At 38.7% G+C, this 72,089-nt stretch overlaps 1 protein-coding gene and 1 pseudogene across 1 annotated transcript; both read left to right on the top strand.

The window, feature by feature from the left end:
* The first annotated feature begins 20,786 nt into the window (after nucleotides 1-20,786).
* On the top strand, nucleotides 20,787-30,296 carry LOC109237514 (bifunctional protein FolD 2-like). Its single transcript, XM_019403828.1, has 6 exons — nucleotides 20,787-21,064; nucleotides 24,233-24,549; nucleotides 26,457-26,693; nucleotides 26,763-26,930; nucleotides 27,184-27,428; nucleotides 29,089-30,296. The coding sequence occupies exons 1-5, from the start codon at nucleotides 20,881-20,883 to the stop codon at nucleotides 27,352-27,354; spliced, it is 1,077 nt and encodes a 358-aa protein (XP_019259373.1). The 5' UTR covers nucleotides 20,787-20,880; the 3' UTR covers nucleotides 27,355-27,428; nucleotides 29,089-30,296.
* A 2,084-nt stretch (nucleotides 30,297-32,380) lies between these two features.
* LOC109237509 lies at nucleotides 32,381-34,019 on the top strand (annotated as a pseudogene).
* The last annotated feature ends 38,070 nt before the right edge of the window (nucleotides 34,020-72,089 follow it).

The raw sequence follows: 72,089 nt of genomic DNA, 5'->3' as shown, positions 1-72,089 counted from the left end.
CATTTCAAGCCTAAATGAGCTACGAACTTCCAAAATACATTCCGAACACGCTCCCAACCACGAAATCACCTAACGGAGCTAAAGGGACCATCAGATTTCCATTCCGAGGTCGTCTTCACACTGTTCTGACTACGGACCACTTTCCAACACTTAAGCTCTCATTTAGGGACTAAGTGTCCCAAAACACTCCGAAAACACCACACCGAACGTCCCGGCAAACCAAAATAGCAGAAATGAACTTAGGGGAAGCAGTTAATAGGGGATCGGGGCGTGAGTTCTAAAAACGACCGGTCGGGTCGATACATATTACGACTTCCATTTCATTTCCATTAACAACTTCATTCATATTAACAAAATATTACAAGTTTATGGATTTAATGGAAAACATATTTTTGCCAAATACCAACCTTTCTAGTTCCACTCCCAACATTAAGAACCACCCACAAACTGTCGACGAAGCCTCTAAGTACAACCGAAGAATAATAAGAAAATGTCGGCAACAAGGCTCCGGCTATACCTCAAAACAAGATAAGAAAATGAACAAAAGATACATGACATGACCCCGGGATGAAGTGGGGCTCACCAAGTCTGCTGGTGAGAGAATACTGCTGTCACTGATCGATGCCGCCTGCTGTGGGACTACCTGTATCAATTAAAGATACATCGCCCCCGGCAAAAGGGACATAAGTACCATCGAATAGCACTAGTATGCATAGCTAAAAGTCCTCTTTCAAAATAGAATGTCCATATAAGCAAAGACAACGCATAGAACCAGCAAGTCACAATCAACAATATCCAAATAATCAATTGGAACATAACGATTTTCAAAGTACAAAAATAGTGTGTATACATACATACATACATATATACATATATATATATATATATATATATATATATATATATATATATATATATATGTATATATGTATGTATATGTATATATATATATATATTTGGTTGGGAGATCATTTCTTTTGGTAATTTTAAATAATTTTTATGTTACTTTTTTATAATTTTTTTTACTCTTTTATGTGTTATATTATTACATGTATTGGAATTTTTCTCCAGTGTTTTTTCTATTTTTGTAATAATTTTCATATTTTTTAGTATTTTATTAAGTATTTTTCGTTTTTTAATTAAAATATTTCAATATATATATATATATATATATATATATATATATATATATATTTGGTTAGGAGATCATTAGCACCGATATTCCACCGTCTTTGTTAGCACGGAGTCCGATCACGCCCGATTGGCTATGCCATCTTCCCACGGACAATGTGGTTTGACATGATGATACAAAATAAAGTTGTTACAAGAGTAGTATTACCATGTACGCAACATGGAGTCTGATCTCCACCCGATCAGCTACGCCGCCTTCCCACATATGACGTGTGGGTTGGCTTTTTCCAATTCATAGTTGTTACCAAGTTCATCCCAATTAAAGGGAATAATCAAAATTTCACCAATATTACAATTTCATCCCAAATAAGGGGAAATAATCCCAATCCACCCCTACACCGGCACGTGTAGTTTCAGGTGTGGACCTTGTGACCCACCCTTCCTCGATTTTACTAATGATACTCCCAAAAATATTTTTAATTTAATTTGCACACAAATGTAACATACATACAATTATACTCACTTCAACATCTTTCACGTTGTATAGATCTTTATTAATATTTAAAACCATCCACATTAACAATATTTCCTTGACTCTTTGGGCCTTTCACAAGATTCTTTATTCATGGCACGATGGCCGCATTTCATTTTCCATACTTTCACTTCTTTTAATTTCAATGATCGCCATCAAATACCAACCAGCAACAGAACACACATCAAAGCCATACACCAATTATTCTAAATTTCTCTTTTCCAATCACGACAATGTACAATCTCAACATCGGAGTATGTAAGAGTTCGAATCACATTGGATATATTTATAAGGCAAGGCATTAGTTAAAACAACCACTTATGGGCATTGAGTAAAAGATCCTTTTGGCAAATTCTATTTTAGAAGTCATTTAAAACAGTTGAGTCGAGGCTCATTTCATAATCTGTTTCATATTTTCTCATTTCACTGGCATCACTAGTCACATTTATAACTTAAGTTCTTGGCATGTTGGCCACACTCTATTTGCCCAATTCACTTAATTCATTTTCAAACATCTTTATAGATTATCAACAACAAGACATTCTCAATCAAGACATTAGGCACACATAAGAGCAATTAGGAGTATTAAGCATATCGAGTTTTCCTCATCTCAGAGAGGCATACTAGTTTTCATTTAAAATACGACTCAAGCCATACCCTTTTAATAAGCAAGCCATACTTTAAACATCTATATTTCGATATAAGGCTCATTCAGAATAATCAAGTTTATAAGTTTATAGGGGATAATCCAAAATGTAGAAATTAGGGATTTTAAGCCGATCATACTTAAACTTTACAGAACATCATGGAATTCAATTCTGAGAGAGAAAGTTTAGCCAACATACCATGTTGAGCTTTCCTTAAGTTACTACAGCGCACCAATACCTCTAGCAATAATAATCTTTAGGAAGATAGTGAAAATCGATTAATAATTAGAAAGATTTCCCATGGTGTAACTGTCTTAGGAATTTCATCAAACACCTAACATGTGAAATAGACTACAAGGTTCTAAAATGAAAATTCCTTCTTCCCTCAACCGATTTCAACAAGAAACTACCCAAAATAGTTCATTAATCCCACATACTACCACCTAGTGTCACATGAATGGCCTATTTCTAATCCCACAATATAATTGAACTCTTAACCTCTTTCATGCAAGCTCTAGAAGTAGGACTTACCCAGATGGAAGATAATCTAGTGCTAGCTTCCTTGATTCTTGAAGATTTGAGCAAGATTGGGTGTCTTGAAATGCTAGGTTCCCTCTCCCTCCCCCGCCCCTCTCTCTCTCTCTCTCTCTCTCTCTATATATATATATATATATATATATATATATATTATTTTTCTTTAAAAAAATTAATGATGTCAGGGGCACCTTCACAAGGTAGGGGTAAGGTATCGGTACACATTACCCTTCCCAGATCCCACTTGTGTAATTTCACTGTATTTTTTGTTGTTGTCTAATGTCAGGACCAGCTTACGTGCACCTCAACTAATTATATGATACATATTACCTCCCACAAAAAACTATATTTGTCAAACTGTGTCAAATACTTGGTTCTACAACTAAATTGATGGAAATGTCACCTGTTTTCTTTCTACATTTTATCCATTTTCTTTACGTTTTTACTTTTTTTTTCATGTGCTATTTTTCTTTCTTTTGGCATTTTAACAAACAATCTGTATACGATCGAAATGGGGCTCGTCTACTACATGACAGATCGAGCTCCGAATACGAGGGATTGAAGACCGACCCCGAGTCCCATCGAACCAGAACACGAGGTCAGAATGTTCGTCCTAGAGAACATTGAGTCCATGACCTTGGAATCGACCCCGGACCCCGAACGAGCTCGAGAAAACATTGTTTGTACAACCAACAGGAGACCGAGATAACAGAAGGCCGAAATATCCGTGACCGGCCGGATATTACGGCGGGAATCTCGGCATGTATCAATAAGGAACCGACAAATCAGCAAATCAGGAGATTTTTACCTTTTATAGAATTGTACCTAAAGTAGGACTCCCCTACTATATAAAGGATGTCTGATTACTTGTAAAGATGCATTGTTACGCGCATCCCAAAGCAATATAATATTATTTTCTTTCTGTACGCTACTGTTCTTCTGTATGTGATTCCGTTTGAACTACGTCCAGTTCAAGTGGGCCTTACTTTTCAAGGTTATAACTGTTCATGTCGTACGGTTTGAATTTACTTTATCACTGTTCACTTTAATTATAATTCAATTTATCGCTTTGGGTCAAATTAGTCCATGTATCCTTGAAACCACTTACAAATTCAATTGATATCCGATTTTGAGGGTAAACAGTTTGGCGCCCACCATGGGGCTAGGAATAATAGTGGTTATTTGATACAAATTTTCATAACACACCTTATTTTACACTTGTTCTTTGAAGTGTCTCTGANCGCCCCTCTCTCTCTCTCTCTCTCTCTCTCTATATATATATATATATATATATATATATATATGTTGCTTTTACCTCTCTCTAAAATCATCAGAATATCGCCCCAAATGAAACCCCAAACATTATTATCAAAATGGGGTCGGGTTAAAAGAATAGAAAAATGCACCCTCCGACTCAGATATGCGGTCGCAGAAATGACCGCATAATAGATGTGCCGCTTGCAAAATGGTCGCACAATCGATGCTCAAAACTGGGATATTTCAGGTTGGGTATGTGGCAGTCTACGGTCCGCAGACCTATTCTGCGAACGCGAAATGCACCGCAAACCTGATATGTGGTCGCATAGTGCGTCGCATAATGGTCTTCAACTTAGCTCAACTTCTGCTTCACTTTACGATGGGAGTGTGGTCCGCAATATCAATTCTACTGCTGCAAATCAGATCGCAGAATTGCGTTCTTCTGCCAAAAAGATTCCTCAACACCTTAGTGCATTCTTTCACTACCTCTGAACACTTTAGCCTAACTCAGCACCACAAATCCCTAAGTTATATAGAGAAATTTTCTGGGGCCTTACAAGACACCTACCTCAAGTAAGCCAAATCAATCCTCTAATAAGCCCTTCCCGTGTGAATCAACCTCCGATGGCTAGAATCTTGCCAAAATAACTTAGTATCATCAATAAAAGCCATAAGAAATGATTTCAAATGATAGAGTTAAGATCTTTAACCAAAATCAAATATTCAACACCGGGCCCGCATCCCAGAACTTGACTAGACTTACAAATTCCGAACACCCACTCCGATACGAGTCCAAATATATGTGTTCTATCCAAGTCTGGCCTCAAATCGACCCTCAAATAATCAATTTATGCTTTAGAAAAGTTTTTATTAAAATCTCCAATTTCTTCACTTTAATTCACCAATTAAATGCTAATATCAAGGTTGGAATCATGAACAATAAACAAATCCGAGTCAAAATCACTACCACAATCAAAATCGTGAAATCTCCTCCAAAATCGCCCAAATCCGAGCTCTATAACTCAAAATATGTTAAAATTATTAAAACCCTAAAAAATAGAGTACTTATGGTCTGCCAGGAAAATACTTTGCGATCGCAAAGCACAACTAACACTGCCTAGAAAAAGGCTTGCGTGATCATGAGACACTAGTCACGAGCACGATGCACAACAACCCTAAGTGTACACCAATACGGTCCTCCTACCGCGATCGCGAAGGCTAAGATGCCTGAAGCCCCAACAGGCCTCCTTTCTACGTAAACGCGACACCTTAGCACACGCTCAATTGAGGTAGGTATCTTACCTAAAATTGGTCGAGGCACTAGTTGCCTGAGTTATTTGTGATAGCTACATGTTATGGGTGGTACACATTTGCAGGATTGAGCTCGTGTGCGTGTACCGGAGTATTTATCCATGCTCGGGGTAGTACTTAGGCTATGATATGCGTTGAATTGATTGCTAAGATTTATGCCACGATGTTTCTATCTGTACCCTGATGCGAGTTATTTGAGCCTTGTTTGAGGTTATATAGATGTTAATCTCCTTTTCGAACTTGATAATTGCTACTTTAGTGATGTAATTACCTGATTTGAGCTATGTTAGCACACTTTGCACATGCATACACCTTAGCATATCACTTATAATAGTCCAGGAGTATGAAATCTGATATACATTGATCATATACAAGTATTCTTATATATTTATCTGTGTGACATGGTTTAGTATGGTAGTATGTGACCATGTCGGGCGGATTATGTTATTGAGCATGTGACCAGATCAGGCAAATTACGTTATTTAGCTTGTGACCTCGCTGGGCGGGTTGTGTTACTTAGCTCGTGACCACACCGGGCGAATTATGTTATTGAGCCCGTGACCACACCGGAGGATAGTGATATTGAGCCTGTGACCACACCGGACGGATTGTGATATTGAGCTTGTAACCACACGTGGTGGATTATGATTATTGCACGTGACTACGCCGTGCAGCGAATGATATGGATCCATCCCCCTAGGCTCACCCTCTCATGTTTCCTCTTGATGGTGTACACGCGGATTGAGGAAAACTGATCAGTATTTGGTACTATTATGGAAATTCTTAGGAAAAGCTAGGAGTGTTTGATTTTGGTTATTGCATTTCATCTTTACTTGTAACTTCCTTGATTGCTATCTCCTTTATTTGCATATCTTTTTTTTCTACTGGATTTTTGACTGAGCAGAGTACGTTAAGTAATTATGCACACCAAGGTGGTTCTTTCTGCGATTCATGACTTGATCATATTATTATTTTGTACTTATTGGATTCATGATCTATATAAGTGATTAGCGAGTATTATTTATATTTTTTGCTTCTATTAATTCGGCGAGGTTAGTTATGATACTTGCTGAGTACATGGGATCGATTGTACTCATACTACACTCTGCACTTAATTGTGCAGATCAAGGTGTTGGACCGAGCCGCCAGTAGCAGAGTTTTGCTTGCTGAGTTATCCGAGGGACGAGGTAGAGCTGTATTTCGGCTGCAGTCTTGGTGTCTCTTTTAGTTTTGTGATGTTGTCTTTATTTCAGACAGTATTGTTATTTAGCATTCCAGACTTGTATTGTCGTTTAGAGCTCATGACTTTGTATTTACATGTTCTGGGAGATTTGTTATGTATCGGCACTGTTGTTTATGTTAATTGGCTTTAGACTTGTACTATTTTTGTTAACTTAGCCTTTGTATTTTGTTTTTGTCATGCTTGGCTTTCCTAGCAAGTGAGTTCGGTGCCATCACGGGCGGCTGGTGAATTTGGGGTCGTGACAGATACTTCAGTAACTTTATGTCGGATGCTTCAGTTAACATCAAGCTTTTATTCACGAAAATAATATCCAAAATAGATGAGATCTTTCTCTTCTCTTATTATGATGTGTATAGCCACAGAGAATGCTTCAGTTAACTTCAATTATCTTTAAGTTAGTTTCACTTTACTTTGTGTTTGTAAAACTTCAGTTAATGTTATGTTTAGAAAGCTTCAGTTAACCTTACGTTTTCATTTTCAGTTAAATGGAGAGTTCGAGCTTCAGCGACTTGGTAGATCCTTATCCAAGTTATTTGTCAGACGATGAAGATGAAGAAGAACCGGAGGAAATACAGAGGGAGCAAGACGAGAAGGAATGTACGGTTTTATGTTAAATAGCAAGGTACATTAATTTTGATTTATTATGAAAAATACCTATGCAAGGAACCTTGTCGTACATCTAGTCGGTCTGAAAATGTATTTATTCAAGAGATATTCAAACAAAATGAGACTCATTGTTACGAAAATTTTTGATTGATAAGTCGGTGTTTGTTGATCTATCGAATGATTGAAAAGTATGGGCTTAAACCCACACGTGGAATGTCTATACACGAGATATTAGGCATGTTCTTGATGACTTATGCACATAGAGCTGGAAATCGATTGATACAGGAAATCTTTCAACATTCAGGAGAAATATTTCATAGACACTTTTATAGTATTTTAAAGGCCGTTTGTGATCTTCCAAGAGATATTATTAGACCACATCCAAATTATAATGATGATGTGGGAGCTCACAAGCCATGTATCGGTCGATATCTCTCATTCTTTAGAGTAAGTAATAATTTTACATAATTACTTTTTATTAAACTTATAACTTAATTTTTATCTCTATTACTAACTTAAGTTAAATTTATACTTGTATATGTATATAGGATTGTATTGGAGCACTTGATGGCACACATGTTAAAGCAAGATTACAACAAGGTCAAGATATATAATATATTGGACGTAAAGGTTATCCAACTCAAAATGTTCTTGCTGTCATAGATTTTAATATGTGTTTTACATTTGCATGGGTCGTGTGGGAAGGAGCAGCTCACGATAGTCGTATATTTGGTGAGGCCCTTTGTAGACCAGAATTCAACTTTCCACATCCAAATAAAAATAAATATTATCTAGTTGATGCAGGATATCCGCACATGAAGGGACATATGGCTCCATACAAAGGAGAAATGTGAGATACCACCTAGCACAATTCCGCCGCGTTGCAACAAGACATTTGCGAAAACCAAGAGGACGAATTGAAAAATTTAACTATTTGCATTCTTCTTATCAAAATATTATAAATCGCACATTTGGGATTTGGAAAGCGAGGTAGTCTATTTTACGAGACATGCCTTTCCATCAAATTGACACTCAAAGAGACATCGTACTTGCCACTATGGCCTTTCATAACTATATTAGATAGAAATACAATATGGATGATGCATTCCGAACAGCTGAGAATGAGAGATATGTTCCATTTGTTGATCCTGATATTGGTACATCTTCGAGAGCTAATAACAACATAAATATAAAAAATGTGGAAGAGCAAAGTGATCTCATTTGGATGGGTCTTCGTGATTTGATTGCTAATGAAATTTGTGAAGCTTGATGCTTGTAATTGTATGAATATTGTATTTTAAATATTTGTGAAGTGTTAGCTTTATGTTTTAGCTTTAACTTATGAGATTCTTCAGAACAACATGTTAGAATGCATCATTTTTGTTGTTTCTTTTTCTAATTAATGGAGGATAATGAGCTCGTTTTATTTTTATGGAAGTTTACTTCATTGAAAGTGGTAAAAAATGAGTGTTCAAGAATTATATTTATAAAAATTATCTTAAGTAATCAATTAAATTGAAACAAAATTAAAATATAAATTATTTTTTTCCATTAATTTAGAATTAAATATATTGTAGTAATCAGCTCATTTATAACGTTAACAATTTTAAGGATATTTTTGTCTTTTTAACAGAAAAAGTGCTTACCAGCATTTATTTACCAAATACTTCAACAGCTTTTTTTAAGCTTCACCACTTTTATCCAAACAACTAACTGCTTATTTATAAAACAAGTTCCAGCACTTAAAAATTGATGTGCTTAAAAGCTACATTTTTCCCGCTAATCCAAACGGGCTCCAAGTTTTATTTTTTCCAACTACCAATTAAAACCTTGAAAGTTGGTTAATCGAGTATAACCATATTTAAAAAAAAAATATTTGAGTGAAAGTCCCTTTTGATCTAAGCTTTTTTCTTAGATCTTCTTGGTTATGATGGATAACATCCCTTTTGCTCGTATACCAAAGAATAATTTTTTTCAGTGAAAAAGAGGAATAATTTTATTTATTAATTAGTCTTATTTTTAGTAACATATAGCAAAGGATTTCAATTTGAAAACGAGAAACTATGAACGACTCCATCCGGTCCTAATATTAGTAATTTTGACGAACTCATTTGTCCCAAAACATTTGATACTTTAAGAAAATGAAATTATTTATTAAGTTAATTATTTTCAAATTTAAACTTTTTGTTAGTTAATTGTAACGACCCGACTGGTCGTTTTGCTTATTAGAATCCCGTTTTCTTAAATAAGACTTCTCGTACTTGCTTTCACTGATTTATGAATTGCGGGGATGGTTGGTTCGGGATTTGGAATATTTTGGATTGAAATCGGAACACTTGGTTCCTTAATGTTGGCTTAAAAGGTCAAGTTTGACTTCGGTCAACATATTGAGTAAACAACCTCGGAATCGGGATTTGAAGGTTCCAACAGGTTCGTATGATGATTTCGGACTGGGCCGTATGCTCGGATCGGATTTTGGGTGATTCAGAAGTGTTTTGGCGCCTAATAGTGAAAGTTGGTTCTTGAATGTTTTTAGAAGTTCTTTAAATTTGGTTTGGAGCGGGTTTTGGTGATATCGAGGTCCAAACAGAATTTCGAGACCGGGAATAGTTTCGTAATGTCATTTAAGACTTGCACGCAAAATTTGGTGTCATTACGAGTAGTATAAGTATGTTTCGGCACATTGGAAGTAAATTGAAGAACTTGAAGTTCATCAGTTTGATTGAATTGGTATTAGGGTGTGATTCTTCGTTTAAATGTTGTTTCGGGCGTTCCAAGAGTCCGAGCAAGTCCGTTTTATGATTTCAAACTTGTTTGTATGTTCGGGCGAGGCTCTGGAGGCCCCCAGCGTCAATCGGATGAGGCCTGGACCAAGTTGAAAGTTGGAGCAAGAGCTGAAGCTCCAGCTACTGTCATAACCGCACATGTGGTTGGTCAGCCGCAGGTGCGAGCTCGCATGTGCGGGCCAAGCACCGCAGAAGCGGCCAAGGAAGGGCATCCCAAGCGCCGCAGAAAGGGCTCCCTTTCCGCAAAAGCGGGACCGCAGAAGCGGGAGCCCGCCCGCAAATGCGATGCCAGCCAACCTTGCCCATTTTCGCAGAGGCGGACCCTTGTCCGCAGAAGCGGGGGCGCAGATGCGGCCTAGCGACCGCAGGTGCGAAAAAGTTGGAGGCAATGCACTTCATTTAATACTGGACTTAAGCCATTTTCACTTATTTTCTCTCACTCTTTGGGTGATTATTGGAGCTTTTTGAGAGGGATTTCCACATAGCTTTTGGAGGTAAGTAATTTCTACCTATTGTGAGTTCAATATATAGATTATGGGTATATTAACATGTAAAAATTGGGGGAAATCAAGGGTTTAGGTGAAAACCTAGGGTTTTGACAAAAATGTGATTACCACAAAATTTGTTATGGAATTTAATAGAAATCATATATTTGTGTTCCTAAGGTTATGGCTGACAACGTCCTTTAAAAAATTCCAGAATCCGAGCATATGGGCCCGGGGGTGAATTTTATGATCTTGCAATTTAGGTTGGGTAATCACTTAAATGGTGGAATTATGAACTTTTGAGCATATATTGATTAGTTTATGTAATATTTTACTAGTTTCGAGTCGTTTGGCGTCAAATTTGGATGTTTGAGCGCGTTCTTGAATTGGGAAGTAGGCTTGAGACTAGGTAAGTCTCCTTTCTAACCTTGTAAGAGGGAATTAACCCCATAGGTGAATTAAATAAATGTACGTACCTATCTGTGGGGGCTACATATGTACGTGGTGACGAGAGTCCATACATAGCTACTATTATGTTATTGTCCGGGTAGTTTAGGACCCGTATCATGCTATATTTAAAATAGTTGCGTCCTTACTTGCTATTATAATCACTTAAGTCATGCTGAAAATTGGTAAAATAATTATAGAAAGATATACTCATCTACTTAAGAATTTGTACAAAATACTTAACTGTAAATGGGCAATGTGTGCTTTCTTGAAAATAAACTGTTATTTGTGGATCGGGTCGAGCGCTTCGATAGTAAATAGATGCATCTATGGTTCGCGCCGTTCGACCCTCCGGCAGTGCACATTTTTATATGATATTGGACTGGACCATACGACCTCGACATAATTGTGCATGTTAATTACTTGGAATTCTCTGTGATTTATACTGCTTAAATGCCTTGGAATGTAAATGATTAAATGATATGACTGAAATTTGAAATCTTAATTATGAAAGAAGAACTTATCACTTCCTGTTATTAAACTGTCAGTGTTATTCATGCTACTCATGCTTATCGTAACACTTTAATTATATTATTGTTGGCCCTAGTAAGTGTCAAGTCGACCCCTCGTCACTACTTCTTCGAGGTTAGACCGGATACTTACTGGACATATATTATTTATGTACTCATACTACGCTTTTATACTTAATTGTACAAGATGTGAGGCAGGTGCATCTAGTTACCCACCCGGTGCACATACTTGAGCTTGGATTGAGACTTCACGGTGAGCTGCCCCCCTTTCGAGACATCAGCAGCATGCCGGAGTTTCTCTTTTGTTTATGCCTGTCTATTCTATTTCAGACAGTAGGATAGTCATCTTTTGTATATTCTGCTAGTTGCTCACACACTTGTGACACTAGATCTTGCACATATTAGTAGACTTGATTTTTGGGTTGTATTTCTATGGTTATGGTTTCTTCTAGTTGTTTCCGTTTTGCTTACCTTCAAAATCCATTATTTATCAAATGCTTTGAATTTAAGTAAAATTAGATGTTGGAATTATTTAATAAAATGGGAATTCACTAGTTGATCGGTGTTGGCTTGCCTAAAAGCGGTGTTGGGCGCCATCATGGCCTATAATGGAATTTGGGTCGTGACAATATGGTATCAAAGCACTAGGTTTACGTAGGTCTCACAAGTCATGGACAGACCTAATAGAGTCTTGCGGATCGATACAGAGGCATCTGCACTTATCTTCGAGAGGCTATAGGATGTTAGGAAACTACTCTTTATTCATCTTCTATCGTGCAGTCTGTGGTATACTAAGTTCCTTTCTTCTATTCTCTCATATATGGTGAGGACGCGTACAACTGACGTACCTAACCCAAGAGGAGCTGCTCCCCCCATTGCTAGAGGTAGAGGCAGAGGTCGGGGGAGGGCACCGGCCTGAGGTAGGGGACGAGGACGTCCCAGAGTTGTCCCACTTGAACCACCCGCGGATCTAGTAGAGGATCCTATCATTGAGGAGCAGGGAAAGGTGCCCGTAGCAGAGCCTGCCCCGGCGGATTTCATGACAGCACTGAGCTTTCAGGAGGTCCTGGGCCGTTTGCTGCGGTTCATGGACTCTATGACCCAGGCTGGTTTATTTCCAGCAGACCCATCCACGTCTCAAGCGGGAGGGGGAGCACAGACCCCTACTACCCAGGCTCCTAGGCATGCAGCTGCAATGTATCAGACTTCGGGTACACTACCTGCGGATGGGGTCCATCCAGTTGCAGCAGTGGCACCTGAGCCTAGACCAGCTGCGGACGGCGATCCGTAGAAGTTAATGGACAAATGGACTAGGCTACTCCCTCCTATCTTCGGAGGTGAGCGTTATGAGGATGCCCAGAATTTCATTGATAGGTGTAGGGACAGACTGCACAACATGAGGATATTGGAGTCTCATGGGCTTGACTTCACTACTTTCAAGCTGGAGGTCAGGGCCCGTAGATGGTGGCAGCCTTATATTCTTGGCAGACCAGCGGGTTCCCCTCCCATGTCTTGGGGCCAGTTCACATAGCGTTTCCTAGATAGGTATATTCCACCCTCCGAGAGGGAAGAGCTGCGGTATCAGTTTAGCAGCTTGAGCAGGGTCAGATGTCAGCAACCGACTATGAGGCTAGGTTTTCTAAGTTGTCTCGCCATGCACATATGATACTTCCTACGAACGCATAGAGAGTCCGGAGGTTTGTTGCGGGGATGCACTGCGGTATTAGGGCCAATATGGCTCAAGAGATTGAGATGGGGACTTCTTATCAGCTGGTAGTGGAGATTGTTCGGAGGATTGAGGGCTACCATTAGAGGGGTAGAGAGCAGATGCAGCAGGACAAGAGGGCCCATTTCTCTGGAGAGTTTAAAGGTGCCCCGACTAGGGGCAAAGGTCAGTTTGGGAGGGGTCAGCCTAGCAGGTTCACATGTTCAGCACCACTACCTCCTCGAGGTACTCCAGCGCACCCCTATTTCAGCGTCATACCAGAGAGCTCTTACCACCCACCAGCCATCTAGGGTTCTTCCAGTGGGTACTCAGGTCACCAGGGTTCTTCCAGCTCCTATTTTAGTGCCATGCCGGAGAGTTCATACCGCCCACCAGCTATTCAGGCTTCTTCCAGTGGGTCTACAGGCCATCAAGGTCAGACATCAGGGCAGTAGGTCACCGCACCGAGGGGCTATTTTGCGTGCGGAGATCTCGGTCACATGAGGAGATATTGCCCCAGGCTTCGGGGCAAGGCAGTGCAGTAGGTTCAGCAGCCCATGATTGCAGCGCAGGTTGTTCGACCGCCAAGAGGCGGAGGGCAGACTAGTAGGGGCCGTCTTAGAAGTGGAGGCCAGGAAGGGGGAGGTCAGCCAGCTACTGTTCAGTCAGGCGGAGGCCAGCCAGCCAACGCTCCAGGCAGATTCTATGATTTTTCGGCCAGACCAGATGCATTGGCCTCAGATGTCGTGATCACATGTATTATTTTCGTCTGCAGTAGGGATGCTTCAGTACTATTTGATCCAGGGTCTACCTATTCATATGTGTCATCTCTGTTTGCTCATTTCCTGGATATTCCTCGTGAGTCTTTGGGTACTCATGTTTATGCGTCCACTCATGTGGGCGATTCTGTGATTGTGGATCGGATCTATCGGTCTTGTGTGGTCACCTTCTATGGTTACGAGACTAGAACGAACCTGTTGTTACTTGATATGACCGATTTTGAGATCATCCTGGGCATGGACTGGTTATCCCCATATCACGCCATCCTTGATTGCCATGCCAAGACTGTTACTTTAGCGATGCTAGAGTTGCCGAGGTTGGAGTGGAAGGGTTCTTCTGTAAGTACATCTAGTCGGGTCACTTCTTTTCTGAAGGCTCGACATATGGTCGAGAAGGATTGTTTGGCTTATCTAGCTTATGTTCGGGACAGCACTGCCGAGTCTCTGACGATTGATTCAGTGTGGTCTGGGAATTCACCGATGTGTTTCCTTCTGACCTTCCAGGCATGCCACCGGATCGTGATATTGATTTCTGTATTTATTTGCTCCTGGTATGCAGCCTATATCAATCCAACCGTACCGTATGGCTCCGAAAGAGTTGAAGGAGAAGCTTGAGGAGTTGTTAGCAAAGGGGTTTGTGAGATCGAGTGTATCTCTTTGGGGTGTGCCAGTGTTATTTGTGAAGAAGTATGATGGGACTATGTTGATGTGCATTGATTACCGTCAGTTGAACAAAGTCACCATCAAGAAAAAGTACCCGCTGTCGTGTATCGATGATTTGTTTGACCAGTTGCAAGGTGTTAGGGTGTTTTCTAAGATCGACTTGAGATCGGGGTACCATCAGTTGAAGATTTGGGACTCAGATATTCCGAAGACTGTTTTCCGTACTAGATATGTCCATTACGACTTCCTAGTGATGTCCTTCATCTTGACTAATGCCCTAGCGGCGTTTATGGATTTGATGAACCAGGTGTTCAGGACTTATATTAATTCCTTTGTTATCATCTTCATTGATGATAGCTTGATTTATTCACGTATCCTGGGGAGCATGAGCAGCATCTGTGGCATTCTTGGGACATATTGTGTCAGGAGAGGGTATTAAGGTGGATCCCAAGAAGGTTGAGGTGGTTCAGAGTTGGCCACATCCCACTTTGGTGACTGAGATCAGAAGTTTCTTGGGGTTAGCATGATATTATCGCTGGTTCATGCATGGCTTTTCATCCATTGCAGCACCTTGGACCAGATTGACTTAGAATGGTGCTCCATTCCATTGGTTTGATGATTCTGAGGCGAGCTTTTAGAAGCTCAAGACAACTTTGACTACAACACCGATTTTAGTGTTGCCGCCGGTTTGGGGATGTATAAGTGTATTGCGACGCTTCACGCGTTGGCTTGGGTTGTGTATTGATGCTGGAAGGATGAGTTATTGTATATGATTCACGTCAATTAAAGATTCATGAGAAGAATTACCCCGGGCACGACTTAGAGTTAGCCGCGATTGTTCATGCTCTTAAGATCTGGAGGCATTACCTTTATGGGGTGTCATGTGAGGTTTACACTGATCATTGGAGCTTGCAGCATTTGTTCAAGCAAATAGATCTCAATTTGAGGCAGCGTATATGGCTTGAGTTACTGAAGGATTATGACATCACCATTCTTTATCATCCGGGCAAGGCAAATGTGGTCGCGGATGCCTTAAGCAGGAAGGTAGAGAGTACGGGTAGCTTGGCATTCATCTCGGCAGAGGAGAGGCCACTAGCTTTGGACATTCAGCCCTTAGCTAACAGACTTGTGAGGTTGGATATTTCAGATCCTAGCCGAGTTCTTGCATGTGTTGTTGCCCAATCTTCATTATTGAGGCAGATCAAGGCTCGGTAGTTTGATGATCCACATTTGGCAGTTCTCAGAGAGACGGTACTACAAGGTGGTGCGAAGAAGGTTTCTATTTGCGAGGATGGTGTTCTGCGACCCCAGGGTCGCCTATGTGTTCCTAATGTTGATGGCTTAAGGGAGAGGATTCTAGAGAAGGCACACAGTTCTCAGTATTCTATTCATCCAGGTGCTACGAAGATGTATCGTGACCTGAGGCAGCATTAGTGGTGGCGGAGGATGAAGAAAGACATAGTAGAGTATGTAGCTAGGTGCTTGAATTGCCAGCAGGTTAAGTATGAGCACCAAAGATCGGGGGGCCTACTTCAGCAGATGACTATACCCGAGTGGAAATGGGAGCGCATCACTATGGACTTTGTAGTTGGATTGATGCGGACTTTGCGGAAGTTTGATGCAGCTTGGGTCATTGTCGATAGGTTGATCAAGTCGGTACACTTCATTCCGGTTGCGACTACCTATACTTTAGAGAAGTTGACCCAGATTTATATTCAGGAGATAGTTCGGTTTCACGGTGTGCCTGTTTCCATCATATCAGATAAAGGCCCTCACTTCACTTCCTATTTCTGGAGAGCCGTACAGAGTGAGTTGGGGACCCACGTAGAGCTCAGCGCAACATTTCATCCACAGACAGAAGGGCAGTTGGAGCGGACAGTTCAGATCCTGGAGGACATGCTCAGAGCATGTGTGATTGACTTTGGAGGGCAGTGGGATCAGTTCTTGCCCTTGGCCGAGTTTGCTAATAACAATAACTATCAGTCCAGCATCGAGATGGCTCCATTTTAGGATTTATACGGACGGTGATGTCGTTCTCCCATTGGGTGGTTTGAGCCTGGCGAGGCTAGGTTATATGGTACTAATCTAGTGAAGGATACCTTGGAAAAGGTAAAATTGATTCAGGAGCGACTCCACACAGCACAGTCTAGGCAGAAAAGTTACGCAGATCAGAAGGTGCGTGATGTATCATTTATGGTAGGCGAGAAGGTTCTCTTGAAAGTCTCGCCGATGAAAGGGATTGTGAGATTCGGAAAGAAGGGAAAGTTGAGACCAAGATTTATAGGCCCATTTGAGGTGTTGAGGCGAGTTGAGGAGGTTGTTTATGAGCTTGCTTTACTTCCCAGCCTATCAGGGGTTCATCCGATTTTTCACGTGTCTATGCTTCGGAGGTACCACGGCGACTTGTCACATGTGTTATACTTCAACACTATTCAACTAGATGAGAGCTTGGGTTATGAGGAGGAGCCAATTGCTATTGTTGATAGACATGATCGCCAGTTGAGATCCAAGAGGATTTTCGCGCTAAAATTTCAGTGGAGGGGCCAAACAGTCGAGGAGGCGACCTGGAAATCCGAGGAGGACATACGGAGCAGATATCTGCACTTATTCAGCACTTCAGGTATGAATCTAAACCCGTTCGAGGACGAACGTTTTTTTAAGAGGTGGAGAATGTAACGACCCGACTGGTCATTTTGCTTTCTAGAATCCCCCCTAAAATAAGACTTCCCGTACTTGCTTTTACTGATTTATGACTTGCGAGGATGGTTGGTTCGAGATTTGGAAGAGTTTGTATTAAAATCGGAACACTTGGTTCCTTAAGGTTGGCTTAAAAGGCCAAGTTTGACTTTGGTCAACATTTTGAGTAAACAACCTCGGAATCAGGATTTGAAGGTTTCAACAGGTTCGCATGATGATTTCGGACTTGGCATATGCTCAGATCGGGTTTTGGGTGACCCGGGAGCGTTTTGGCGACTAATAGTTAAAGTTGGTTCTTGAATGTTTTTAGAAGTTCTTTAAATTTGGTTTGGAGCGAGTTTTGGTGATATCAAGGTCCAAACGGAATTCAGAGACCAGGAATAGTTTCGTAATTTCATTTAAGACTTGCACGCAAAATTTGGTGTCATTCCGAGTAGTATAAGTACGTTTCGGCACATTGGAAGTAAATTGAAGAACTTGAAGTTCATAAGTTTGATTCAATTGGTTTTAGGGTGTGATTCTTAGTTTTAATGTTGTTTCGGGCGCTCCGTGAGTTCGAGCAAGTCCGTTTTATGATTCCAAATTTGTTGGTATATTCGGGCGGGGCCCCGGGAGCCCCGAGCATCAATCGGACGAGGCCCGGACCAAGTTGAAAGTTAGAGCAAGAGCTGAAGCTCCAGCTGCTGTCTTAACCGCACCTGCGGTTGGTCAAACGCAGGTGCGAGCTAGCAAGTGTAGGCCAAGCACCGCAGAAGCGGCCAGGGAAGGGTAGCCCAGGCGCCACAGAAGGGGATCCCTTCCTGCAGAAGCGGGAGCCCGTCCGTAGGTGCGATGCCAGCCAACCCAGCCCATTTCCGCAGAAGCAGACCCTTAACCGCAAAAGCGGGGGCGCAGATGCGGCCCAGCGATCGCAAGTGTGAAAAAGGTGGAGGCAGTGCACTTCATATAATACGGGACTTAAGCCATTTTCACTCATTTTTTCTCACTGTTTGGGCAATTATTGGAGCTTTTTGAGAGAGATTTTCACCTAGCTTTTGGAGGTAAGTAATTTCTACCTATTGTGAGTTCAATATATAGATTATGGGTAGATTAACATGTAAAAATTGGGGAAAATCAAGGGTTTAGGTGAAAATCTAGGATTTTTGACAAAAATAAGATTTAACCAGAAAATGTGTTATGGGATTTAGTAGAAATCATATATTTGTGTTCCTAAGGTTATGGGTGACAACTTGCTTTAAAAATTCCTGGAATCTGAGCATGTGGGCCCGAGGGTGAATTTTAGAAATCTTGCAATTTAGGTGGGTAATCATTTAAATGGTGGAATTATGAACTTTTGAGCATAGATAGATTAGTTTATGTAATGTTTGAATAGTTTTGAGTCGTTTGGCGTCAAATTTGGAGGTTTGAGCGCGTTCTTGAATTGGGAAGTAGGCTTGATACGAGGTAAGTCTCCTTTCTAACCTTTTAAAAGGGAATTAACCACATAAGTGAATTAAATAAATGTATGTACCTATCTGTGGGGTCTACATATATACATGGTGACGAGAGTCCGTACGTAGCTACTATTATGTTATTGTCCGGGTAGTTTAGGAATCGTATCATGCTATATTTGAAATACTTGCGTCCTTACTTGCTATTATAGTCACTTAAGTCATGCTAAAATCTGTAAAATAATTATAGAAGGATATACTCATCTACTTAAGAATTTGTATGATATACCCACCTGGTGCGCATACTTGAGCTTGGACTGAGACTTCACGGTGACTTGCCTCCTTTCGAGCCGTTCAACAGCATGCCGGAGTTTTTTTTTGATATACCCACCCGGTGCACATACTTGAGCTTAGACTGAGACTTCATGGTGACCTGCCCCCTTTCGAGCCGTTCAGCAGCATGCCAGAGTTACTCATTTGTTTATGCCTGTCTATTCTATTTTAAACAGTAGGATAGTCATCTTTGTATATTCTGCTAGTTGCCCACACACTTGTGACACTAGATCTTGGCACATATTAGTAGACTTGATTTTTGAGTTGTATTTCTATGGTTATGATTTCTTCTAGTGGTTTTCGTTTTTCTTACCTTCAAAATCCATTATTTTTCAAATTCTTTGAATTTAAGTAAAGTTAGATGTTGGAATTGTTTAATAAATGGGAACTCACTAGTTTATTGGTGTTGGCTTGCCTAACAGTGGTGTTGGGACTCATCACGACCTATAATGGAATTTGGGTCATGACATTAATAAAGACTTTTTAAATGATACATTTTATAATAACAAATAAGTTAGACTAACTATATTATAGTTAAGACCATTAAACTTAAATATATTTTAAAATGAGGAGAGAAACCATAAAAATTAATATGGAGTAAAGGGGTAGTAGTATTTTAGAGAAGAAATTGGTACATAAAAAAAAGTGGAAATGACGTCAGGTAGCCACTTTAAGCATGTTATTTAAAATATATCTACAACTTACAATGTGTTTAAATATTAGCCAATTTCGTTTAAAGTTCAGGACACGACGTCCTAGAGTTTAAACCTTAAAATTCAAACTTCAGGACATCGTGTCCTAAAGTTTGAAAATTGTATCCTGAAATTCGAATCTTATGTCCTGAAATCGTGTCCTAAAGTTCAAAAAAATATGTCCTTAAGTTTGAATTATGTCCTGAAGTTTAAATTAGTGGTTCAGAAATTCAGGATACATATTCATGAATTTCAAATTAGCAGCTCAAAATTCAGGACACTAAGTCCTGACTTTCCAAATTTAGGATACTTAGTGCTGAAATTTTGATGAATTGACTAATCTTTAAATAAATTGTAAACTGTGAATATTTTTTAAATAGTGGGCTTAAAAATGGCTATTGCTGCCAAAAAATTAGTTAAAATATCATGGTATAGCCAGTTTTCACACTGGTCAATGAAAAATAGCCAGCGTTTACCAAGTCAATGAAAAATAGCCACTATTTTGCTGCAACAGGGACCGGTCCAGTATAATATATAGGAGTTGTGGTGCATTTGTGTACGAACTCCAGCATATTATGCTGGACAGGTATACTTTGGTAACTCCTGTAAAATTTGCGGGAGACTGGAGCATCACTGCTCCAAGCTCCAGTATATTATACTGGACAATTATACTTGCTGGAACTCCCGTAAAATTTACGGGAGTTCCAGCATAATTATGCTTGAACTCCCGTAAAATTTGCGGGAGTTCCAGCATACTTATGCTGGAACTCCCGTAAAATTTGCAGGCGTATTTTTCCGGATTTTGAACAGTATTTTCGCTCAGATTTAAAGTGGCTAAATTTCGATGACTTTTGAAACTTGGCTATTTTTCAACGACCAGTAAAAAATCTGGCTATTTTTTAATTTCTCCCAAAAAAATACAGTAAAATTCAAATTGGAAACCGAGAAAGTTCCCCTTTGTAGTTGGCGAGTGACTGGTTCCAAAACTTTTTCCCACCGTCCTTTCAGAGAACTCAAAAGTGTTCCTTTTTATATCCATACTAGTCAAAAGATTCACTATTTGAGCAGCGAGATGCAAGATAGAGCGGCAATGTTCTATCGAATGTTGGAGAAGGCATTTCATTCGTCGGCGCAGAGGGCAAATAAACACCGCCTACGGTTTCCACCCCTCACACCCGTCGATCTTCCTGACATTTGGATTCCACGCCACGACACATCCATCGCCAAAACATGTTCCCCTCATCTCAAGACTAACTGTTAGTGGTCCTTTCCTTTTTCTATTAATTTGCCCAGCCAATGGTTAACAGAACTGCATTATGTGTTAACGATTGGTAATGCTGTTCCTTTTTTTTTCCATGTTTGGCTCACCTCTTAGCATATGATTTCTATTATTATTTGTGGTTGACAGTTAGCTATCCTCAGAGAGCTTCCGATATGTCTGGATTTACAACTACATTCTTCTTGATAAGTCAAACATTTCATTAATCAAAACTGAGTTGGTGTCAAAAAAAGAATATGTACAAGTTGTGACATGTTTATATGACTCAATCGGAGTCTCCACTGCGGTCTATCAAGTTTATCGAGCTATCAGTGCCGTACGACATGCTCCCTTTATACTAAGGGGTCATTCTGTTTCAATCGTAAGGGAAAATAATCCCGGGATAAAATGTGGAAATTTTATCCAATATTTGGTTGAACTTTTAGCCAGGTCTATCGGAAACAACCTCTCTACCTTCGCAAGGTAGGCGTAAGGCTGCATGCACACTTCCCTCCTCAGACCCTACTTGTGGAATTACACTGAATTGTTGTTGTTGATTTGGTTGAACTTTTGATTCCTGTCCAAGCAATCTCAGGATTGTTTGTATCACTATTGTGGTATTATTTTTATACCACATTCTATATGGGATAACAATCCTGAATTACTAATCCTGGGATAAAACAACAAAGCAACGCATTTGCCCTTCTCTTCTCTCAAAGTCTTAAAGGAAACCAAAGTTAAAATTGAAAATAAAAATTTATTCAAGTTTATCTAGTGTAAAACCAAACACATGTCTTATATTATACTCCATATATCTCATTTTTAATCCAATGAACCAAACATGTACAAATAAAAGTATATCCACCAAATTATCCATCATTATCTATTCCTCGGACTGTAATCCTCACATTACAATCTCAGTATAACTTGTTCGCAAACCAAGTGACCAGTGAAAATAAAGAAAAAAAATCTTCTAATGATTTCTATATCTTTCCCAGTAATTTGAAAGATTTTCCTTATTTTTTTCATTCATAGACACTAAAGAGAGATGACATTTTCAGACTACCTTTGTTCTGTATAATCCACTTAACATGGTTGCTTCTGCCACTGCATCTTTGGTAACCTCCACGATCTGTCAAAAAACAAGAGTACATGGAATCACAGTAGTGAAGCCATCATGCAATGAAACAAGAAGATAACTTTATTGTAACGTGAAACCATCATGTAATGCAATAGTTGTGTATCGTGCACTGCTGACAACGCGAAAAAAGCTACTTCTTTTCGAGCCTTATGCTTAAAATTTGTTTCCCCACCTCTCCCGTATATCCTCCTGGACCCCATACTGATAGCTCCATCTGATAATGTTTTATTGTAATTGATGGATTTGCAAGTACATAGAAATGGCTTAACCCGTGCATAAGTGCTTCCGGCTAGTGCTGAGGATTTACTAGTTCATAAAACAACTATAACTATGTCTCGTTTGCAAACAAGATGGGGATTTTATAAGTACAATTTTTACTATTCTAATGTCAAATGTAACATGTATTTGCTTTCCTGAAAATAATGGTTGATGGAAAACGGGGTATCAACTGTGTGAGAATCAGGTTGGGGATGTTGCGATTAACCTGTAAGGTAAAAATACCATTGTTTTGATAGTCTTTAAGTAATTGGTGTGCCTGGTCGGGAAAGTTACGATTTCTATGATCCTACAAGTGAAATTAAAAGATCTTTTTCGTTTCACTTGCATTTTTGGTGTAACGATAGATATCATATTGTATTGATAAAACAACAACAAAAGTTACGCACCGGTCCCCAGCAAGTTGGGGAAAATTGATGGATAATTGTTGATGACTCAGGACGAATCATATGCATAACTTGTATATCTTTTTGACACCATGTTTTTGTTACTAGTGGAATTATTGATTAAAACATGGTTATGTTTTCATTAGTGAGATCTAAGGGTAATGAGGTTCTTTCTCCATGGGTGTGGATCTGATGCCTTCACAATGCGACTGCAAAAAGGTGTTCTCTTTATGCATAAAGAGTTTCACTAGTGACACACTAAGACGGTGTAAAAATTGCATATAATGTGATGAAGTGGAGTATTCTCACTCCTCTATCAAATATGTCTATTTTTATTAGATCTGTCTAACTATCCATTCAAACAGGAATATTCTCCTTACAACAAAAATATAGATGAAACATAAGAGTTATTTCTATGCTCTCTACGTCCTACTCATACTACAAAATTTGTCTTCTATTTCTAAACTGACCAAAAAATACAAAGAGGTACTGCCTCCCTAAGGGCTTACCTTTTCTTACAATTTTCTGTATCTTCCCGCTAGCAACTTTTTCCCATTACTGTTCTTGGAAGCACCAATACTCACCTGATATAGAACAATTAGAACATTTGTTCCAAGAGTTGGGTGACCATCTCGCAATGCAACTGTGAATAATCGGCATCCTCTCCTGCCTCTTTGCACATACAAGATCAACTCCTTAAAATGTCATTCTTGAATGTCGCATTGCAGGATGCTCACCAAGTAAGAAAAGCATCTTCCTTTGGCACCTTAGTATGCTACATCCCCTTCTGCACCTCTCCCTTGACCCATGTGTCTGGTAACAGGTAAAGCCCGAAGGCTGTTCCAGTCCCTTTCGGGGGAGGTACCAACTATCTACTAACATTTCCTTGTCCCATGTGGTAGGAATTTACCCCAAATACCCTGATGCTCGGGTAGCTCTACACCGTCTCTCTCTTTCACATTTACAAACTAGTATTGTATATGGAGCGCTGTATTTATCACCAAATGAAAAACTACAGAGTGCTGTCACCCTAGGCTCAAGAACTATCTATTGTACCCTAAAGTTGTTTCAGAACTTTTACTTACCCGAACTGTCAATGGCGTGGATGATAAATCAAATAACGTAAATTATCTCCTCTGTGGCCAACTTCCTCGTGTTTCAAAGTAACTACCTTGCTATCAGTAATGCTGAGAGAATGTAAATATGAGAGCGCACTTTTAGTTATTTGAAAATAACTGTGATGTTTTCTGTTGCTGTTGGATTAGTTTGTTGAACAATTTTTATTTGTGTTTGGTTTCCTTATGCACATTATTTTTGGTTTAAAAGCACAATTAACTATTTTACTGTTGTGTAAATAAAGCAGCTATTTGTCAGACAGCTAGAGTGCTTGAAGGAAAGCCAATCGCAAACGATATAAACTCACGGATAGCAGCTGAAATATGTGAAATGAAGAATACGATTGGAAAGACTCCAGGTTTAGGTGTTATCCTTGTGGGTGGAAGGAAGGATTCTCAATCATTTGTCCATATTAAGATGAAAGCTTGCATGAAAGTTGGAATAGCACCATTCACGGTGGAACTTCCTGAGGATTGCACTGAAGCTGAATTATTTGATGCAGTTTCAAGTTTTAATGAGAATCCATTAATACATGGTGTAGTTGTGCAGCTTCCTCTACCAAAAGTAATTTACCCATCTCCAGTTCTCAGCTGAATTTGTTCTTCATTTTCTTCACCTCTTTTTGCCGTATTAACTTCAAATTATTTTTCTAGTTTGTAATAGCATACCTCCTTTTTGATTTAGCTGTTTCCAGATTTTTGGGGTACTCCAGATGACACTATGTGCTCATGCTGCTTTCGTTGTGCAATATGTGCTCATATGTCGAGATCTCTGAAGCACATAACCTCATATTTTTACTTTGCCTTTAAATAGTCATGTATTTGCCTTGTAGTCACATTTAGTTAGTATTCTACCCACTAATTTTCCTAATCAAATTCTTCTGAGAGCTCTATTCCATTCTATTAAAATGAAATTAATCAATCACTCAAAAAAAAATGAAATTAATCAAGAGATGATTGTGTTGAGCTCGATGAATCTAGATTTGCTACTTATAAGGAGCAATATCTTTCACGGGGAGGGAAATTGACCCTTGTGAAAACTTCTCTGTCAAATCTCCCGCTTATTCTATGTCACTTTTGGTCATGTCCATGTCCATTTCAGATGGAATTTATTACCTTTATTGGGAGGGAAAAACAAATTTAGTAAAGGTTGTCTTATCAGATTGGACATCCACCATTTCTTGTGCAGGGTTCCGAGTTAGGAATCATTACCACCTTTTAAACCAAGCCCTTCTAGGAAAATGGTTTCTAAAATTTAACATTGAGGAGAATAAACTGCCTGATAAAGTTAAATTTTTCTATTATAATAATGAGAGAGGAAGATAGACCAGTAAAAAAGATAGGATACATTCTTTATCTTGTGGAAGGGGATTAGGAAAGGTTAGATGGTCCATTCACATTTCTTTCAAGGTGGGGGGTTTTCTTTATATTGGGAGGACACTCTGACTCGGTGCAAAGAAGGGATTTGAAGAATATATTCCCATACATAACTATTGTTGACAAAGTGAAGCGACATGGAAGCAGTCACTGTTCACAATTCTCAAATTGTTCACCAGCACACATCTGATAAGAGCTAGATAAGATTATGAGTTGGAGCCATATCCTTTTATCTTTTTGATTGATCCGTAACATTAGGATTCTTTTGGAGATTGAGAGAACTTGAGTAGGAAAGTATCCAACAATGGTATGCTTTTCGTGATGCATTCCTTGAGTTGGTGTATCATTATTAGCGGCGTTATTGCTGTCGATATCATCATCATCCTCATTATTGTTTGGTAGGTTTCATGAGTGTACTACTACAGCCTTGTAACACGGAGTAGGCTTTTTCTCCTTTGAAAATAACTTGGAGGATTAAAGGTCCTAATAATGCTTTTCTATTATAGTTTTTCCCTCGCTTGGAAGGCTTGTTTGGAAGCAGCAATTACTGTGGATAATTTTCGTCAGGAGGAAATATTTTTTGTAAATGGGTGCATTTTCGTGTGAGCGAGCTGAGGACACTGTATACCATACACAAAATGTTTCTTCATTGTGATTGGGCAAATGACTGTTGTCGACTAATTTTCTCTCTACTGGGCATCTGGAATTTTATGATTGAGTTGGGTTAACATCCGTTATTGGTCTAGAAGCACTTATGCATTGGCAGTTTTCAGAAGCACGGGGAGATAGTACATAAGTGCTTTAGTTGAGATAGTACGTAAATGCTTTAGTTTTATTGTTTTTTTCTGTTGGAATGAAACATAAGACTTCCTGGGGATAAGACAGATCTGCACAAGTTTCATCTCCCTTAATGTCAGCGCTTTTATGTTTGCACCATGGAGAAAACGTCCTCATCATTCTCAGATGTCTGTGCTGTCTGGAATATTTCTCTTTGTGCAGCTGATATTCTTCATGGTCAGATGATTTTATTTCTGAGATTAGTCCTAATGTGTGATCTTTAGCATATTTAACTTTGGTATTGTTTTTTGGGCACAGCACTTGGATGAAGAAAAGATTATAAGCTATGTGAGTCCGGAGAAAGATGTGGATGGCTTTCATCCCACCAATGTTGGTAATCTTGCCATGCGCGGAAGGGAGCCCTCGTTCATCCCTTGTGCTTCAAAGAGCTGCATTGAGTTACTGCTCAGGAATGATGTGGAAATCAAAGGTAAAAATGTAGTGGTAGTCGGGAGGAGCAAGCTTGGGGGGTTGCCCACTTCCTTGCTAATGCAGGTAGACCATTTTCTTTTACTGCTAAATTGTAAACTATTATCCTTGGCTTAATGCATATTTTAATTGCAGAGGCACCATGCAACAGTCACTACTGTGCACGCATTCACCGGGAACCCAGAGCAAGTAACCTGCGGGGCTGACATTTTGGTTTCAGATATTGGAGTTCCAAACATGATTCGAGGGCACTGGCTGAAACCAGGGGTTATTGTTGTTGATATGGGTGCAAATTCAGTTGAGGTAGCCACAAGCTGTTAAATTTGCACATACAAGCTTGTATTTCTTTTGCTTGCTAAAATGATTTGAGATACTTGTTCGGCAATTTACACTTTTGTTTGCTATGCACATTAGTGCTACAACAGTTCCTTTCCTAAATATCTCGGTTCACACAGAACACTTCTCTTTGAAAGGAGTCTCAAGTCCACACTTTGCGAGTTGCTCTATAATGAATTATGAGTGTCATTCTTATATTGATGGCTATGATTTTATGCAGGATACTGGCAGTTTGCGGGGCCATCGTCTGATTGGAGATGTTTGCTATGAGGAAGCGATAGTGAAGGCCTCAGCTATTACCCCTGTTCCTGGAGGTGTTGGACCCATTACAATCTCTATGCTCCTCTCCAACACTGTTGATGCTGCTAAGCGTACTTACAGGAACACCTGATAATTGGTTGCCTTTGATTTAATCTACCAACATTGAGGACACCTACATTGTTGTTCAGCAGGGAGACTCATAAGGTATGGATCATAACCATAGTCATGTTCTGCATTTCACTTTCCAGATAATCTTAATTTCGCGTACTCTTGGGACCGGTAATGAAACATTATTTCTTCTTCCCTTTGCATTCTAGGCAGCAGAGGAATTAGGGGTATCATTAGAACCTAAGTTGTCATTTCCTGATGCTTTGATGCACCTCCAAGATTTCTGTTTCAGGTCTTAGGAGATTTATGGAAACATTACCTGATATGCGTTTGATGGGGATAAGTAAAATAAGAGACCTGAAATAATGTATTAACCTTTCTAAACTCTGTATTGGCCTTTTTTGTTGTGAATAAGAGATGTGAATATTTAACTCCTTTATCTGCGGATCCTGCAACTCAGATGAGATCACAAGGATATTTAATTATCTTGTGTAATTTGGTACTATATCTTAGGAAACAATTCTCGGGGTAGTTTTCTTTTGAGTGTAATTAGGACATCAAGCAAAACTTATTAATTGACTGAGTTGGTCCAGATTTTACATATTGTCTCTTCTACTCAGTATAGCCACAAGTTTTTCTCTTTTATTTTTGGCGGTGGTGTCCGAACCTGCTTACGCGCACCTTGAATATTCCAACGCATACTTAATACCTCTCTTCAGCATAGGTACGCATTACTCTACCCATCAAGGCTTAGGCAGATGAGAAGAAATCACCGAGGGGTCGTTTGGTACATGAGATAAGGATAATAATCCCGGAATAAAGTTTGGGATTAACTTTATCTGTGTTTGGTTTGGGGTATAAGCTAATCCAGTGATAATTTTTACACTAAAATGGTGGGATTAGTTATCCCATATAGAAGGTGTCAAGGTGGGATATATAACTAATCCTATAGGATATCCCACCCCATGGTATATCCCACCATTGTACCAAATAACCCCCTAGTGTCTTTTTTGGTTGATGCTAAGGTCTTTTTCACAGGTAAATAAACTTTATGGATCTAACACCCAAATGGGGCTGTTATCCCCATACATGTGTACACAAGACCAAAAACGTTATAAACAAAAAAGATTTGCCCCAGAAAATAATTGCTTTTCGTACATTATCGAAAAGGGAAAAAAACCAATTGCTTTTTCTATGGTTAATTTTCCACTTAATACTTTACAGATGTAGTTGCTGCTGCAACTCAGCCTTCATGATTCATACTCTTGCTTCTTACTGCGTAAGAGTATTTGCAATTGCCGGAGCTAGCTACTTGATAAGGAAATACTTGACAGTCAACATACTCGTGTGTGATTAGTACCGAGTTTTCGGAGTACCATAATGCTTAATGTTCCATCAGAGACCTGGTCTTTTAATTTGTGAAAATTGTTTAATTTTGATAAGAAGTTACATCCATTTTCTCTGGCTTGTTTAATTTCTTTAAGTTCTGAAATTTCTTATTGTTTACTTACAAGGAAAATGGTTTTTCATTCCTTGTGGTTAATTGGCTTTTTATGTCTTACCTGCCTGTGGTTNNGACCCCCACCCCCCCCCCCCCACTACACCCCGTGTTTATATATTCTTTACCTGCTGGTCGAAAAGATGTTTAGGTGTGTAAGCCTTGCGATTTGCATGTGGTAGCAAACTTGTTTTTTGATCAAATACTACTACACTTTTGTCGTAAGCACTTTTTCTTTTCATTTCTGACATCACACAGGTTATGGTTAATCACAACATCCTCAGATCCAAGTTTATTCTCTTCCAACTCAGAAAATCAACTTATCTGAGTGGTTAGCTGTGTCGGAAGCTATCCGGAAAGAGGGATGAAATTCATATTAATATGTGCTTCATGTGCAAGAGTCCGGGGAAGATGTGAACCACTTACTAGTTCATTTCAGGCAGTGCATCTGTTTTGGAGTCTAGAACCTGTTTGAAGCTAAATAGGCAATGCCGAACACTGGCAAAAACTTGCTCTATGCATTCAGAAGGAAAAGGAGAAGAGGATGACCATGGGAAGTGGTTGTTTTGACACTCGTCTGAACAATTAGGGAAGAAATAAATGGAGGAGATTTTGAAGGAGTTTTCACTCCTTTGCACATATTTGAATCATTCATATTTTTTATAAATTGTTAGAGCAGTTAATAGAATCCTGATTAGAATAGACGATAGAGTACATCTTATTAAAAAATCATATTGTGTATTTGTACATCGCTTTTATACGAGTTTCTCCCTTGACTTCAATGACTGTTACGCTATCCACAAAAAAAAAAGAGAGAAAAAACTCAGGAGAACTCAACTGCTGATTGTGGCAGATTCAAATAATATGGAATATGCATGTTTACAATGACAATGAACCTACTTTATCTTTCTAACGCAGCTGGATGATCATTACTGGTCCTTCAAAGTGAAGAAAAGTCCTGCTAATCTTCGACTTTACTGACGGGAGATGGGGAAGATTGTTGCTTGGCAATGATGAAGATCTTCGACTCTACACCTGTGGTAATAAACTCAGCTCAATGGACTCGAATGTGGATTGGCAATAGGTCGGCACGAAGTGATGATTTATCACGCTCTAACATAAATCATGCTCTAACATGAGCCGATCAGTCATTAGCGACGGTTTATAGATCATCAAATTTTCACAAATGGATTGAAAGGTGGGTTCATTTAAATGATCAAGACCTTGCAAACAACAACGCTCCTTCCCTATATGGAGTTTGGAACCCAAGGCAATCGTTGAGTGAACTGTATCTTTTTGTGTTGTTTTATAGTGACTTATTAACTACGTGCAATCCTTGAGATTTTTTGTACAACTCTCTCAATTATTGATGCTTGTACAACTCAATATCCTTTGGTTTGCACACTGGGATTTAGAAAAGCCTACGGCTAACCAGAATCTTGTGAAAGGAAATTTTGACAATATACTTGAAGAACACCTAGTTTTGCCTCTACTTTTTGTTAATACTAGTTTCTCGGCACGCCATATTTTGTAAAATACGATATTGCAAAATAATATTAATAGTATCTAAACAAAGCACCGAGTACAATAACTTGATATATTAATTTAGGAAAATAGTATTATTTGACTAAACGAATAACTACATAGAATTGACTTACACTTACAGTCTGAAATATCAATAAGAATAAAGTTGAAGAATTATGGATCAAAATGATTGCTGCAAGAATACAAATCAAATTTTGAATGTTATACCAACACAAGATGATTTCATATAAAAAAACATTAAATTTGATATTTAGGTTGACGCACCAATAATATTGCCTTTTTTCCATCAAATTAAATAGAACATCAAAAACCAAGCTACTTATAGTTTATCTCATTAATTATTGGACGTATCTTCATTGTTTGTTTTCGTGCTCATCGTTATTGAACTCCTTTCCCATGAAATAGGAAGAGACTTGCTTATCCCGAAATCAATAGACTTTATGTGTGAAGTCATGAAGGTGGAGGGAATTAAATAATGACTAACAAAATCTTTATGTTAATACAAAGTGTTAAACTATATTTTCTTGTTTAATTATAAAAATATAATTATTATTGTTACTTGATTCATAAAACATTACGAAAGAAATTATTTAATTTTAAGTATTACTGATGACTTGGACATATCATTACTCGACCAATTTATTTTGGAAATTCAATATATTCCAATTTAAAATAGTCATGTGATATATATAACACTCAATCTCGAGTTAAACAAAAGAAAGGAGTGAGCGCCAAACCCATATGGAATTGCTACGGAAGTACTAAAAAAAGAACTACTTTATCAAATTCAGACATGTCAGAGAAAATATTTGATTTTATTATTTAACTTTCAGTTAGATTTGTTATTTTGTTTAATAGTTTACATGAATCAAAAGGAATAGAAAGAATAGCACACATCAAATATTTCAATTTTTACAAGCTAATTGGTCACAACCCCTAAAAATTTTCTTCAATATCTTTAAACAACGAATTGCAATTTCTCTAACAAATTACAAAAGTGACAGTAATGCCAAAAACACTATATACTCCGATCCTCCGTCCCAAATTCATATAGTTATCCAAAGTTCTAGCTAACAGGAACCAACAAACCAACAGCATATATAGGTCTATTATCAATATTGACGACTTTGTATTAGGAAAAAAAACCTTTACGAAAAAAGAAAAAAGACAATGATACATTTTTGTAAATAAATTCTCTGTCTCACCAGAAAATATTACTCAAGGGGGTTCCTTTTATCCGTTCAAAAGATTAGAGGGGTAGCCTTTCCCAATCCTTAAAAGTTAAGGGATAACATGAAATTGACTCTTTAATTTTGATTGCAACAATCCACGGTAATATTACTTGAGGCAATAATACTGTCAAAATAGAACGGTATAGCCAGTTTTCGGACTGGTCATTTAAAAATAGCCAGCGTTTACCAAGTCAATGAAAAATAGCCACTATTTTGCTGCAACAGAGACCGGTCCAGCATAATATACTGGAGTTCGGTGCACTTGTGTATGAACTCCATCATATTATGTTGTACTGGTATACTTTGTTGGCTCCAGTATAATATACTGGAGACTGGAGCACCGGTGCTCCAAACTCCAGTATATTATGCTGGACCGGTATACTTGCTGGAACTCCAGTATATTATGCTGGAGTTCTAGTGTACTTATGCTGGAACTCCATCATATTATGCTGGAGTTCCAGCATACTTATCCTGGAACTCCAGTATAATATGCTGGAGTTTAAGTATACTTATGCTGGAACTCCAGCATAATATACTGGCGTATTTTTCCGGGTTTTGAACAGTGTTTTCGCTCAGATTTATCTTTACATGAAAAGTGGCTAAATTTCGATTACTTTTAAAACTGGGCTATTTTTGAACGACCAGCTGTAAATCTGGCTATTTTGAATTTTACCCAATAATACTTGACTGGATCTTTTTCCCGGTTTCCACATGGCCTGGCATATTTATGACGACGTGTGTTTCCGCAATTAAGGTCTTCCCAATAGGTTTTGTGCTCACAAGGTCAAACGACACCACCTTCTCAATTTTCTAAGGTTTGTATTCAGTGAAGTTTTGTACGATCAATTATTAGAACCAACACATAGAATAGTCTATCTCTAACGTGTAAAATAAATATATGGCGGATGGAATTATGAAGAAGATGCCCGAGGATGTGGTAATTTATATACTTTTGAGACTTTCAGTGAAATCTCTCATGAGATTGAAAGGTGTCTCAAAAACTTTTTACACTCTCATACAATCCTCCATTTTCGTCAATCTTTATCTCTATCGTACAACAACTTCCAAAGATGAATTCATTCTCTTGAAACGTTGCTTCAGACAAGAAAACTATAGATATAAAACTATATTGTCTTTTCTTTCAGGCAATGATGATGATTATCTTAACCCAATTTTTGAAGATCTAGATGTGACTCATTTGACCTCTACTTGTAATTTTGATCACGATCAACTCATCGGTCCTTGCCATGGGTTGATTGCTTTGATGGATTCCAAAACAACCATCTAATTTAATCCATCGACAAGATATTATAGAGTTCTCCCACCCAGACCTTTTGGTTGTCCACAACATCTCTATCGTAACGTTCAATGTGTTGGGTTTGGCTTTGACTCTGTTTCCAATGACTACAAGATTATTAGAATTTCGGTAATTTACATGGTAGATCAAGACGATTATCCAGATGAAATAGAGAGAAAAGTTGAAATCTATGAATTGAGTATTGATTACTGAAGAGAATTAGATCATGCAGTAGGTCAACAGTTGACCGAGTTTTGTTGTGTCGATTGGTCTGAGATGTTTTACAAGAAATCTTGTCACTGGATTGCATCTCTAGATATGGACGCATACGTAATTCTTTGTTTCGACATGAGCACCGAGATCTTTCGCAGTATGAAAATTCCTGAAACTTGTCATTTAATCGATGGACCGTTCTTTAGACTCGTTTTATTACATGATTCTCTAACCTTGATTTATTACCCCTATCCAGAGCCTGTGATTCCTATGGAAAAAGATCTGATGAACATATGGATAATGCATGATTACAATGTATACGAGTCCTGGATAAAGAAATACACAATAAGAGGTCTTCTTATTGAATCTCCATTAGCTGTTTGGAAGGGTTATTTGATGATTTATCAGAGTAGAAGTGGATGTTTGATGTCCTATAATCTTAAATCTAATGAAATCAAGGAATTCAGTTTTCATGGTTTTCCTAAAAGTCTCAGAGTTATAGTTTACAAGGATAGCTTGACATCAATTCCAAGAGAAAAAGCTACACAAATTCATAAATATTTAGAGGAGGTACAATCTTCAACTTGAATTTGATAATTAGCACCAAATATTTTCCAACATAGTTTTAACCAGACGAATTTAACACTTTTTTCTTTTTGGGTAAATAGCTTGTTTGCCTTTTTCTTTTCTTTTTTGGGTAAATAGCAAGTTTGAGTTATGGCAAAACATTCTTCTTCAACATACTATTTCTTTATGTTGCAACTTTAGCAATAGCCATATAGATAGTGCTTTCTTTCTATTCACTCTCACAAGTGGGTAATTCTGTCTTTTTCCTTATCTGTAATGCTATATTTAGTTTGAATTGACTCAATTTCTCTCCATTGGATTTTTTTTTAATTTGTAAAACATTTTCATTTGAAATCGTTACCTGTTTTTTCTTCCTCCCTTTCTTGCAATGCTATGTTTAGTTTGAATTGGCGTTTTATCTCCATTGGAAAAAGCTTTTATTTTGGTGCTAAGGTCGTCATCAGTTTTCGCAAGTAGCAATGAAAAATCGAAAACTTTTCATTGCGGACACCTTAATTTTGGATATTACGTTATCATACGTATACCAACTGTAAAAACGAAGAAAGTTTACCCTAAGAGGTTTGAGAACTTTTCAAGCTAAGATGGTTGAAAAGTTCCCATACAACCCATCTGAACCAGTAAACTCAACATTTCAATTAAGCCAAATACAGAAGTTGGCACCTGAACTATGGACCAAAACCATGTATTACATTTTTTGTAGGCAAAAATAATATTATACACTTAGGGGTCGTTTGGTTGCCGGTTAGAGTTATGCAGGTATTAGTTATACATGTATTAGTTATGCAGGGATTAGTTATGCAGGGATAAGTAATGCAGGGATTAGTTATGCAGGTATTAGTTATGCAGAGATTATTTTTTTGAATGTTTGGTTTGTTGTATTAGAAATTGATATACATTATATAAATTTTAAAGTAAAATGCTTGTGTACAACTATACCCCTGACCTTCTTTTGCATTGTTTTTTCTCTCTTTCCATTTATGTAGGAAACAATTTAGTTAGGAACTTTGGGTGTTACTTTCACTTCTTCGTCATACTATTGAACTATGTGAAGTTTAGACATATTTGATTTTCACTTCTTAGTTTTGGTATTTCCATTTTCTAGTGGCTTCTCCAGTTTGCTTTTGCTAGTTTGTTCTTTAAAAATGAGAGAAGACAAGGTATATAGTTGGCAAGTGAAAGCAAGTGAAACCTGTTGACGGGTTGGCAGAGAAATAAGGAAGCCTTATGTGTAAAGTGATCGGGGTAAATTTGTCATTTCAGTATTTTATCCATGTATTACTAATACATGTATTAGTTATTCCATCTTCTACCCCGCATAAAATAATACACAGATTGACTCATAACTTATACATGTATTATTTATGCATAATTGAAAAATGTCAACCAAACATGGTATTAGTTATGTAGAATTTTATACAAAATAACTATTGCCTACCAAACATGGTATAAGTTATGTTACCCTTATACATGAATAACCTTTCTTCTAACCAGCTACCAAACGACCTCTTAATCTTTCAAAAGTGTGTCTAATACACATTTCTTTGACCAGAACCCAGCATGTGAAAAACACCAAGACAGAAGCATGTCTACCGAGTAAAATACTGTCTAAATGGTTATTTAATTTCACGTGTCAATAATTCCCTCATCTTCCCCACCTTTCCTCTTCTCTCTATCTTCTTTTTTCTTCCTTGTTTTCTCCAAAACTTTATTTGTTCAGCACCCTCTCTCCCTTCATCATCTTGCTCATCAATACCACCACACGCCACTTTCCTCCATTGAAGCACCTTCTTTTTTTTTTTAATATATATATTTTAAGTGCAACTGATCTTTTAGATTTGAGATACTCTCACCTTACAATTAGAACTATTTTGCTGGGATTTATGTTGTTGGTTTGGAAAAATGAAGAATATGGAGTATCTTTTTAAGTGTTAAATTTGTGACACCTATCAAAATCTTATTGACGCGTAGTATAAACTTGTTGAGAAAATGGTCAAATATTAAAGTGGTGTGTATTAGATATACTTTAGAAAGGTTGAGTATGTAATATTATTTTCTCTCACAAAAAGTATTTAAAAAAAATTGGTCCATAGTTCAGGCGCCAACTTATGTATTTTTCCTTTCAAATTGCATACCAATTAAAGCATATATCATAACAAATAGGTCACCCGCCTTTATATGTAACAGAAATGCAATTTCATCTAAGACTGGCATATGATATCCCTCAAACATTTACATAATACAACCCAATGTACGTCTATGTGTAACGACCCCAACCTGTCGTTTTAACTTATAACATCCTGCACCTCTATTTGAGACTTCATATAAGTTTGTATGATATTTGAGACCTGCAAGTGTCATGACCCAAAATTCCATAAAATTGTGATACCACCTAACCTAACCTACTAGGCGAACCAACATACATAATCAACCATATAAAGACAAAATAAGGGGCAATCAATTGACATAATATGGCAGAACATGAATAAGTCTGAAATTAATATTAGGTGTAGAAATAACTACATCAACCTCAAAACCCATTAGTACAAGTTAGGACCCACTAAATGTAGTACAACATAGTCTCGAAGTACAAAAATACTAGCTGATCAAGAAAATAGTAGAATAAATAGGAGTGGACTCCATAGGCTGCGAATCCAAATACAACAGCTCACTAGGAAGTCTCCAAAACAAGCTCCTAGGCACCCTCTTGAATGTTGCTATGACCAATACTAGGATCTGCATAAAAATATGCAGAAATATAGTATCAATACAAAAGACAAGGTGTATTTAGTAAGTATCAAAGTCTAACCCCAACGAAGAAGTGACGAGTATTTGTCAAAGGTACTATCTTTCCATAACTTGTTCAGTCCATAAGCATGACCAATAAAGTGAGAGGAAGTGTCACGACCCAAAAATAATACCAAGTCGTGATGGCACCTAACCCAACCTGCTAGGTAAGCCAACTATCATATAACACAACTCGAACAGGGAGCCATCAAATAAATAATAAACAAGATTGTTGATACCAATACAACTATCCCAATTACTGAAAGTACAAATCATGAGCGATTAAGAATAGGAATACAATATTGATATAAAAAAGGATTACATCATCTCTTTGGAATACACATAAGCAGAATTAAAAGTCCTAACCTACCATGAACAAAATGATAGCTTGCAAAACATCTTCAATTTCACTATTCGAAATCCCACCAAAGTTCGTTATATCGCGTAATTCGCTCACTAGGTAAGCCAACATAATAAAAATCACAATTCCAAAGAAGGCTAATCAAGTCTTTACTGTATTCCATAATAAGATAAGAAGCAGTAATAATATCAAACTGATAACATAGATAAACTATCTAAGACAGGGTCTACACGACCACAACTGTCTATACATCCCAAATACGAATGTAACAACCATCATAAGCATCTAACAAGAGTATGTAAATCTACAGAATAACACTGTTTGTCTGGAAGAGATAGATAAACATAGTAGATAGATAGGGATAGCGATCAACAAAGCATAATTCTAGTAAAAAAATACCTTATATATGCTCGTTACCTCACATATACGTGACTCCTAAATCATGAATCAAGTAGCAATTAAGTCACCTATGGGGAGAATATTCCCTCTTACAAGGATAGATAGAGAATTACCTCCGCCCTGTAAGCTAAAATCAAGAAACAATTGCCTAATTGCCCAAATTCAACTCCAAACGACTCGAATCTAGTAAAAAACAGCTTAATAATATCAAATAAAGCCATTAGAATCAATTCCAAACAATAAAGTTTCGATCTTTGATCAAATTTTCAAAAGTCAACAAACGTTAACCCGCACCACATTGCCAAAATCCGAATCAAGGGGTAGATTCTGACTATCCGTAACCCCATGAGTCCAAATATGCGATTCGATTTCAAAACTAAGTCCACATCGACCATCAAATCATAAAAATACATCATCTTAAGTCGTAGACAAAAATCCCAAATTTCACTTAAAAACCCAAGTTTTAGGTGTAGAAATCCATGTTGATTCAAGATATAAAGCCAAATGCAAGTAAAAATTGCTTCCTCCAAAGTAGTAGTGAAATTGCTCTTCAAAATCTCAAACTTTTGAAGTGTAGGGTTCAAAATATGAGAGAATGGGTAAAATCCCGAAATATAACACTTAAGTGCTCTACCCATTGATATCCTTCGCGCACGCAGTCATAGCCTCGGTTTCGCGAGGCACAAATTCGCATCTTCCAAAAAAACCTCCTTGGAGAACACAATAGGAATCTCGCAATCGCGAAGGCCTTCAGCCTTTCCTCTTTGCGTACGTGGCCCTCTCCTTCACGAACACGAAGGTTCTTCAACCAGCCTCATCTTCTTCTTTGCGAATGCGAAGCACAACAGGCCCCAACCCCAAAATCCTTCACCGTAAACGCGGTACTACCCCCGTGAATGCAATGAACACCAGAAACTAGCAAAAATCTGATATTCAAAAACTCAAGGAAATGGTCTAAACCACCCCGAAACACACCCGAGCCCCCGGACCCCGTCCAATCATGCCAACAAGTAATTATACCTTATATATACTTGTCTAAATTCTCAAAACACCACAACCAACATCAAAATCAAGAATCGACGGCCGAAATCCTTCTCTTAACTTCTAAACTTTCTAACTTCGCCAAACTCGACCAAATCATGCCTAAACATTCCGGATTTCAACCAAACATTGCACAAAAGTTCTAATTAACTAAATTAACCTATCCGAAGCCTTGAAACACCAACCGGACCCCGATAACATCAAAGTCAACACCCCATCAACCTTATGAACTTTCCAACCCTTCGTGTTTCCAACTTTCTGCAAAAAGAACTAGAATCTCCTAGAAACTCCGAATCCAAACCTAAACATACGCCCAAGTCAAAAATCACAATACAAACCTATTGGGATAATCAAATCATCATTTCGAGGTCATCTACTTAAAAAGTTAAATATTGGCTAACTCTTGCAACTTAAGCTTCCAACAATGGAACTAAGTATTCCAATTCACTCCCAAACCTTCCAGAACCAAACCCGATCATTCCGATAAGTCACAAAATAACAAATAAGCATACATAAAGCATCAAATAGGGTAACATGGCTCAAATACACAAAATAACTGGCCGGATCTTTAAATGCTCACCCTCTACAACAAATGTTCGTCTTCATAGAATCATACTTGGATGCAAAAAAGATGAGGATATCCGCTCCGCATATCATACTCTGTCTCTCTAATCACCTCCTCCAACCGGTTGACCTTTCTACTGGACCTTTACTGATGCAATATCTTTAGGCCATAACCTCTGAACTTGCCTATCTAAAATAACTGTCAAGTTTTCCTCATAAGTCAAGTTCTTATCCAAGTGCACCGAGCTAAAATCCAATACATGTGGCTAATCCTCATGATACTTCTGGAGCATAGAAACATGAAACACCGAATGAACTCCCAACAAGCTGGGTGGCAAAGCAAGTATTTAAGCCACCTCACCAACCCTCTCTAACACCTCAAATAACCCAATATACCGTGGAATTAACTTTCTCTTCCTCCCAATTCTTATCACGCCCTTCGTAGGTGAAACTCGAAGAAAAACCTTCTCACTCTCCATGAAAGAAACATCATGAACCTTCCTGTCAGCATAACTCTTTTGTCTGGACTGCATGGTAGAAGATGCTCCTGAATCAATTTCACCTTCTCCAAAGAATCATGAACCAAATTTTCCCCCAACAACCTAGCCTTACCAGGCTCGAACCAACCGAAGAACAACATAGCCTCCCATATGAGGCCTCTTATAGAGCCATTTGGATACTAGACTGATAGCTATTATTGTATTCAAACTCCACTAATGGTAGAAACTGATCCCACTGGCCTTCGAAATTAACAACACATGCCCTCAACATATCCTCCAAAATCTGATGGTCCGCTCGGACTATCCATCTGTCTGAGGGTAAAATTTAGTGCTCAGATCAGCCTACATGTCCAACTCACGCTGAATAGCTCTCCAAAAGGGCGATGTAAACTGAGTGGCACGATCGGAAATGATAAAAATGGGCACACCATGCAAGCGTACAATCTCTCTGATTAGACTTGCGCCAACTTCTCTGAAGTGTAGAAAGTCATGACCTGAATGCAATGAGCAGACTTGGTCAATCTGTCCATAATGACCCAAACAACGTCAAATATTCTCAAAGTTTGTGGCAACCTTACCACAAAATCCTTAGTAATGCGCTCCAACTTCCACTCCGATATCTCTAACCTCTGAAGAAAATCACCTGGTCTCTGATGCTCATACTTGACTTGCTAACAATTCAAACATCGCGATACAAGCCCAACAATGTCTTTCTTCATCCCCCGCCACCAGTAATGCTGCTTCAAATCACGGTACATTTTTGTAGCACCTGATGAATTGAATATTGCAAACTATGAGCCTCCTCAAGAAACAACTCTCTCAACCCATCTATATTAGGAACACAAATCTGACCATGAAGTCACAATACACCATCATCACCAATAGCCATCTCTTTAGAACCACCTCACATCACCGTGTCCTTAAGAAGAAGCAAATGTGGATCATCATACTGACGAGCCTTAATATGCTCAAACAAGGAGGATTGTGAAACAACACAAGCAAGGACTTTGCTCGGCTCTAAAATATCAAATCTCACAATATATTGGACAATGCCTGAACCTCCGTAGCTAAAGGCCTCTCTACAGCTGGAATAAATGCTAAACTCCCCATAATCTCCACCTTCCTATCCAAAGCATCCGCTACCACGTTTGCCTTGTCGGGGTGATACAAGATTGTAATATCATAATCATTCAACAACTCCAACCACCTCCACTGCCTCAAATTTAGATCCTTTTGCTTTAACAAATGCTGAAGATTCCGATGACCAATGTAAACCTCACAAAACACCATATAAGTAGTGCCTCTAGATCTTGAATAGCTGCTAACTCCAAATCATGTACCGGATAGATCTTTTCATCAGGGTTTAACTGGCGCAACGCATAGGCAATCACCCTACCATCTTGCATCAACACACATCCAAGGCCAATACACGAAGAATCACAATAGATAGTGTACATCCTCGAAGCTGAGTGCAGTACACAAATTGAAGCCGTATTCAAAGCAGTCTTGAGCTTCTGAAATCTCTCCTCACACTCTTCAGATCATTTGAACGGAGTGCCCTTCTTACTTAACTTGGTCAATGGAGCTGCAATAGACAAAAATCTCTCTACAAAGTGACAGTAGTAACTAGCTACGACCAAGAAGCTCCTGATCTTTATGGTGGTAGAAGGTCTGGGGCAACTCTGAACTGCCTCAATCTTCTTCGTATCCACCTTGGTCCCATCATTAGATACCATGTGGCCTAAGAACGCCACTAAGTCCGACCTAAACTCACACTTATAAAACTTAGCATACAACTTCGTCTCCCTCAAAATCTGATGCACAATCCTCAAATGTTGCTCATTCTCCCGAGCACTACGGGAATATACCAAGATATCATCATCAAACACAATGACAAAGAATCCAAATAAGGCTAGAATACACTTTTTATCAAATGCATGAAAGCTGCTCGGGCATTAATCAAACCAAAAGCCATCACCAAAAACTCATAATGCCCATAACGAGTCCTGAAAGCCGTATTAGGGATGTCTAATCTTCAACTTGTGATATCCGGAATCTCAAGTAAATTTTTAAGAACATATTGGCACCATGAAGTTGATCAAACAAATCATCAATTCGTGGCAATGGATATTTGTTCTTGATGGTGACCTTGTTCAATTGCCTTTGATCAATACACATTCGCATGAAACCATCTTTCTTCTTTACAAACGACATTGGTGCACCCCAAGGTGACAAAAAAGGCCCGATGAACCCCTTATCCATCAACTCTTGCAACTGCTCTTTCAATTCCTTCAAATTTTCTAGAGCCATGTGATGTGGTGGAATAGATATAGGCTGCGTGTCCGGCACCAAAATCAATATCTCTATCAGGTGGCATGCCCGGTAGTTTGTAGGAAACACATCCAGAAACTCTCTAACTGCTGGAACTGACTTAACAGTCCGAGTATTAGCACTAACATCCCTAACAAAAAAACTAGGTACGTCGAACACCCTTCTCAACAATCCGTTGAGCCTTTGGAAAAGAAATCATTCTACTAGGAGTGTGACCAAGAGAACCCCTCCATTCCAATCTTGGAAACCTCGACATATCCAACATCACAGTCTCAGCGTGACAATAAAGAATAACATGGTACTAAGATAATTAATATATACCCAACATCACATCAATTTCCACCATACTAAGCAATAATAAGTCAATACTAGTTTTATAAGCCACAATAGTAACCACACAAGACCGATATACATGATCCACCACAATCAAATCACCAACATGTATAGACACATGTACAGGTATATCAAGAGAACCACGAGGCATATCCAAATAAGGAGCAAAATATGATAACGCATAAGAGTAAGTAGACTCCGAATCAATAACGTAGAAGCATCTCTATGACACACCGAAACTATACCTGTGATCACTGCATCAGAAGCTATCGCCTCGAATTTACCTGGAAAAGCATAGCGTCATGCCTGATCGTACTGGTCTTGCTACCACCGACCTGGCCTCCCCCTCTAGGGCGTCTTCTCACTGTGTACTCTTCCCCTATAACTGTCTGGGCAGGGGGTGATGCAATTGGTACAGGAGCTACGGACTGAGAACCCTGATGAGCTGTGCCTTTACTAAGTCTAGAGCAATACTTCCTCACACACCTAAACTCTCCGCACGTGAAACAACCTTTAGCCGACAATTGGTGTTGAAGCTAGAAATACCCCTAAGAACGTGAATACCTACTAGAGGAACCATGAACAAACGGAGCCCGATATGAGCTCGCTGCAAGAACACTGAAGGATGACAAAACTAGGGAACTAAAAGATGACCAAGACATTGCCCTGCGGGCCCGGTGTTGTGTAAACTGAGCTAGCCTACCATGATGGCCCCTATTGGTATGACCTTTACCTCCAGATGAGGTACCATTGAAATCGCCAAAATGACGAGGCCTCTTGTCCTTCATCATGACTTCTCTACCCTGGCTACGAACACATTCGATCCCCCGAGCTATCTCTATTACTTGATGAAAAGTAGTCCCCATCTCAGATTCTCGAGCCATGGTAATGCTGATACCATAGGTCAAGCCCTCAATAAAACGCCTCACTTTCTCTACCTCGATGGGGATCGAGACAGCTACATGACTAGCAACTCTATGAATCTTGCCTCATACTCAGTCACTAATATACGATCCTACTGAAGTTGCTCGAACTGGCCTCTAACTCATCCCTCCTTGTCAGTGGAAATTACCTCTCAAGAAATAGGTGTAAAAATTGAGTTCATATAAGAAGAGTTAAACTAGTTGGCTTGCTCAGCTCATAAGTCTGCCACCATCTCCTAGTAGCTCATCCAAATTAGAATATAGTGAAGTCCACTACATTAGACTCTACCAAGCCCAAATTGCAAATCATATATATCCCTCTAGAAAGTCCTAAGCATCCTATGGAGAACTGCTCTCAATGTGTGGAGGAAACAACCTCTGAGATCTCTCTAACCTCTTCTACTCATCAACAGACGTGGCATGCAAGGTCTCAGGTGTAGCTGCTCTAGTGTGCTAGTGATAGGGGTCTGAGCTCCCCTCCGACCTGAGGTGGCTGGGGCTACTGCAACTACTCTATCTTGAGTCAACGCATCAATGAAACTAACCATCTTGGCCATAGCCTTCTGAAACACGGGGTGCTGCAACAAAACCCTTTGGCTGCTGGGTGTGCACTGGAGCCTCAACATGCTCATCTACAATCTGCTCCTCTACCTGATCCATAGATGGGTCTGCTGCAACTGTTTCGCATGGCCACGGGCCCGGGTGGATGGTCCACCTTTAGCTGTAACAGTACGTCCCCTAGCAGGAGCTCTTGCCTTACCCCAGCCTCTGCATCTCCCGGCTATAACCGACGGTAAAACCCCTACATCATGCGCTGCTCCTGAAGCATGAGTTCTCACCATTTGTGAGAGAGTAGAAAAGAAAGATTTACACTCAAGATAATAATTAATAGACAATTAGGAATTAAGAAAAGGAAGTTTCCCAAAGCCTTAAAGCCTCTTACAGAGAGATACTGATGTCTCTGCACCAATCCATAACTGATTTGTGAGATCCCTTAGAACCTAGTGCTCCGATAATAACTTATCACGACTCGAAATCCCACCAAAGGTTGTGATTGCACCGAAGCGCTTGCTAGGCAATCCAACATAATAACAATCACAATTCCAAAGCAAATTAATCAAGTATGTACTGTATTCCATAATAAGATAACAAACGGTAATAACATCAAACTGATTACATAGATAAACTATTTGAGATAGGGTCTACACGACCAAAACTGTCTATACAGCCCAAAACCCAGATGTCACAAGCGTCTAACAAGAGTATGTAGAATCTATTGAATAACAGTGTCTGTCTGGAAGAGATTGATAGTCATAGTCGATAGTTAGGGATGGGGACTCCATGTGCTGCAAATCGGGCAATGGAAGGAGCTCACCATAAAGTCTTCACAAAGCCTCTAACTTGGTCGTATGGATGCCACTAATACCAACCTTAAACCTGCACAAAAATGTTCAAAAGTGTAGTATGAGTACAAAGTATGGTACTTAGTAAGTATCATGTCTAGCCTCGAAGAAGCAGTGGCTAAGGGTCGACATCAACTCTAATAGTCCAATAATCAGATGAAAGTGTAAATCAAATATTAGAGAAGGCATGGTATCATCAAACGAGTATGAAATCTCAAACACATTTCATACAGAAATTAGGCATGCTTTACATATAATTGAGATTAAATAAGCTATCAAAATCACAGTCGTCGAATAATCCATGATGCATGTCAACAATACTGGGATAAATCCACTTCATGAGTCAGAGATCAAATATTCTCAAAAACTTACTGCACAAATCTATGTGCATGACACATGCCATTTGTCTAACAAGCACCAAAAGATCATGGATGCCTACGCTCATAGGGCCCAAGGTAACATAGGTAATCATCTGACTCCGGAGGGATGAATCCATATCCAAGTGTTGATTATTTTATAATAATGATCAATAACCAACAATCAATATCTGCTCAATTGCCCATAGTGCCAAAATCAACGACTTTCCTCAATAACAACTCTTCACTCAGGCATACGTGGATGAAAACGATATAATAAATGGGCATCAGACATAATAATAAGAATGCGGATAAAAGCTCATATGGCTAAAGGATGACTATGGATAACTATGTAATTCAATTTAACACAACGAATCAATAGCTATTTAAGCATATATAAGTTCAATCATATTATTTAACATGGGTTATTTAATCCATTGAAACCATCAAGTCATGGAGCAAATAAGACAAGTGTATGAATACTGATTTATAATAAAGCTTAATATGGAAAAAATAATCCTTTATGCCAAAACAACAAGTCGTAACCCTAGGCATGCTCCTAAATCATAAATATAAATTATCACATAGTCAGACAATCAATTTGATCATGGAAACACAAAAGGTTTGCAAAAGTTGCAGCAAGATACGTTAATCTGTAAAGTAATATATGTGAATTGCTCAATAAGAAAGACTTCTTCTCTCTCATGAAAACCCTAAACTTGACACCTAAACAACGCTCCTCACATGGCCTCGCCGGCCACTGGCCAGCCTCCTCCAAAGGTTGGACAGTTGTCTTCTTCACCCCCATAGTCCCAAACACCCATTACAAACCCTAATCCAATCCCAAAGTACGTGCAATTACTACAACCAAATACATTAAATGCTCCCATGCAAACCCTACTTCACGTCCTTATAAAACCTGTCGAGTATTACATGGTGAACCAATTATTAAGTGGAAGAAGTCTGAAGTGAAGCAATCCATAATACAACAGGGATTAAATCTGGCGTTCTTAGCAAATTCTCCTATGGCAAGCCTGTGATGAATGAACTTCGCAAAGCAATCCCAATTCAATGTGAACTGAAAGAAGCCTGTACCGTAGGTCTTATTGAAGACAATCATGTTTTGAATAGATTGTCTTTGCTTGAGGATTATGTCCATCTACTATCAAAGCCTGCATTCTACTTGAAAGCTCAAGGGGAGATGTGGTAGGATGCGGTGTACAAAATGGAATCCATGGTAGAAGACTGATGAAGAAACTCCAATTGTCATTGTAAGGGAAGTTTCATACATGCCATGTAGCCTCTCGAAGATAGGTATGGACGTCATCATACCAATCCGCATGACTCTACTAGACACTTGCTCATGACTCGTAGAACCTACGAACCTAGAGCTCTGATACCAACTTGTCATGACCCAAAATCCACCTAGTCGCGATAGTACCTAACCCCAGTGCTAGGTAAGCCAAACATAGAATAATGTACTTCAAGTGAAAGATCATTAATAACGATGAATAAAAATAACTGAATTCTATAAAACATTTCAAGGATTGGTAGAACAAGTTATGAGCTAGTAAGATTCAGATTTACAAAACTGGTATAAAAATAAATATAATATCTATTTGAAGATACCTAAACAGAAGTACAATCCAAAACTACCAATAACAAGTGGTAGCTTATACCCGAAACGTAGGTACATCTTCAATGCAAGGTTTCGTCCTCTACAATTACTCAATACAAGATCTACACGCAAGGTGCAGAAGTGTAGTATGAGTACAACCGAACTCATGTACTCAATAAGTATCTTGACTAACCTTGGTGACGTAGTGATGAGGTTTTAGATCAAAAGATACTCACTTAGTATTTACATGTGCGGATAATAAGCAGGAAAACAAGGCAAGAGACATGACGAGTAATAGTAAGAGAATCAACTTGAGAACTAATGAGCAAGTTAACAGACATGGAAAGCAAGACATAACCTTATGAACCATTTCTACGAAGGAAACAAAAATCATGAAGTACGCGCAAGGATCATAACCAAACATCACTAACAAATACCATTGTAGCGTGCAACCTAGTACCAATATTAATAAATACTGTTGTGGCCTACAAATAAATACTGTTGTGGCCTACAATCCAATATATATATATATATATATTATGGCTTGCAACCGATCGTATATAAATAATGCCATTGCAGCGTGCAACCCGATCCAAATATATATACCGTTGCGGCGTGCAACCCGATTCGAATATATATATATATATATATATATATATATATAAATTCATATGAAATTATTTAACAACAACCAAGCACGAAAAAGTTCACAACATAACACCAAGAAAATGAACATGCGAAATTTAAGTAGGAAATACATACTCAAACAATGTAAGATGAGCAAACCAGTACCTAAGAGATATTCTCCCATATATAATAACAAACCTTCCACAAAGTATAAACACACAATCAATCTAATAGTCACCCAATCTGACTAAGCATAGAAGAGTATGACATGAAACGAGTAAAGGTGTTTGGAAAGTAAAAATAGGTATCAAGTAGAGGCATTTCATAAATGAGATCATGTAACAAGTATGTGCATGTAGCAAGTAAGGGCATATAGTAAGTGAAGGCATGTAGTAAGTGAAGGCATGTGGTAAGTAAAGGTATGTAACAGATAAAGTCTAGTAATGAGTAAAGGCAAATAAAAGCACGTAACAAGTAAAAATATGAAATAGGTAAGTACATGTAACAATAATAAATCAAGTAAAAAGCATAGATGTAATGGTAACAAATAGGGTAAGGACATAGGTCTATAGTAACAGAACAAATAGGAAACATAGAGGTAAACTAAGTAAGGAAACATAGACATGAAAGTAATACAAAGATAGAAAACATAAATATAGACCAAGGTAGAGTACATGTATGTGTCTAAGGAACGAGTAACCATAATGTAAGGTCCAACTGCCATCCTCTCCACACGGAAACAACTCACGTTCCAATCTTATTTCAAACAACACGAAAATACCATCGTACCAAACATTGCCCTAAGGCCCTATTCATAGTCTCTTATTATGGATAAAGAAGCTCATGTAACATAAAATAATAGGTACATATGTGTGTTCATAATATAAGAATTTGTATGGTCAAGTTAAGTATGTCGACAATCTAAAAAAAATAGCTTATTAAATTTCTTTAAGATGTCATATGTTTTAACAACATTTCTAGCATGGATAAATTAACTCATTTAGTCATAGAAGTAAATAAATCATAGGTGAAAAGGTCACAAAGTTCAACAAGGCACAAAGAAGCATATAATTTACCTCGAGCATGGATAGCCCTGACACATGCATATACGCTCGTCACCTCACATATGCATCATCCCCCCCCCCCCCCCCCAATGTAGAAAACAATATCATTTATTAGGCAAAATTCCGTCAACAAAGCTATGCAAGACACTTACCTCAAACAAGCCAAATCAATGCTCTAAAAATGCCTTCCCGTGCGAATCCACCTCCGAACGGCTCGAATCTAACCAAAAATAACTCAATAACATCAAATAATGCCATAGGAATTAAAGGTCAAATTTTTAATGAAATACTCAAGTCAACCCAAAAACTTAACTCGAGATAGCATCCCGAAACCCAATAAAACTCATAAATCCCGAATACCCATTCCAATACGAGTCTATATATACAAGTTTCATCCAAAACCAACTCCAAATCGAGGTTCAAATCTCCATTTTTTACTTTAGAAAAGTTTTTCCAAAACCCCCAAAATACACTTTCTTATCGGTCAAGCCAAAATTCTCTTTTCTTCTTCAAGATTTCTTGATTTAGAGATAAAATCAATTATAGATTCATATTATAATTGTAAATTCGAGTTAGGTTTACTTACCCCAATAAAGTAGATGAAAACTCTGGTGTTTAGCTATGAATGTATATTTTTAGTGCATGGATTACCTTATATTTTAGTGTTTTAATGATCAATTGTGAAACATTTGAGCTATAATTGTTTCGTTTTTATGTGTAGGATTATTGAAAGATGAAACGCATGAAGGTTGCACACAATGATGTCAAAGATACACAAAAAGAGAACAAAAGGACAAAAATTGAACAAGGCCCAAAACCAGGCGCCGGGCCAGGTGACCTAGCTCCAGGCAACGCCTGGATCTAGGCGAGGTCCACCTCGCGACAGAGTAGGCGAGGCGAGCTCCAGGGCGCGCCACAGACAGGCCTCGCAAGCTCTGAGGCCGGGTCTTTTCCCAGTCCATGTATTAAATGTTTTCTACTTGGTTTTGGACTTGGGGACTCCGACCCTAACCTACAAATACCCCCTAAACGTGAATATTTGGGGGTTGGTCAATTTTGGAGTTGGCAAAGGCATAAAAACATAAACGGGGCATGGAATTCATTGATTCTTCCATGTTTCATCTAGTATTCATAGCTTTTATGTTTAAAAATAATAGTTTGATTATTTTCATGAACATGAGTGGCTAAGAATCTCATTATTCTAGGGTTATGGGTTGTACTTGACTATTGTTGTTTGACGGTTAATTATTTTCTTGAATTATCATATTAATTTGCTTATTCAATCTTGCACTTAATTATTCTATTGCCTAGCTAACAAGAGAATACTACCTACGAATTTATAGTTGAACTTGAAAGTAGGAACTATAGATTGCATATAAGATTGAGTAGAGTAAGTTCTTGAATCCGGGCATCGGAGAATAGATTCGTGATTAGGATAGACATATTCTAGTTGCCTTACTAGGTCATTTTTGCAGGAAATATACATGCATTCTTGTTAATTCTGATTCTATAGTTATATAGTATTAGGTTGGCTTGAATAGGCGAACGAAGCATGGAAAGAACTTCGTGAGCATAATAAACCTTGTTAAACCAACAAATTGCATAGAGTTATGATCACGCTCAACTATGCCTTATAAAAAGTACTAAGCGGTCGTTGTAAATATAATCCAGTTTACAAGTCCGGAGTCGAATCTCACAGAGAACTAAGGCTTAGCTACAGTTGTTCACTACCACCAAGAATACAAGCTTGAACAATTCCTAACTTATAGATATTAAGATTCTTCTGTTTAACTAACTAACTAACAAATTAAAATAATAAATTAACACTAAAGATACTACAGGTTGGAGAAAAGATTAAGGAGGTCTAGAGTTATGATTTCCATAATTGTCGGAATCTTTCCCGCTATGTCTTCTATAATTTCGCCTAAGTATTCTCTACTGATCATGAGCGCTCTGCGTGTTGTAATTCTCTCCGGAGTAATTACAACAATTTACTAGACATACTCTCCCGACTTATGCTAGCTGGATTTAATTACAGCTCACTTAGATGGTATCCAAGGTTTCGTTATCCCTAATCCCACCTTTAAACCCTTGGTTATTGATTCCTCACATACGTCAGGAGTGATGTTGTTCAACAACTACCTAAATATGCACTCTCTCCCGAGTAATACATACTAAATAGGCACAACTAATTGAGGTCCCTTCAATCAACCACAAGAATAATATAGTTGAACAAATAGAGAAAATACTACGGCTCAATTATATAAAAACATAACAAGAATTTATCCTTCAAAAGGTTCCATCAAAACCCTAGATAACAAATTAGCTATTCATAATAATATGTAAAACTACAATACTAGACAGAGCGCAATATGCCTACTTGATTCTTCGTTTGTTCTAACTATCATCCGTTGACCCCCGAACACGATCTCGGCTTAATTCCTTGAGATTTTACTCAGACTTTAAAGCTCCAAATCACTTGATTTCATTCCATAACATCTACATAGCTCGGAATCACTCCTACAAAGGCATAAAACACACAATTAGTGCAAGACACTAGCGATTAAAGCTCAAACTCAATTAAAGTGCAGTAAATTAGAGTGTAATAAGCGACTAAAATACGTAATTATAGCCTATCATCAACACCCCACACTTAAACCATTGCTCGTCCTCGAGCAATCAAACTACACTTTATATAGACATGACCTTTTAAACAATTCTCCTAACTCATCATACCAAGAATATTTAATATAGACTAAGCACAAAAGCGTAACATCTTCACCTCAAGATTTGACTCACAAGTCCCACGCATTATTCACAACTCACCCACTTACTCTACCATAAAAGTCACTGACATTACCTTTCCTTCATGAATCAAGTGCCCTCACACAACAAAATAGAGTAGTTCCACACAATAAAATTTAAGAACACTTAGGAACTCAAGATAGAAAGAATTCACTCTCTCAGAAATAACATTCATATGCCACAAAAGATACACCATAGGCTTGCCCATAGTGTATTACTCTACTAATCGAGCTCATTCAGTCTAGGATCAAGTGAGACTTTATTTGGTTGTAATGTAGGCTACGGGACGGGTAGGATGCATTTAGATATAAGAGTGACTCCACCTCCCTAAGCACTTTAATACATATACTTTAACATTCAAACCCCATACTTATGTCAAACCAAACTCCACCTTCACATCAATGTATATTACCCCATTCTTCTTTAAGCACACTTACATCAAAAGCCACCACTTATCAAGGAATATTTTTTTTCACAACAATCCATCTATTTTTCTTTCAATGCAAGTCGCTCTTACTTGTTCAAAACAGTGCACCTTTCTCCTTATTTCATTAGTTCCACTCAAAAGCCAAACCAACCACCCCTCACTTTAACTTTTACAAAGTTCATAACTATTCAAGTGCTCATGAGAGGTTAAAAGGTTCAAATAGATGGTTAATTCAAACAATTGGGTAAGGCTTGTAATGTGGTTGCCAAAGAAACAGGATTACAGGATCAAAGGGGTTAACTACGACACATAATAATTAGGCGGGTAAAATATACATATGGCTCAACAAAGAATGCCTATATCACTTCCAAGACTGAACAAAACTACTATTTCGCTTTGCAAACACACGGGGCAAGTTCTAGACATCAAATGCAATGCATATAATAACACAGAACCTTACACACACATGGCACATAACTCACTCAGGATCGGGCTCATCAAGACACTATAGTTAAAGCTGTTAAGCAAAGTTAAGACCATACAATTTTAGGTACTTATACAAGAGTCAAAAACTGAGCCTAAGCGTCACAACCAAAGTACTCACTATTCTCAAGGCATAACAAAGTCAAAAGATATTGCTTCAATTCAAAACACAACACAATGTCTCCTGCTCCCAAAAAAAACTATCTACACCCGGTTCAAACAAAACCCTTGGAAAAGAACCATGGCACAAAGAAAAACCAAGGGGTAATTGCTACACTACCTAACAAAAGAAAAATCTTTTTTTTTGTCTTTTTTTTTAGACTTAAATCCCTCAAGAAAATTGTCTAATAGATCCATCGTCGGGAAAAGTCCAATCTTTAAAAAAAATTATTTAATTAAACTAACACAGCTAAAGTAGCATGAAAAGTCACCCAGACAATCTCCTCACCCCACACTTAAACATGTGCATTGTCCCCAATGCACACCATAACTAATAAAAGAGTAAAAGAGACTCCCTGGTAGCCAAAGGCCGAAGCACTAACAACTTATGGGGTACTCAGACTTCTCCCAAGCTTGGTCCTTCGTGCGAGTACCTCACACTTAGTTCCAACCATTTGGTTTGCTGTTGCATCCTTCCAATAGCTTTGCTTTCCATGTTCCTAGAAATCAAAAATCGACACTACAAGAATAATATAATAAAAAATAAATAAGTAAATAAAATAAACTAAATTAAAAATAAAAAAATAAAGCTGGGTTGCCTCCCAACAAGCGCTTGATTTAACATCGCGGTACGACGTGAATCACGTTTTGCCTCCACCTCGAGCTTATGAATTGAACCCCAAGTTTTGATTCAAGCTTATGATTATGGTCATGGGGCGGTGGAACAAATCTAACTGGCCCAAGGAAATAATATAGTATTCTGCACTCCTTGGCCTTTGTATGAGGTATGTAATCCTGACTTTCTGGCAAGAAGAAGTCCAGAATATATGCACCTTGTTCCTCATTCCTTGGCTCTTCAATTGGTTCGGATGACTCTATTTCCATATCATCATCCAAAGATAATGTGGAAAAATGCTTGGAGTGTGAACCAATGCGCTCAAACACATGAACTTCAGGACTTTCAACATCCTTAACATCAATGATACTAGAGTCAACAAAATTTATATCCTCAAAGTCCTTGGCTGGCTCTAGTCTCACTTCTTCAACATTGGCATCCTCAAATTGTAGTTGGCTAGGTTGTTGATGTTCTACTCTGACCTCCCCAATTAACACCTCAAATCCATGCTCTTCTTGGCTACTATCCTCAATATTGGCTTGTTGAGCATTAAAAGCTCCAACCACTTGACTCAATTGGGTCTTCAACTTGCGAATAGTTGCCTCTTTTCTTTCTATCTGCAATTATTTTTCATTATTTTGTTTTAGAAGGGACTTTAACATATCCTTGATCTCCTTTAGGTCTGCATCCCAAGGTCTTTGTTCCTGTTAATTTCACAAGAAAAGGTAGAACCGTCATAATTAGGGGTTAGGGGATGATAAAATATATAAGCACAACCATAAAAGTGATCATTTTTACCACCACACATCATACACTTTCCACAAACAAGATTGAGTTGGTGCACATAACTTGCTCTCAGGAACATTTTGAAAATTTTGCCACGGGTGGTTTCCTTCACAATATGTATGGAATCAATAGTAGAATTATCTACACCTAAATTCCCATAATTCCAAGATGTCATGTTTCTCAAATCAATAGTTATAAAAAAAATACAAAAAACAAAATAAAATAAAAGTTCAAACTCGAAACCTAGCAATATATACAGCTACAACTACACCGTTAGTTCCCCGGCAACGACGCCAAAATTTGATCATGCCCAACTATTCCTTATGAAAAGGACTAAGCAGTCGTTGAAAATATAATCCGGTTTACAAGTCCGGAGTCGAATCCCACAGAGAACTAAAGCTTAGCTACAGTTGTTCACTATCACCAAGAATACAAGCTTGAACAATTCCTAACTTATAGATATTAAGATTTTTCTGTTTAACTAACTAACAACCAAATTAAAATAATAAATTAACACTAAAGATACTACAGGTTGGAAAAAAGATTAAGGACGTCTATAGTTATGATTTCCCCAATTGTCGGAATCTTTCCCACTATGTCTTCTATAATTTCGCCTAAGTATTTTCTACCGATCATGAGCGCTTTGCATGTTGTAATTCTCTCCCGAGTAATTACGACAATTTACTAGACATACTCTCCCGACTTACGCTAGTTGGATTTAATTACAACTCACTTAGATCGCACCCAATGTTTCGTTATTCCTAATCCCACCTTTAAACCCTTGGTTATTGATTCCTCACATACGTCGGGAGTGATGTTGTTCAACAACTACCTAAATATGCACTCTCTTCCGAGTAATACATACTAAATAGGCACAGCTAATTGAGGTCCCTTCAATCAACCACAAGAATAATATAGTTGAACAAATAGAGAAAATACTACGGCTCAATTATATAAAAACATAACAAAAATTTATCCTTCAAAAAGTTCCATCAAAACCCTAGATAACAAATTAGCTATTCGTAATAGTATGTTAAACTACAATCCTAAAAGTCATAACCAACAATGAAAAATAGGAAGAGGAATGAAAAACTCGTAGAAGAATTCCCTGCCTTGCTTCTATTGTGTCTCTACCTCATTAGGTCGAATCTGTGTCTCAAATCTGTCCAACCTCCTCAAAATACCATTTTCCATGTATATATACCAAGTAGGGTTGGGCCCAAAAAATTCCACCTTCTCCTACACAAAAAAGGATACTTTTCCCGGACAGGACGTGCGCGGCCGCGCTTGGACCGCGCTCAGACCGCACATATCCACTTTGATTCTGCCTGACGAGCGCGGCCTGAGCGCGACCGCGCACTTGACGCGAACTTTTCACCCTTTTCTGTTGGGAATTTGGAAAAACATAAAACACAAAAGTTGTAGCTCTTTGAGTTATATTTCCAACCCTATATTGTAGAACCCAAATGGAGTTCTGAGCAAAAAGTTATGTGCATTTTACTAGACAGTGCGCAATATGCCTACTCGATTCTTCGTTTGTTCTAACTATCATCCGTTAACCGCTGAACATGATCCCGGCTTAATTCCTTGAGATTTTAGTCATAATTCAAAGCTCTAAATCACTTGAATTCATTCCATGACATCTACATAGCTCGGAACCACTCCTACAAGGCATAAAACACACAATTAGTGCAAGACACTAGCGATTAAAGCTCAAACTCAATTAAAGTGCAATAAATTAGAGTGTAATAAGCGACTAAAATACGTAATTATAGCCTATCATCAAGTTAAACAGTTGAATCAATCGGAAAAATACAATATGAGAGACATTAATCCATAACCCGAAATATCCCCATCATATTGAATTCACTCCTACATGTTTATTTTCTCTACTTGCATTCTTGTTCTCTTATTTGCTAATTAATTTTGTAGTCATGTAGTTAGTAAAAACCACAATCAACTTTCTCAAGACCTCTTGAACAAATAACTTGCAACTAGTATAGTTTAGGTAGTAGTGAATCATAAATCCTCGTGGGAACGGTACTTTCTTAGCACTTTATTACTTGTCGATCGCGTATACTTGTGTGTGCATTTGGACCCAACAAGTTTTTGGCGGCGTTGTCGGGGATTTACAAATTGACTACTTGTCTGAAATAAGCTCTTATATTTGTTTTTGTTCGAGATTTAATTTGTTTTACTTTTTCTGACTCTACAGGTGTTCACATTGAACACTAAGAAGAAGTAACAGTTTGAACAATCTTACTCCTTTTGATCTTGAACCCGAAAGACTCTTTCACAAGTTAAGGAGGGAGGAGGAAGCAAGAGCAAGAACTGCAGAGTTGGACAAATTAGTCCAACCACAGCCAATCGAGATGGTAGAGAATGATAAGACACAGGTGATTGAGGCTGCAAGGCCTAGTCTCGCAATCGTGACTTACGCTATCATGAAGCCTGACATAACTAAGCACTTCGAGCTGCAACAGTACATGGTGCAGCTGATTTAATCCACACGGCAATTTGTGGGGTTGTCGAGTGAATATCCCCAAAGGCATATACAAATATTTTTTGGTGATTACGGATACACACAACTATCCGAACGTCTCCAAGGACTATGTCAGACTAACTATGCTTCCCTTTTCTCTGATGGGGGGAAGCAAAGGAATGGTTGAACAAAGAGCCAACAAACTCAATACACACATAGGACGACCTAGCACAAAAATTCCTCATTAAATTCTTTCCCACAAAGAAAACAAAGTCACTGAGAAGCCAAATTCTGGGGTTTCAGCAAAAAGACGGCGAGACTTTACGTCAAGCCTGGGATAGATATAAAAAGCTAAGCAGCAGGTGCAAGGGATGGCCATGTTGTGAAATCTATGGAGATGGTCACATGAGTGACCAATGTCCAATGAATCCAGAATCTATTTATCATGTGGGCCAGCAGGGAGAGGTCCAGTGAACCAAAATGCATAATATGAGAATACATATAATCCCAACAGGAGGAACCGCCCGAACTTCTCATGGGGTGGAAATCAGGCTAGTCAGAATCAATACAGACCCCAAGAAAACTATAATAAGCCCCAAATCCACCCAATAGGTATAAGAAAGCACCAATGATATGTTGAAAAAGCTTCTAAATGACAACCATTAGCTTCGAACAGACAACCAGCAACTAAGGACTGATTTTTGAAATTTAGAGAGGTTGATTGGGCAGTTGGCTGCTTAGAAAAATACCCGCCCTGCAGGGCCCTTCCAAGTGATACAGAGAAGGATCCTCAAGTAATGTTGTAACTTTGAGGAATGGTAGAGAATTGGAAGAGATACCAAAAAGAAAAAAAGAAAAAGTCACTCCTAAAGGCAAACTAGTTCCTAAAGCTGTGGGTGAAACTGAGAAAGAAATTGACGAAAGTGAAAAGACTCCAGATGGAAGGCCACCATCTCCCTTTTCACAAACATTGAAGAAGAAAAGTGATGACAAAATATTCAACAAAGTTCTTGATATGCTGAGCCAAATCCAATTGAATCTCCCATTGGTTGATATGTTACGTGAAATTCCAAAATATGCTAAGTACATTAAGGATATTGTGGCTAATAAAAGAAGATTGATGGATTTTGAAATAGTGGCACTTACTGAAGAGTGCACATCATGAATTCAAAGAAAGTTTCCCCAATATTTGAAGGATCCTGGGAGCTTCACCATACTTGTTCGAATTGGTGAAGTAGATGTGGGACGGGCACTTTGTGATTTGGGGGCTAGCAAAAATTTGATGCCTCTCTTAGTTTTTTGGCAATTGGGGTTGGGGGGCCCAAGTCCAACCACTGTCATGATGCAGCTTTCTGATAGATCTATTGTCCATCCGAGGGGGTGATAGAAGATGTGCTACTATAGATTGGGCAATTTATTCTTCCAGCGAATTTCATTATACTGGACTATGAAGCTGATTAACACATCCCCATCTTCTTAGGACGATCGCTTTTAGCCACGCCGATGCTGTGATAAAAGTTCGTGAAGGAAAAATGATTCTCCGGGTTGATAATGTAGAAGTAATCTTCAATGTGTACAAGGCAATTCAGCTTCCAAGTCACTATGAGGATCTAGCTAAGATATATGTGGTTGAAAAAGAAGAAGAAAAAAATGATGTGGGTGCATATCTGGATGACTCTCTAGAGAAAGCAGTTATGTTGTTTGAAAGCATTGACTTGGATGATGAGGTTAAGGAGATGGTGTATCATCTAGATGCATATGCATACATCAAGAGAACTCAATTTCAAGCCTCTAGATAGACCAACAGGGCCACCACCCAAGCCGTCTATCAAAGAAGCTCCCAAATTAGAGCTCAAACCCTTACCCTCTCATCTTCATTATGCTTATTTAGACTAATGACACCTTACCTGTTGTTGTATCTTCAGAGTTGTCTGTTTTGCAGGAGGAAAAGTTGTTTTGCTTGCTTAGAGAGCACAAGCGGGCGATTGAATGGACCATGGATGACATTTGTGGTATTAGCCCAGCATTTTCTATGCATAAAATTCTCATGGAGGATGGACACAAACCAAGTGTGGAATGCCAATGCCACTTGAATCCAGTCATGAAGGAAGTGGTAAGAAAAGAAGTCATCAAGTGGCTAGATGTAGGTATTATCTTTCCCATCTCTGATAGAAAGTGGGTAAGTCTAGTACAGTGTGCGCCTACGAAGGATGGAATGATGGTGGTTATAAATAAAAATAATGAATTAATTTCAAGTAGAATTGTCACCGGTTGGAGAATTTGCATAGACTACCGAAAATTGAATAATGCTACTAGAAAGGATCACTTCCCCCTTCCCTTCATTTGATCAGATGTTAGATAGGTTGGTTGGACAAGACTATTATTATTTTTCTGATGGATACTGCAACGACCCGACCAGTCGTTTTGAGCATTTGCACTTCGCTCGGTAGTTTGAGGGCACGAGTATCTCTGCATGATATATTAGGACTTGTGTGCAAAATTTGAGTTCATTCCAAGTTTATTTGATATGTTTCGGCACGAGTTTTTGGAAGTCGAAAGTTCGAAAGTTCATTAAGTTTGATTTGAGGTGTGTTTTGTCATTTCGATGTTGTTATCCGTGATTTGAGGCCTCGAGTAGGTCTGTGTTATGTTATGGGACTTGTTGGTTTGTTCGTACGAGGTCCCGAGGGGCTCGAGTGAGTTTCGGATAGGTTTGGATTGTGTTACGCTCGTTTTTCTTATGTTTTGACGTCGTTTCTTCAAGCATAAATGGTACCACATTAAACGAGCTCCGATTTCTGTTTTGATTAAGCATTATATTCGTATAATAATTACGGAGCCATAGAAAAACAAATCGTCGAATTCGGACATCATATGAGGAGTTTATAATCATTTTACTAAGAATTGTGTTGCTAGATTTTTCAGATTAATTACGAAATTGCCACTGAATTCGTATTTAAAAATCTGCACTATTTTCAAATAATGAAACCAACATATCTCCTTCATTATAAGGTCAAACGGAGAGATTCAAAAGCCTAATTTAACTAAAATTTCACAATGAATCCATTGGAGGCATCAAAATCGAGTTTTGGGATCGTTTTGCCCACAAAACGAGATAAAACAGCTAGGCAAAAATACTTAATATCGAAGGTTTGTTCATTTGGTCATATTTTGAGTTGGGGAGCTCGGAGTTGAGCAATTTTCGGAGGCAATTTTCACTATATGGATTGGGGTAAGTGTTCTATACTTGATTTTAGTTATATTTCATGAATCCATCTTCATTTTTGGCATTTGATTGATGATTTCAAAGTGAAATTTGAGGGGTTTTGTCTAAAATTCCATAAAGTGAATTTTTGAGTTTTGAACATCGATTCGGAGTTGAATTTGAGTGAAACTAGTATGGTTGGAGCGTAATTGAATGGATTGTCGGATTTTGTGAGTTTTGTCGGGTTCCAAGGCGCGGGCCTGGGTTTGACTTTTTGGTCCATTTTGAGATTTTGATTAAAGATTCTACCTTTATCGGTTGGGTTTGTTTCCTTTGGTATTATTTGATATATTTGAGTTGCTTTTGGCTAGTTTCGAGCCGTTTGAAGGTCGGTATACGCGGGATGGCATTTTTGGAGTATTGTTTGGCATGCTGGGTATTGGATTTGGCTTGTTCGAGGTAAGTAACACTTCTGAACTTGGTGTTGAGGGTATGAAACCCCAAATTACATGTTATGTGTTGGGTGTCAAGGTGATGCACATGCTAGGTGATGGGCGTGTGGGCGTGCACCGTGTGCATTGTTACTCCGTTATTCTTGTGGTACTCTGTAGTTACCTGATCTTATCTGTAATAATGAAATCTCTACCTACTTGAGCTATTGGGCTGTGATCCATGTTAGAAACCATGTCTAGGCTACATGCTTGGGGAATGTATAATATTCAAATATTTCTTTTATTTAATTTTTTAATTAATTTGATGGGAATTGGATATTGTTTATTGGCTTACCCAGTCGGTTGGGTTAGGTGCCATCACGACTAGTTGAATTTTGAGTCGTGACAGATTGATATCGGAGATCTAGGTTCATAGGTTCTACAAGTCATGAGCAAGTGTCTAGTAGAGTCTTGTGGATTGGTATGATGACGTCCATACCTATCTTCGAGAGGCTACAGGACATTTAGGATATACTTCCTATCTTTCTTTCCTTATTGTGCGACATTGATTCATCTTGAAGGGTAACTCTTTGAATTCTGTAAGGCCCCGTAAAATTTTTGGCTCAAAACCTAGTAACTTGTAGTGTCAACTCCGAATATGTGCTAGGAATGTGTTCGGACCCTTAGTATTGATCTAAGCTTTTAAAAAATCAAAAGAATCAATTTTTCCAGAAAAATGCCATTCTGCGGCCCAGAATGCGGTCGCTGATCTAGTATGCGGACCGCATTCCTACCGCATAGTGAAACAGTGGTTTGGTTAAAATTGAGGTCAAGATGCGGTCCATTATGCGACCGCATAACAAAAATGCGGACCGCATTTCCACCGCAGAATAAGGCAGTGTGTCAGTCAAAATTGAGGCAAAAAATGCGGTCCATTATGCGACCGCATAATTGATATGCGGACCGCATTTCCGCCGCATACTCGAACAGTGGGATCAGGTTTTGGAACACTTTTTGCGGTCCATCATGCGGACCGCATTTCGTGTCTGCGATCGCAGAATGCGACCGCAGACCTGACTCGGCCCCAATTTTTTCTAAAAACTTATACCCGACCCCTTTTTAATAAACCACCCCAACCCCCTCATTTTTAACAAGTTTTTGAACAAAATAAGAGAGAGGAAGAGAGGGTTCTTGAGAGAGAAAGTCATCTCCATCAATTTGATTCTCCAAAACTATCCGGGCCGGGAAATTTCAAAGTGTGTGTCTTCATCCCCATTCTTGCAGGTAAAATCCCTAACCCTTTTCATTAAGTTTCAGGTTTAAACTAAGGGGGGGAGTCTCATGCATTGATTCTTGAAAATAATGGTTGAAATCATACATGCATGCCTTTTTTTAAAACCTAAAATTTAGTAAGATGGATTGGGTAGGAGTAAAGGATTGTACAAGAAAGGGGTTGATAACCCAAATAAGTTTGAGTAGCAATGGTGAACTGCAATTTCTAAGTCAGATGTGTTAACTTCTGTACTAGATTGACGTTGCTAGACTATTTGGTGAAATGAAAATAGGAGTTAAAAGGGAATTGGGCTCCAGGTATGTATGGCTAACTTTGATCTTTGTAAAATCACCTTGCTTGGTGTTCAATATTTGGTATGTTTTATCTACGTGGCTTATTTGTGAAGTTAAACTCTTGCTAGTAATACGTGTTTACCTATGCGAACTAATTGTGAATTCATGAGATTTATGTGCCTTGAATGTTGTTGGTTAAGTCTTCCGATAAGATGATTCAAGTAGTTGGCAATAAACCAAGTTATGATTGTGAATGTGTTATGTGGTAAAAGCTGTGGAACCAATAATGAAAAGGAATTGTAATCGATGCAATTGAAACAAATGTGGTAACTTTATATGTGGCTGGTTGTGGGAAACTACCGTTGTGATCTAAATTGTGCATTGGGCTATTGAATAAGAAGGAAATGGCATTGGTGGTAAAAGAAATCCCTTGTGTATCGTGTTGCTATTCCTTGAGATTTGTCGCTGTTATTATTGGGATTTGATGTTGTTGACCTTGAGATTTGTTGTTGATATCCTTGTTTATATAAATTGTTATTTCTGTGGTATTATTTGTGAATTGTGATTGCTCGGTGGGATCGGGTTGCGCGCCGCAACACGAAGTAATAAGGTGTGGGTTGTGGTGATAAGGGTGGCCGAGGTAATAAGGGTGGCCGAGGTAATAAGGGTGGAAAGTGATCGAAATCACTATGGAAATAAAAATATGAACAAATTGTGAAATTATTGATGTGGAAATGTGGAAGGGGAAACAGGAGAGATTGTAAACTTGTTTGGCTTGATTGTTCCTTCCTTGTGGATTTGATTGTTGTTTCTATTACTGTTACTTACTTGTTTATGGTTTGAGTTTACTTTGAGCAAAGTTTGTTATACATACCAGTACAATTCAAATGTACTGACGTCCCTTTTGTCGGGGGCGCTACATTCGTGTTATGATTGTAGGTGGATCCGTAGCAGGTACTCTAGCCCACCGATCGTAGCTCCCCCTTCGTCTTCCATCAGCTTTTTGGTGAGCCCCTTTCCTCTCGGGGCCCTACGTGGCTCAGGCCGCTTTGTTTCCGGAGTTTTATTTTGATTTTTGTGTAAGGTATAGCCGGAGCCTTGTTACCGGCAAATACTGTATTATCCTGTTGTACTTTTAGAGGCTCCGTAGACAGTAGATGTGGGTTAAGAACTCGTGTAAATCTATGTTCATATGTTGGTCAAAGAATTTGTAATTTCATTAACTATTATGTACGTATGTATGTTTTACAAAAAGGTGTTCTAAATTAATTATATGGCTAATTCTTGGAATATTGAGTAAGGAAAACATGGGGTAACACGTGGGTTAGGAAAGGCACCCAGGTCGCTTGACTGGGGGCTACCCGGTCGGGCGCCGGTCATGTCCCTCGAACAAATTCCTTCCACGCATTCGTATGCACATGTGAGCGCTCGGTATAAGTTCTACATCACTGGCTTATGATTCCATGGACGAGGTGCGAGATGTAATTTTTGTGTGCTGATGATGGGCTAGTCTGGAGGACTTGAGGTCGGGTTTTGACTGTAGCTTGAGCACGGGGATTTTGGTTGTATAAGCACATATTTTTGGACTTATATGTTCGGTAGTGTCCCAATGAGTGGAATTTGTAGCTCGATAGGTGGTTGGATGGCTACGTGATGAGTATGATCTGACTGCGAGATATGTTTAGATGGTTTGAAAGTGACAAGAAGAGTTTGTGTGAGATGTAAAAAGGACTATTGGGTGCTTGATTTATGTCTTGATGTGACGTATAGTCTCGAGTTATGAGTGTATTGGAAGATTTTTCATGATTGTCTAATTGTGGAACGAAATAGATTTTCATGTCTTATTGATGGGTTTAGACTCAGGAAGATTAAGTGATTGCGTAGTTGTTGTGGCTGTGAAAAGGTATAAAGAGATGTCAGTTTGAGGCTAAGCAGGTGGGTTATAACCTGCGATGTAATCTACGGATGTGTGATTTTTATGATGTTGCATGGAGGCTTTCTTTTCTACCAGTGGGTTATATTTGTGCGATTTAAGTTTGGATCGGTTGTAATAGTTGACCTAACCGTCACGAGGATGAATGCGAGATTTGCAGATGACTTGAGGTATTAGATGGTTTGTGTTACATGAGCTTATGAAAGATTTAGTTGAATCTCACTGCGGTATTATGGCAGTAATGGGGTATGGTTATTATAAGTTATCATATGTTTTATTCTATGGCTTTGAGCTAAGTGGGGGAGTCTGCTATCAACGAGTTGATTGCATGGTTATGTGTTGTGTTAGTTTCGGTCTAAGGCATACTTGTGGATCGGTTATGACTTGTAGAAGCTGGTTTAGAGGATGATGTAAGCAAGGAAGTTTCTGGATGCATGATTTATTACGCTTTATGGGTATATGGGAATCATGGAATGATGGAGTTGTTATTCGTGAAGGATATAGTGTGCATGGGGTAGGGATTTGCTTGGTTGCTTAGAGGTGTGGATTACTTCTTTGGATGTCATTGTGCTAATGTGGCATAGGTCGTTCGACCCGTCTAGGCGGTGCAATTTAAATTTGAGTAGACTAAATGGCTCTCGAGAAGGTTCTAATGGGTTTAGGAGTTATATGTAGCAATTGGGAATTTTCAGGATTTGTATATGGCTAGAATCTGAGATTTACATTGGATGGTGTCGAGACTCGCGATATTTCTATATCATTATGGATTATACATTTCAGTAATATGAAGTTGAAGGAAACAACTTTACATTCACATAAGGTCTCTTCAGAGTGGGTGTCTCGGTTGTGATACTTTTGGGGTGCTCAAGAGGGAATACAACGACTTATAGGTCTTAGGGTGGTGTGATTTTATTCTAGGATCTCTTGTGGTGAGCTTTGGATAAAGATCGTGGTGTTCTGGCAAGGAGAAGTGTCAATTTGAGGGTAATTCGGGAGGAACTCGGAGAAATAGGACAGTTTGGTAGTAGGTTGGATCAACGCAGTAATGGATATGATCGGTTTTTTGGGTACTTATGATGTGATGAGCTTCTACAAGTGTTTTGTGGCAATGCTCTTGGGTTTTGGTGACTTGCGTGGCTTGGTTGAGTTAGAGGGATTCGGTTCTGATAGCTTGATTATGTGCAAATGGATTCCAAAGTGTTCTCAATGATTTCTACCACGGTTCGAGATGGGTATTTCCTACTGGCGTGAAGAGCATAATGTGTATTGTGATTTCTCCTAGATGAGATCAAATGGAAGGTTTATAACCGATTGTGTATGTAATCTGCTGGCGACTCAGAGTGATTATGAGATTCTCATGCTTTTCATATGATGGCATGATAGATGCGATGCCGTGTGGGATTGAGATTTGCATGTGCAAGGTCACGGTTCAGTTTTAAAGGGAAGGTCATGAATTCTTAGACAACGTGGACGATTTTAGATGACTAGATAAATGATAGCAATACTTGAAATTTTCCTAAGGAGAGTGTACATACAGATGCTTCGTTGGTATTGTGGTACTCGCCTGGTTGATCAAACACTGATATTTCAATTTTTCTATGTGGCACGGAGGAATTATCAAAGTATTCCTCGTGGGATGATCATGTATGAGAGATGTGTTAGACAATCGGGCGGTGGAGTTGGGATCAGATATGGTAATTCGTGTGTTCTATGGATTTGGAGACCGGAAATTCTCAGAAGAAGATTGTTTCGTGGTTGTAGACTCTGAAGATGTGGCTAAAGCTAGCCAGATGATAGTATGCGTTATGATTCAGTCATTGTGGACTTTTGGAGGGCCATTTATCCATTTGGGGATGACCAGAGTTGATTTAGGGGCCCATTGGTAGGCCCAAGGAGGACATGTATTCTACATCGGGTCGGATTTACTGACTCAGAACTGTTAGTGTTGAGGGGTGAGCCATTCGGTTAAATTTGAGCTTATTTATGTTCTGATATGTGCTTTGTGTTACTCTTCTATGCTACCAGGGGTGGTGATTCATTGGTTATATGCACAGATGATGCGGTTCTGTTTGGGCCTTGCAGTGAAATATGAGCGAGATGATTATTGGGATGTTGAATGGTTGATTGCACCTTGGTTATGTTCTTTCCGGGCTGTGGTATATAGTTTTATTCATTTCTCTGTAGTTATGGTCATGCACTTCGTGTACTTGATGTCGAATTGCGTGTAGTTGTTGATTTTGAGCATTGTGGCTTGAGGTATTTCATATGGACCAGTGTTTGGATGGGTCACGCATTGCAGAGGGGCTATGTTGGGATATGATCCTTTGTGTTAGATTCGTATGTCTTGGTCCTACTATGTGTGATGGGTTCTTAGCATTTCGTTGTGGTGGTACTTGTTGAGCTTGCAGGACGATTCTCTCATTTGAGTCATCTTTCATTTTTAAGTGCATTGAGTTATTGTGTATTGGTGCACGGATTGCACGGTTTGTGGCTTAAGGTTATATTGGTGTGGCATGTCAGTAGAGTAGCTAGTATTTGACAAGATGAGGCCGTCGGATCTAGTAGGGGTGCTATTGGATTTGATTGCGGTATATTTGGAAGGATAATATCGAAAGTCGACATAGAAATCGCTATAGTTCTTGTCGCAGGAGAGGGAGCTCCATCACTTGTTGATCTAATTAATGGGTGTGAGTTTTGCATGTTTCTTTCATCATTGGCAGTGTACAAAGGTTTTAGAACGAGGTTTTGTTTGATATGAGGTTTATTACAGAAATTGGGTTGTTTTGAGCAGCTACTGTGATCGGAAATTTTGCTATGGGTATTTGAGTTATGTTGGTTTATCCTGTAATTGTGTCTTGGTTTATGATTATGGCTTGGTACGGGTTGTTCAGACTTACACAGTGTGTAGATTGCGAGGTTCGGGTCTTGTAAGAAATTTCGGATGTTGGGAATTGGATTCTGCGGTTTACGGGCTAAGGTTGAAGTAATGATCATCAGTATGTTGTGTTGCCGGGCCTATATGGAATAGGGTGATATGGGATAATCCCCGAGTATGTGCATGGTAAGATTACATCATGATTTGATGGCCTTGGAACGACTCTTGGGATGTTCGAGAACGAATATATGTTTAAGTGGGGGAGAATGTAACGTTCCGACTGGTCATTTTAAGCATTTGCACTTTGCTCGGTAGTTTGAGGGCACGAGTATCTTCGCATGATGTATTAGGACTTGTGTGCAAAATTTGAGTTCATTCCGAGTTGATTTGATATGTTTCGGCACGAGTTTTTGGAAGTCGAAAGTTCGAAAGTTCATTAAGTTTGATTTGAGGTACATTTCGTCGTTTCGATGTTGTTATGCATGATTTGAGGCCTCAAGTAGGTATGTGTTATGTGATGGGACTTGTTGGTATGTTCGTAAGCGGTCCCGAGAGGCTCGGGTGAGTTTCGAATAGGTTTGTGTTGTGTTGCGCTCGCTTTTCTTATGTTTCGACGTCGTTTCTTCAAACATAAATGGTACCACATTAAACAAATGAGCTTCGATTTCTTTTTTGATTGAAGCATTAGATCCGTATCATAATTACGGAGTTATAACAAAAAGAGTCATCGAATTTGGATGTCATATGAGGAGTTTATGGTCATTTTACTAAGAATTGAGTTGCCAAATTTTTCAGATTAGTTACGAAATTGCCACAGACTGCGTATTTAAAAATCTACACTATTTCCCAATGTTGAAACCAACATATCTCCTTCATTATAAGGTCAAATGAAGTGATTCAAAAGCCTAACTTAATTGAAATTTCACAAGCAATCCATTGGAGGCATCGAAATCGAGTGTTGGGATTGTTTGGCACACAAAACGAGACAGAACAGCTGGGTAAAAATACTTAATATCAAAGGTTTGTTCATGTGCTCATATTTTGAGGTGGGGAGCTCGGATTTGGGCAATTATTTGAGGCGATTTTTACCATATGGATTGGGTTAAGTGTTCTATACTCGATTTCATGAATCCAACTTCGGGTTATATTTCATGAATCCAACTTCGTTTTTGGCATTTGATTGATGATTTCAAAGTGAAATTTGGGAGGGGGGGGGGTTGTCTAAAATTTCATAAAGTGAAAATTTCAATTTTGAACATCGATCCGGAGTCGGATTTGAGTGAAACTAGTATGGTTGGACTCGTAATTGAATGGGTTGTCGAAATTTGTGAGTTTTGTTGGGTTCTGAGGAGCGGGCCTGGTTTGACTTTTTAGTCGATTTTAGGATTTTGATAAAGATTCGACCTTGATCGATTGGGTTTGTTTCCTTTGGCTATTTGATGTATTTGAGTTGCTTTTGGCTAGTTTCGAGCTGTGCGAAGATCGGTACGCGCGGGATGGCATTTTTGGAGCATCGTTTGGCTTGCTGGATATTGGATTTGGCTTGTTCGAGGTAAGTAATACTTCTAAACTTGGTGCTGAGGGTATGAAATCCCAAATTACGTGTTATGTGATGGGTGTTGAGGTGACGCATATGCTAGGTGATGGGCGTGTGGGCGTGCACCATGTGAATTGTGACTCTGTTATTCCTGTGGTACTGTGTAGTTACCTGATCTTATCTGTAACAATGAAATCACTACGTACTTGAGCTATTGAGCTTTGATCCATGTTAGAAACCATGTCTAGGCTACATGTCTATTCTGTTGAGACCCACTGAGGTCATATTGCTGTTGAATTATTTATTTAAATTGCAATTTCATACTCAAACATGTTTATTCATTTCATATCATATCTCAATCTCTGTTGCTATTTATTGACACATCATATCATCATTTTGGGTAGTTTCATGGCATTATGAGCCCGAGAGGCTGGAGAGATTATTGACAGAGTGAGACCAAGGGCCTGATTGTGAGTGATATTATGGGATCGGGTCGTACGTCACAGCATGTTTTACTGATTTATGCCATGATTATCTTGTTATAGCGCTTGGGCTAAAGGAGTCCCTCTGGATTCTGTACACACACCCAGTCTCCGGAGTTTGTACACACCCCTAGTGAGCGTATTATATATGTGGATCGGGTTAAACACCGAAACGGGCCTTATGGCTATATATATGTGGATCGGGCTGCACGCCGCAACGGGCTTTATGGCTATATATATGTGGATCGGGTTGCATGCCGCAACGGGTCTTATGGCTATCTATATGTGGATCGGATTGCACACCGCAACGGGCCTTATGGCTATATATGAATCGGGCTGCACGCCGCAGCAGGTATTGTATAGTGCTGAGTGACTGAATGTGTTGAGTATTGAGCATAGTGAATGGAAAGTGTGAGACAGTGAGATTGAGTACTTTGAGAGTGTGAGTACCTGAGTTCATCTCTAAGATACACTGCATTGACATGTACATATGATATACTGGCATAGAGTTGCATTTTTCCTCATATTGTACGGTATCACGTCATTCATGACTTCTCATACATATTGACATATTGGCATAGATATGTATTTTCCTCATGCTATTTGAAAATGAAACATTTACTAGTGGAAAGCTTTTTGGGAAAAATTACAGTTTCAAACTTACTCATATTTTCAAAAATTTCGGTAAAAGATTTGGGTTTTCACTGATATACTTGAAAGGTGGATCTATTTTCTGGAATTGTGAAAGAGATGAGCATTTTATCTTTGAGTTACTTCTTTCATTACTTTTATTATGTTATTATGAACCGTTGATGGCTATTGGTGTTGGACTCTGACCTTATCCCAGCTCGTCATTACTTTCAACCTAAGGTTTGGTTTGTTACTTATTGAGTACATGGGGTCGGTTGTACTCATACTACAATTATGCACCTTGCGTGCAGATGTTGGATGATGATGTTACTGTGTTCGACAGAAGCTGGATTTAAAGAAGTAGCTGTGTTCCGGTTGTAGCTGCCTTTTGTTCATGGTAGCCTTAGACTCATAAAACTCTGTTTATGTACTTTTCGAACAGATTATGTATTTACTTCATACCAGCTTTGTAAATTTTATTCTTAGAAGCTCATGATTTGTACTACCAGTCCTTGGGGAATGTATAAGATTCAGACAATTTCTTTTATTTAACTATTTTATTGATTTCATTAGAATTGGATATTGTTTATTGGCTTACCCAGCGGGTTGGGTTAGGTGCCATAATGACTAGTTGAATTTTAAGTCGTGACAGATACTCTAGCTATAATCAGATATTCATCGCACCAGAGGACCAAGAGAAGACTACATTCACTTGTTCTAAGCGAATGCCATCTGGGTTGTGCAATGCACCTGCGACGTTTCAAAGGTGCATGATGGCAATCTTCCATGATATGGTAGAAATATTTGTTGACGTGTTTATCGATGATTTTTCAATCTTCGAACCATCTTTTGATGAATTCTTAATTTGTGTAAAGTGCCTTCCAGGTGTGAAGAGACAAACGTTGTGCTGAATTAGGAGAAGTGTCATTTTATGGTACGAGAAGAAATTGTACTTGGGCACAAAGTGTCCAAAGATGGGTTGGATGTGGACAAAGCAAAGTGGAAGTAATTGACAAAGTGCCGCCTCCACTTTCTGTCAAAGGAGTCAGAAGCCTTTTGGGTCATGCAGGCTTCTATCACAGGTTCGTTAAAGATTTCTCTAAGATTTCTGCTCCATTGTGCATGTTGCTTGAGAAGGACACGCCTTTCAAGCGTATGAGGAGCTTAAAAAGAGATTAGTGACTACACCAATTATCACCGCCCTATATTGGGTAGCCTTTTTTTGAGTTGATATTTGATGTCAGTGACCCAACAATTGCGGTCGTACTGGGTCAGAAGAAAAACAAAGTGTTCCACTTGATATACTATGCTAGAAAAACTCTAAACCCAGCACAGATAAATTACAGTTACAGAAAAAGAGTTGTTAGCGTAGTATGGGAGTTTGACAAATTTAGGGCCTATTTGGTGGGAATTAAAGCCATCCTCTACACAAACCATGCAGCCATCAGGTATTTGTTTGAGAAAAAGGATGCTAAGCCTAGACTAATTCGTTGGGCTCTTCTTTCCCAGGAATTTGATGTGGAAATCAGAGATCGAAAGGGGACCGAAAATCAGGTAGTTGATCACTTGTCGCGCTTGGAAACTCGCGCGCATGTTGATGAAGAGGTTGAAATTCAAGAAAGTTTTCTTGATGAGCAATTGTTAGCCGCCACAACTGGCACAAATCCATGGTAAGCTGACTATGTGAACTTCATTGTAAGTGAGGTGACTCCTTCTAAGTTGTCACCGAATGGTAAGAGAAAAGTCATGCATGATGTTATATTTTATCTATTGGGTGAGCCATTTTTGTTTAAGTATGTGCAGATCAGTTGGTTCACCGTTGTGTCCCTGAGGAGGAAATGGAAGCAATTTTGCATGATTGTTATGCATCACCGTATGGAGGGCACCATGGTGCAGACAAAATAGTTACGAAGGTGTGGCAGTCAGGATTCTATTGGCCTACTCTATTTAAGGATGCACATGCTTTTGTGAAGATATGTCATAGGTGCCAAAGAACGGGTACCATTTCAAGGAGTAATGAGATGCCATTGAAGGGATACTTGAGGTTGAAATTTTTTATGGCCTTGCCTACGATGATGCTAAGGTGGTGGTGAACTTTTTGAAGAAAAACATTTTCACGAGATTTGGAACTCTGCGTGTTTTGATTAGTGATGGAGGTACTCACTTCTGTAACAAATTGTTGGGCAACCTCTTGGTTAGGCATTGGGTGTAACACAAGGTCACAACTACCTATCATTCACAAACCAGTGGTCAAGTCGAGGTTTCGAATAGGGAGTAAAGCAAACTTTGGAGAAGACAGTGAGCACAAGTAGAAAGGATTGGGATAGCAAGCTGGATGATGCTCTATGGGCATATCGAACTGCATACAAAACGCCAATTGGCACTTCGCCGTACATGTTGGTGTATGGGAAGGCTTGTCACTTGCTCATTGAGCTTGAGAACGAGGCATATTGGACAATCAACAAGCTCAACTTTGATATGGATCTTGCTGGATAAAAACGAATGTTGAAACTCAATAAGCTCGAAGAATTTTTATTTCATGCCTATGAGAATGCGAACATGTATAAAGAGAAAACAAAGAGATGGCATGAAAAACATATATTGCATTGTGAGTTTGAACCAGGTCAAGCCATTCTATTGTTCAAATCAAGTTTGAAGCTTGTATACGGTCGAAATCGGAGAGCTCGTTTTCGAGGACTTAACGGTACCCCGGGCTCGAATTCGGGCAGCACGAAGTAAAGACCATATCTGACTGGAAGATGCATACCTCGAGGGAGAAAATCAGAGACCCGTCATGATCTACCTTGAGGGTAGTACAATTTTGATGACACTCAAGAAAGAGAGGGAATTTCTCAAGGACACGTGGATCAGGGCATAAATTATGGGATAAGATTTGTACGAAATAGTAAGAGTCCGTACTAGGTTGTTATACAGCTGTACCAATAGAATTCTTTACCATAATTGGGAATGTACCATATTAGGGTTTTCCCCTCCAATATAAAGGGGACCCCAATCAGTTGTAAACATCATCTCATTCACTGCAATAGAATATCCTACTCTACTTTTCTCGTTTACTGTGCTCCACAATTGTTCTTCAGCTTTATTATTTTTACTTTATTGTTCATACTTTATTTTCTCTTAACTCACCTCGAGGCTCCCGAGATAATCAGGCTCGAGGTCCCCGTTGCTCTAACAACACTGGTTTGGTTCATTAATTCTTCTTACTTAAACCTAATATTACTTGTATATTCACTAGTATTGGAATAAATCACATATCTTTAAAACCACAAATCACTTTTAATTATTACTCACATTTTTCAAGGTAAACAGTTTGGCACCCATCGTGGGGCTAAAGATAATAGTGATTATTTTAGTGCTAGTTTTCTGATAACACACGTTATTCTTCACACTTTTTCTTGTCAAAGATTCTTTTATTTCAGGCTAAGATATGTCTAGCTCAGCAAACGTACCCGTGTATGGAAACAACAGTCTCGGATCCCATTGAGAAAATAATGCAACAGCTGCAGGGACCGGTATGCCACCGCTAAACCCTGGGGTAGCACTAGTGCCAAACCCCGTCGATGTTGGTTCACATATTTCCTGAACGTCGATTTGGATACTGATGTCGAAAGAAGTGTACGCGGAGGGGATCAACCTGAGGCT

Source organism: Nicotiana attenuata, unplaced genomic scaffold (genome assembly GCF_001879085.1).
Source record: "Nicotiana attenuata strain UT unplaced genomic scaffold, NIATTr2, whole genome shotgun sequence".
Taxonomy (NCBI): domain Eukaryota; kingdom Viridiplantae; phylum Streptophyta; class Magnoliopsida; order Solanales; family Solanaceae; genus Nicotiana; species Nicotiana attenuata.
This window is presented reverse-complemented; position numbering and strand designations above follow the sequence as displayed.

Excerpts from the sequence above, each read along its gene's own strand:
- LOC109237514 (XM_019403828.1), top strand. The coding sequence starts at position 20,881 with ATGCAAGATAGAGCGGCAATGTTCTATCGAATGTTGGAGAAGGCATTT. Across the intron at positions 21,065-24,232 it reads CCCTCATCTCAAGACTAACT|CTATTTGTCAGACAGCTAGA; the intron begins GTTAGTGGTCCT and ends TAAATAAAGCAG. Across the intron at positions 24,550-26,456 it reads TGCAGCTTCCTCTACCAAAA|CACTTGGATGAAGAAAAGAT; the intron begins GTAATTTACCCA and ends TTTTGGGCACAG.